This window comes from Patiria miniata, unplaced genomic scaffold, assembly GCF_015706575.1.
Source record: "Patiria miniata isolate m_02_andy unplaced genomic scaffold, ASM1570657v1 HiC_scaffold_3, whole genome shotgun sequence".
NCBI lineage: Eukaryota > Metazoa > Echinodermata > Asteroidea > Valvatida > Asterinidae > Patiria > Patiria miniata.
In genome coordinates, this window is record NW_024037069.1 from 2,581,401 (window position 1) to 2,653,489 (window position 72,089).

At 40.4% G+C, this 72,089-nt stretch overlaps 2 protein-coding genes across 6 annotated transcripts; one reads left to right on the forward strand and one right to left on the reverse strand.

The window, feature by feature from the left end:
• Positions 1 to 9,890: 9,890 nt before the first annotated feature.
• Positions 9,891 to 55,133, forward strand: LOC119737354 (solute carrier family 26 member 6-like). 5 transcript variants are annotated; one of them, XM_038211646.1, is made up of 17 exons: positions 9,891 to 9,972; positions 16,502 to 16,715; positions 20,068 to 20,225; positions 20,803 to 20,913; positions 29,415 to 29,560; positions 31,540 to 31,704; positions 33,495 to 33,647; positions 34,774 to 34,856; positions 36,361 to 36,508; positions 40,715 to 40,828; positions 43,918 to 43,995; positions 45,040 to 45,135; positions 46,493 to 46,669; positions 48,332 to 48,568; positions 50,346 to 50,613; positions 52,780 to 52,901; positions 54,758 to 55,133. In XM_038211646.1, exons 2-17 carry the CDS (start codon positions 16,558 to 16,560, stop codon positions 54,830 to 54,832), a joined length of 2,289 nt encoding a protein of 762 aa, XP_038067574.1. In that variant the 5' UTR covers positions 9,891 to 9,972; positions 16,502 to 16,557; the 3' UTR covers positions 54,833 to 55,133. The 5 variants fall into 5 exon arrangements, with proteins under 5 accessions (XP_038067574.1, XP_038067575.1, XP_038067579.1 ...); XM_038211647.1 differs by having other exon boundaries at positions 9,891 to 9,967; XM_038211650.1 differs by lacking the exon at positions 9,891 to 9,972 and adding an exon at positions 10,211 to 10,231.
• An 11,686-nt stretch (positions 55,134 to 66,819) lies between these two features.
• LOC119738134 lies at positions 66,820 to 70,886 on the reverse strand. Its single transcript, XM_038212874.1, has 3 exons — positions 70,577 to 70,886; positions 67,835 to 67,918; positions 66,820 to 66,935 (listed from the first exon to the last, which is right to left on the reverse strand). The coding sequence occupies exons 1-3, from the start codon at positions 70,884 to 70,886 to the stop codon at positions 66,820 to 66,822; spliced, it is 510 nt and encodes a 169-aa protein (XP_038068802.1).
• Positions 70,887 to 72,089: the final 1,203 nt, after the last annotated feature.

Consider the following 72,089-nt stretch of genomic DNA (forward strand, 5'->3'; position numbering starts at 1 on the left):
AACCCTCAAGTTCGTGGCCCACAATACGCTCAATAGAAGTCAGGCGCGGATCCAGAGCAGGGGTCGAATCCCCCCCCCCCCTCCCCATCCCGCCCCGCCAATCCCGCTCTGACACACACTAATAATGTATAGGCTATACAATTATGAAAAATGATAAGATCGGATAAAAAAATCGAACGGGCCTGACTCCTTCCCCCCAGTCCGCCAAAATTTCGAGATCCGCCCCTAATACCTGTTTCAGGCTACATAATAATAGTGTTCATTGTCGCGTAACGACAAGACATGTTTAGCACACGGCCTAGGACTAATGAGGCTGCCGTATACAATTTTCCAAACAAAACAGTTGATTCATTATTTCCCGAAATATCGACTTCGATTCTGTTCGCCCATGGAGCCAAAACAGATGCACACAGCAGTGCTCCGGGTTTCTCCGCCTATTATTAAGACAAATTGTTTTTGAGGAGAATTCCAAGGAAGCCTGATGGCCGAGTGGTTAGATTCGTCCTCCACGAATCGCGGAGCCCGGTATCGAATCCCGTCGGTGTCTTTTTGCTTTTCAACGCACGCGTTCTATTCAGTCATTATAAGATGTTTAATTTCCCGTCGTAAATTACCAACGGTACCTTAGCTTAATCGGTAAGCTCTGCGGCTGGTACTGTCCGTGAGTTCCAGGTTGGCGCCTTCGTATAGGTTCAGGGCATGTGGTCCACTCGGAGGATCAGGGCTTAGGGGCCGCCCTGTTCCTCCCTTAGCTCTTGCTTTTACATGGTGCCTGGCCCTCCGGGGTTATATGGATGGACAGGGAAGGAAGTGTGTATTGGCCGGGACACCCGAGAGCCCAGAAGAGAACTAAGGGGCGGGCTGGGGCATTGTTATGGCTCAGACCGACCCCTGAAAGCTTGGCTAGCACATAACTTTTTGATTTTTTTTATCTCTATTTTTTTCAACTTTTGGTTAAGTTTGATATTTACAGCCGCTCGGCAGGTCTACGGTAGTATCCAAAACTAAACCAAGGTCTGTGTCATGAATCAATAAATATTTAGCAACTGACTATTGTCCTAATCAAAACGAAGTTTCGTTCGATCACTATGACTATACCATTATTCATGGCTCTATTTCCAATTGACGTAAGAAACGCCATGCAATAACATACCGGGGAAAATAAGGATGCACATTGTAATATATATATTAGGGGCCATTCAGAATTTTCAATGTTTTAAAATTTCGACTATTTTTCCAAATTGTGGGTGGGTGGGTCAAGCTAAATAATTGAAAATCGAAATTCACTTTTCATGGAAAAAAAGATCCAAGTCTTTCCGAAAGTACACGCAACCCGCACAGGCCCGCCAGTGGGATGTAATGATGTACATGCAAGTGCATGTACATGTACATGTACATGTACATGTACATGTACATGTACATGTACATGTACATGTTTTGTTTTTTTAATACTGCGTAACAAATCAGTTTTTTTATAAATCGAAATTAGGGGTGGGTGGGTGGGTCAAAATAATTTGGAAATAAAGTCGAAATTTTAAAACATTGAAAATTCTGAATGGCCCCTTAGTAGTAGTATTTTTTTTTTTTTTTTTTTTTTTTTTTTTTTTTTTTTTTTGGGGGGGGGGCGCTATTTTTTGACGTTGGTGGCGCCACTTACACCCCTTTTATACTACTCGAAAATAGGCCACATACATATCACCAAGTTTAAATCTTGGAACTAAAAATAAAATACCCAAAAAATACCAAAAACCTCTCTTTTCAGAAAAAAACTCGACATTTTGAAAATACACGTAGGCTCTTTATACCAACTTTTATAAAAATGTCATACTTCGTGACAATTTGTCAGTGACGATGCAGTAGGCTATTTCGATGATCTCTAAAAAAAAAAAAAAAAGATGCTGCGTTGTTTGAAAAGCGCCACCTACTGTCCGACACTGTCCATAAGTTTTAACAGTGCCCCTATGGCCATACAATAAACTGCCATAGACCCCAATGATAAATGCCCCCACTTCAGAAAGTCAGGAAAAAATGCCCACAATTTTTAATACTCTCCATTGAGGTGTTCGAGACACACATGAAAATTAAAGCTTATTTTATCAACTTTCTTTGTCTTTTCAATTGTTGAGTGAGGGTAATCTGATGACTTTTGGGAGAAATTTCCTCCGAATGATTACCCCTTAAAATAGCCCTGAAGCCCATCGCCATTTTGAAAAACGATGCCTACACTCCTTTGCAAACTAGGGCGCTTTTAGGGCCTCAATTTCATCCAAATTGTACAGAAATACAAGCTCAAGTTCCAGTGCACGGCTTCCACTCATAGTTTGTAGGAACCCTCAAGTTCGTGGCCCACAATACGCTCAATAGAAGTCAGGCGCGGATCCAGAGCAGGGGTCGAATCCCCCCCCCCCCCCCCCCCCTCCCCATCCCGCCCCGCCAATCCCGCTCTGACACACACTAATAATGTATAGGCTATACAATTATGAAAAATGATAAGATCGGATAAAAAAATCGAACGGGCCTGACTCCTTCCCCCCAGTCCGCCAAAATTTCGAGATCCGCCCCTAATACCTGTTTCAGGCTACATAATAATAGTGTTCATTGTCGCGTAACGACAAGACATGTTTAGCACACGGCCTAGGACTAATGAGGCTGCCGTATACAATTTTCCAAACAAAACAGTTGATTCATTATTTCCCGAAATATCGACTTCGATTCTGTTCGCCCATGGAGCCAAAACAGATGCACACAGCAGTGCTCCGGGTTTCTCCGCCTATTATTAAGACAAATTGTTTTTGAGGAGAATTCCAAGGAAGCCTGATGGCCGAGTGGTTAGATTCGTCCTCCACGAATCGCGGAGCCCGGTATCGAATCCCGTCGGTGTCTTTTTGCTTTTCAACGCACGCGTTCTATTCAGTCATTATAAGATGTTTAATTTCCCGTCGTAAATTACCAACGGTACCTTAGCTTAATCGGTAAGCTCTGCGGCTGGTACTGTCCGTGAGTTCCAGGTTGGCGCCTTCGTATAGGTTCAGGGCATGTGGTCCACTCGGAGGATCAGGGCTTAGGGGCCGCCCTGTTCCTCCCTTAGCTCTTGCTTTTACATGGTGCCTGGCCCTCCGGGGTTATATGGATGGACAGGGAAGGAAGTGTGTATTGGCCGGGACACCCGAGAGCCCAGAAGAGAACTAAGGGGCGGGCTGGGGCATTGTTATGGCTCAGACCGACCCCTGAAAGCTTGGCTAGCACATAACTTTTTGATTTTTTTTATCTCTATTTTTTTCAACTTTTGGTTAAGTTTGATATTTACAGCCGCTCGGCAGGTCTACGGTAGTATCCAAAACTAAACCAAGGTCTGTGTCATGAATCAATAAATATTTAGCAACTGACTATTGTCCTAATCAAAACGAAGTTTCGTTCGATCACTATGACTATACCATTATTCATGGCTCTATTTCCAATTGACGTAAGAAACGCCATGCAATAACATACCGGGGAAAATAAGGATGCACATTGTAATATATATATTAGGGGCCATTCAGAATTTTCAATGTTTTAAAATTTCGACTATTTTTCCAAATTGTGGGTGGGTGGGTCAAGCTAAATAATTGAAAATCGAAATTCACTTTTCATGGAAAAAAAGATCCAAGTCTTTCCGAAAGTACACGCAACCCGCACAGGCCCGCCAGTGGGATGTAATGATGTACATGCAAGTGCATGTACATGTACATGTACATGTACATGTACATGTACATGTACATGTACATGTACATGTTTTGTTTTTTTAATACTGCGTAACAAATCAGTTTTTTTATAAATCGAAATTAGGGGTGGGTGGGTGGGTCAAAATAATTTGGAAATAAAGTCGAAATTTTAAAACATTGAAAATTCTGAATGGCCCCTTAGTAGTAGTATTTTTTTTTTTGTTTTTTTTGTTTTTATTTTTTTTTTTTTTTTGGGGGGGGCGCTATTTTTTGACGTTGGTGGCGCCACTTACACCCCTTTTATACTACTCGAAAATAGGCCACATACATATCACCAAGTTTAAATCTTGGAACTAAAAATAAAATACCCAAAAAATACCAAAAACCTCTCTTTTCAGAAAAAAACTCGACATTTTGAAAATACACGTAGGCTCTTTATACCAACTTTTATAAAAATGTCATACTTCGTGACAATTTGTCAGTGACGATGCAGTAGGCTATTTCGATGATCTCTAAAAAAAAAAAAAAAGATGCTGCGTTGTTTGAAAAGCGCCACCTACTGTCCGACACTGTCCATAAGTTTTAACAGTGCCCCTATGGCCATACAATAAACTGCCATAGACCCCAATGATAAATGCCCCCACTTCAGAAAGTCAGGAAAAAATGCCCACAATTTTTAATACTCTCCATTGAGGTGTTCGAGACACACATGAAAATTAAAGCTTATTTTATCAACTTTCTTTGTCTTTTCAATTGTTGAGTGAGGGTAATCTGATGACTTTTGGGAGAAATTTCCTCCGAATGATTACCCCTTAAAATAGCCCTGAAGCCCATCGCCATTTTGAAAAACGATGCCTACACTCCTTTGCAAACTAGGGCGCTTTTAGGGCCTCAATTTCATCCAAATTGTACAGAAATACAAGCTCAAGTTCCAGTGCACGGCTTCCACTCATAGTTTGTAGGAACCCTCAAGTTCGTGGCCCACAATACGCTCAATAGAAGTCAGGCGCGGATCCAGAGCAGGGGTCGAATCCCCCCCCCCCCCCCCCCCCTCCCCATCCCGCCCCGCCAATCCCGCTCTGACACACACTAATAATGTATAGGCTATACAATTATGAAAAATGATAAGATCGGATAAAAAAATCGAACGGGCCTGACTCCTTCCCCCCAGTCCGCCAAAATTTCGAGATCCGCCCCTAATACCTGTTTCAGGCTACATAATAATAGTGTTCATTGTCGCGTAACGACAAGACATGTTTAGCACACGGCCTAGGACTAATGAGGCTGCCGTATACAATTTTCCAAACAAAACAGTTGATTCATTATTTCCCGAAATATCGACTTCGATTCTGTTCGCCCATGGAGCCAAAACAGATGCACACAGCAATGCTCCGGGTTTCTCCGCCTATTATTAAGACAAATTGTTTTTGAGGAGAATTCCAAGGAAGCCTGATGGCCGAGTGGTTAGATTCGTCCTCCACGAATCGCGGAGCCCGGTATCGAATCCCGTCGGTGTCTTTTTGCTTTTCAACGCACGCGTTCTATTCAGTCATTATAAGATGTTTAATTTCCCGTCGTAAATTACCAACGGTACCTTAGCTTAATCGGTAAGCTCTGCGGCTGGTACTGTCCGTGAGTTCCAGGTTGGCGCCTTCGTATAGGTTCAGGGCATGTGGTCCACTCGGAGGATCAGGGCTTAGGGGCCGCCCTGTTCCTCCCTTAGCTCTTGCTTTTACATGGTGCCTGGCCCTCCGGGGTTATATGGATGGACAGGGAAGGAAGTGTGTATTGGCCGGGACACCCGAGAGCCCAGAAGAGAACTAAGGGGCGGGCTGGGGCATTGTTATGGCTCAGACCGACCCCTGAAAGCTTGGCTAGCACATAACTTTTTGATTTTTTTTATCTCTATTTTTTTCAACTTTTGGTTAAGTTTGATATTTACAGCCGCTCGGCAGGTCTACGGTAGTATCCAAAACTAAACCAAGGTCTGTGTCATGAATCAATAAATATTTAGCAACTGACTATTGTCCTAATCAAAACGAAGTTTCGTTCGATCACTATGACTATACCATTATTCATGGCTCTATTTCCAATTGACGTAAGAAACGCCATGCAATAACATACCGGGGAAAATAAGGATGCACATTGTAATATATATATTAGGGGCCATTCAGAATTTTCAATGTTTTAAAATTTCGACTATTTTTCCAAATTGTGGGTGGGTGGGTCAAGCTAAATAATTGAAAATCGAAATTCACTTTTCATGGAAAAAAAGATCCAAGTCTTTCCGAAAGTACACGCAACCCGCACAGGCCCGCCAGTGGGATGTAATGATGTACATGCAAGTGCATGTACATGTACATGTACATGTACATGTACATGTACATGTACATGTACATGTACATGTACATGTACATGTTTTGTTTTTTTAATACTGCGTAACAAATCAGTTTTTTTATAAATCGAAATTAGGGGTGGGTGGGTGGGTCAAAATAATTTGGAAATAAAGTCGAAATTTTAAAACATTGAAAATTCTGAATGGCCCCTTAGTAGTAGTATTTTTTTTTTTGTTTTTTTTTTTTTTATTTTTTTTTTTTTTGGGGGGGGGCGCTATTTTTTGACGTTGGTGGCGCCACTTACACCCCTTTTATACTACTCGAAAATAGGCCACATACATATCACCAAGTTTAAATCTTGGAACTAAAAATAAAATACCCAAAAAATACCAAAAACCTCTCTTTTCAGAAAAAAACTCGACATTTTGAAAATACACGTAGGCTCTTTATACCAACTTTTATAAAAATGTCATACTTCGTGACAATTTGTCAGTGACGATGCAGTAGGCTATTTCGATGATCTCTAAAAAAAAAAAAAAAGATGCTGCGTTGTTTGAAAAGCGCCACCTACTGTCCGACACTGTCCATAAGTTTTAACAGTGCCCCTATGGCCATACAATAAACTGCCATAGACCCCAATGATAAATGCCCCCACTTCAGAAAGTCAGGAAAAAATGCCCACAATTTTTAATACTCTCCATTGAGGTGTTCGAGACACACATGAAAATTAAAGCTTATTTTATCAACTTTCTTTGTCTTTTCAATTGTTGAGTGAGGGTAATCTGATGACTTTTGGGAGAAATTTCCTCCGAATGATTACCCCTTAAAATAGCCCTGAAGCCCATCGCCATTTTGAAAAACGATGCCTACACTCCTTTGCAAACTAGGGCGCTTTTAGGGCCTCAATTTCATCCAAATTGTACAGAAATACAAGCTCAAGTTCCAGTGCACGGCTTCCACTCATAGTTTGTAGGAACCCTCAAGTTCGTGGCCCACAATACGCTCAATAGAAGTCAGGCGCGGATCCAGAGCAGGGGTCGAATCCCCCCCCCCCCCCCCTCCCCATCCCGCCCCGCCAATCCCGCTCTGACACACACTAATAATGTATAGGCTATACAATTATGAAAAATGATAAGATCGGATAAAAAAATCGAACGGGCCTGACTCCTTCCCCCCAGTCCGCCAAAATTTCGAGATCCGCCCCTAATACCTGTTTCAGGCTACATAATAATAGTGTTCATTGTCGCGTAACGACAAGACATGTTTAGCACACGGCCTAGGACTAATGAGGCTGCCGTATACAATTTTCCAAACAAAACAGTTGATTCATTATTGCCCGAAATATCGACTTCGATTCTGTTCGCCCATGGAGCCAAAACAGATGCACACAGCAATGCTCCGGGTTTCTCCGCCTATTATTAAGACAAATTGTTTTTGAGGAGAATTCCAAGGAAGCCTGATGGCCGAGTGGTTAGATTCGTCCTCCACGAATCGCGGAGCCCGGTATCGAATCCCGTCGGTGTCTTTTTGCTTTTCAACGCACGCGTTCTATTCAGTCATTATAAGATGTTTAATTTCCCGTCGTAAATTACCAACGGTACCTTAGCTTAATCGGTAAGCTCTGCGGCTGGTACTGTCCGTGAGTTCCAGGTTGGCGCCTTCGTATAGGTTCAGGGCATGTGGTCCACTCGGAGGATCAGGGCTTAGGGGCCGCCCTGTTCCTCCCTTAGCTCTTGCTTTTACATGGTGCCTGGCCCTCCGGGGTTATATGGATGGACAGGGAAGGAAGTGTGTATTGGCCGGGACACCCGAGAGCCCAGAAGAGAACTAAGGGGCGGGCTGGGGCATTGTTATGGCTCAGACCGACCCCTGAAAGCTTGGCTAGCACATAACTTTTTGATTTTTTTTATCTCTATTTTTTTCAACTTTTGGTTAAGTTTGATATTTACAGCCGCTCGGCAGGTCTACGGTAGTATCCAAAACTAAACCAAGGTCTGTGTCATGAATCAATAAATATTTAGCAACTGACTATTGTCCTAATCAAAACGAAGTTTCGTTCGATCACTATGACTATACCATTATTCATGGCTCTATTTCCAATTGACGTAAGAAACGCCATGCAATAACATACCGGGGAAAATAAGGATGTACATTGTAATATATATATTAGGGGCCATTCAGAATTTTCAATGTTTTAAAATTTCGACTATTTTTCCAAATTGTGGGTGGGTGGGTCAAGCTAAATAATTGAAAATCGAAATTCACTTTTCATGGAAAAAAAGATCCAAGTCTTTCCGAAAGTACACGCAACCCGCACAGGCCCGCCAGTGGGATGTAATGATGTACATGCAAGTGCATGTACATGTACATGTACATGTACATGTACATGTACATGTACATGTACATGTACATGTACATGTACATGTACATGTTTTGTTTTTTTAATACTGCGTAACAAATCAGTTTTTTTATAAATCGAAATTAGGGGTGGGTGGGTGGGTCAAAATAATTTGGAAATAAAGTCGAAATTTTAAAACATTGAAAATTCTGAATGGCCCCTTAGTAGTAGTATTTTTTTTTTTATTTTTTATTTATTTATTTTTTTTTTTTTTGGGGGGGGCGCTATTTCTTGACGTTGGTGGCGCCACTTACACCCCTTTTATACTACTCGAAAATAGGCCACATACATATCACCAAGTTTAAATCTTGGAACTAAAAATAAAATACCAAAAAAATACCAAAACCTCTCTTTTCAGAAAAAAAATCGACATTTTGAAAATACACGTAGGCTCTTTATACCAACTTTTATAAAAATGTCATACTTCGTGACAATTTGTCAGTGACGATGCAGTAGGCTATTTCGATGATCTCTAAAAAAAAAAAAAAAAGATGCTGCGTTGTTTGAAAAGCGCCACCTACTGTCCGACACTGTCCATAAGTTTTAACAGTGCCCCTATGGCCATACAATAAACTGCCATAGACCCCAATGATAAATGCCCACAGCATGCTCAAATACCGAAGATTTTGAGGGCATGCAAATCGTGATTTGGCCGGCGCAGGCAATTTCGGACCGATTTACTGGTCTGCACCCCTATGGTAGTACATGCACAGCTGGGGGTACTGCCCAAACAATGATGAACGCATTGCGTATGCTTAAAGAATGACCCACAATTCCACTTTTTACCGTTTAGGTCTGGCTCGAATCGCTTTACGCGATCCCCTGCCGTCTAATACACTGACGTTAGGCAAAATAGTCAGACTTTCGCGAAACATCGAATGAAAAGGGAAACATCAAATGCATATTGCAAAAGATCGAATGCAAACATACCGATGAAACATCGAATACAAATAGCTGGAAATGTCAAACATGTATTTAAAACATTGCTCACATAAATATCGCAAATATATTGTAAAACAACACACACAATTGTATCGAAAAACATCGCACATTTAATGCAAAAAATCGAACATAATATGGAAAACATCGCACATATATATCGTCAAAAACATCGCACATATACATTGAAAATTGCAGATAAATGTAAAACATCGCACACATATATTGAACATCGCACATATGTTGTAAAACATCGGACAAATATATTAAACATCGCGCAAATAATGAAAAGCATCGCACACTTATATTGAACATCGCACATAAATGTAAAAGATAACAAACACATATTGAACATCCTACATATTGCAAAATATTGAATATTGCAACGTTTGACACGCCATAGCTACGACTCACTAGTTAGTTTAGTCGGGTCCGACTAAGCGCGTCGTTGAGAAAATGGTCTGGTACCTAGTCGCGCAAAGCACGCGCTGATCTCTATATAAACCACGTTGAGATTTAACCGGCTGGCTAGTCGTATTCGGACGGCGGACATGGCGATTGACGGGTGTTCATCGGTCCTGTGACTTGTGAATGTCATGTGAGTTTTATTTTTTGTTTACAGAAGGATCTACATAAATAAATGGAATTTACTCGTCCTGACATTGCGCTTCATATAAGCTGACATCGTCAATACACGGACAGAAGTAGAGTCAGTTTTTATCTGAAAACAAGGCGGTCATACTAAAAAGCGTCAACACAGCGTCAATGGTCAATGGTCAACACACTCCAAATCGTCAACACAGCGTCAACACAGCGTCAACACATCCAAAATGCATTAAAAGTGACAAAAGTAGTATGTAAGTTGTAACCCATATAGTATGGTCAGAAACAAGATTTTGACTTAAAATTAATAAGTTAAACGTTTGAAAATTGCGATTTTCAGTTCAAGAAAATTGGCTCTCCGTGCCGCTGTGAAATCGGCTGCCATGTTTCCTCAGTGGCAGTGGGGACAGTGAAAGGTCATTTTTTTTCGCGTGAAAATACTTTATTTTTAACAACGAAATGGAAACTCAAACTAATGGAAATAAGTTTTATTCTATGCTTTACAATTATGGAGTAATTGCAGAATACCCCGCCACTCGGAAAAACACCCCTAAAATCACTGGCTACGAGGTTGGAATCTCTGCAAAAGAAACAATTCAAGTCCATTGCCAGCTACGCGGATACTGAGTGGAGGTCCATTATTTGAGAACGAAGCAACACAAAATGAATGGGAGTTGCTGAAAAAAATTCTAAGTCCAAACCAACCACCCTGTTGGCGGCTACGAGGCTACGGAGTGGGAGTCCCTTGAATATGCTTGAGAACGAAGCAACACATAAGGAATGGGAGTTGCTGAAAAAATTCGAAGTCCAAACCAACTACCCTGTTGGCGGCTACGCGGTCACGAAGTGGGAGTGCAATGGAGCATGACGCATAGTACATACAAGTAGCGCTGAGAATGTTTATCATGTTTATTAAGGTCAATCAGCCGTGACCTCGTAGCCGGCTACGAGGTGGATAGATCGAGTGGCGGGGTATTCTGCAATTGTGCCACAATTATGTACCATATTTGTTAATCCAGAATGTGTTTTGGATGTGTTGATGGTGTGTTGACGCTTCTGTCATGTGTTGACGCTTTTTAGTGCGACCCAAACAAGGTAGGACTCGGATCGGGGCCGGCTGTGTGTAATTTTCTTTTAAACTTTATAAAAAAAATTAGCTGTAGCCCAGCTGTATTAACATGATTAAGGCTCATACTATAGTCACTGATAGTGCTACATACCGTACAGTAGTTCCCCCCCCCCCCCCCGGCACCTTGCCCCTTTACTTGGCCAACTCGCCTTTTCACAAACTTGCCCACAACCAGCCCCCCCCCCACCCCCATACATGTGTACAGTTATTGGTACAACTAGAAATTAGGGCTATTACACTCTATATCTGCGCCTCCGTACGGCTGCGTGGAGGCGTGGAGCGGCAGTTGACCTACCTCCGAGAATTGCGCCCTCTATCCGTGCGTGACTCCGCGCCTCCAGTGCCCTGTCGCCCTCCCTTCCTTTGCGAGGAAATTAAAAATGGATATGGATGCTTCGTTCTCAAAAAAATACCGCCGGAAATTGCGCCCTCTATCGGCGCGCGTCTCGGCGACTCCACACCTCCAGTGCCCCGTCGCCCTCCCTTCCTTTGTGAGGAAATTAAAAATGGATATATGGATGCTTCGTTCTCAAAAAAATACCGCCGAGAATTGCGCCTTCTATCGGCGCGCGTCTCTGCGACTCCGAAACTGCGCACCTCCAGTGCCCCGTCGCCCTCCCTTCCTTTGCGAGGAAATTAAAAATGGATATGGATTATGGATGCTTCGTTCTCAAAAAAATACCACCGAGAATTGCGCCGTCTATCGGCGCGCACTCCGCTACTCCGCGCCTCCAGTGCCCCGTCGCCCTCCCTTCCTTTGCGAGGAAATTAAAAATGGATATGTGGATGCTTCGTTCTCAAAAAAATACCGCCGAGAATTGCGCCCTCTATCGGCGCGCGTATCCGCAACTCCGTGGCTCCGTGCCCCGACACATTTACAAGCGCGCCCTCCCTTCCGATCCTTGATGAGAAGACAAGTGCATTCGCTGTACTTAACACTTTTTGCAGGTTTGCATATTATTATATTGTAGCCTATTACTCGCCGGCCTCGATCCATGCCTCCAAGCAGAAAAAAACCCTTGCTGAAGTCATTTTCAAGAAAATGGTATTTTTGTATAAATTTCCAACGGTGGTCGGCCGACCACCGTTAGAAAAACCTTACAATTTTTTTAACTACTGCTCTAAATTCATCATTTTTTCAGTCCAAATTTTGTTTGCTATTGGTTAGGGCCTACATGTTCATGAACAGGTGCAGGCCAGCTAGACTGGTTCCCTTACCTTACAATTGTCCGGCATCTATAAATTGATCCGTTTTATCTTAAGTGGAGTCAGGGAACCAGACTACTCCACCATTTGTGTTTTTCTTGGTTTTTCCAGCATTTTTGATCACAAAATTTCAAACATGTCAGTGTAACGATATTTGATCTATTAGTATTATCGATTATAGTAACCCCTCAAACATGTCAAATAGTTCATTTCTGAAAATTACAGCAAAAGCCAATGATGTACCTTCCCTTTAATTCATTGCAACAATATTTTTTTTTTTTGGGGGGGGGGGGTAGATAATGTGTGTACAGTATGTACTTTTCTTACACACGCTTTGTATTTCAGGCACATCTGGCGAGGTCCAATTTATTCTACGTACAGAACATGTATCCCTGTTGTTTAGATTCTGGCAGGGCCTATATCGATGTTCTCAAATTGTATGCAAAATGATGTTGGAACAAAAACAAACAAGTAGGGGACAAGCAAGCATAGGCCGGAGGAAAAACACAAAGGAGAGATTAGGCAAGGGAATTAGGCAGGGAAGGAAGGATTAAGTGTGGCAGTACATGTAGGTAAAGATCAAAGGGGATGAAGAAAGGGGAGGGGGGATTAGGAACAAAGGAGTGTGGTAGTTGATGAAGTGTTAAGGCAGTATAAGGTAGGAGGTGATAATGAGGCATGGGAGAGGAACAAAGGGGTGTGATATTGGGTGAAGTTCAAAGGGGAGGACATCAAAAGAGGAAGTGATAAACCCCAAAGGTTGCAGACCAGTAAATAAGGCCAAAAAAAAAAGTCTCCGGTTTCTGGTATGCGCGCGCGTCGGCAAAATGAAAAAGTTTTTTTTTTCAATGAAAGATGATGTCTCAAAACCGCCAAACTCACTGGTTTGACTGGAATCCTGCTGCTGCACAATTTTAACGTGTTTTTAGAGGGGGTTATGATCGAGAATAAGCTTTACGTGTATGTGGCCTCTCCGCACTAAGTTTAGTTGGGCACCATTTGCAGTCATCAGCTGACATTTGAAGCAAAAAAATCAGGTTAAAAAAAAAAAAAAAGGCCGCGTCGCCGCACCACTTTTTGGGCAAGCTCCATACCAGAAACCGGAGACTTATTTTTTTTGGCCTAAACTGTCATAGACCTCGGTGATAAAAACGCCCTCTTGCAAAAATTTGGAAAAAAAATACATCTCTCCAAGGTGTTTGCGACACACATCAAATTAAAGCCTATTTCATGATCTTTCATTTTCTGTTCAATTTTTTGGTGGCTTAACTGATGACTTTTGGGAGAAAATTCCATCCAAAGATGATCACTCCTAAAAGTACGGTCCTGAAGCCCATCACTATTTTGAAAAAGGATGCATGTTGCAAAACAGAGCAGTTTTATGGCCTACATGTGTATGTAGCTAAATGGAGTTTCTTCTGAATTTCACAGAAATACAAGCTCGCAGTCCTCTTTACGGCTTCCACCCTTCTGTTTTACAAACCCTCAATTCATGGCTCACAAAATGCTCTAATACCGAAGAATATGAGGGCATGTTTGCAAATCATGATTGTGCCAGTGTAGGCAATTCCGGGCCTACATGTTCATACATGTAGCCCTAACCCCTGGCCTGCACCCAAAGAGGGTTAGCCAGGAGGATTATCTGTAACAATAGACAATGGAGAAATTTTTTTTTAAAGACTTTATAGACTCCAATGCCCTCTACATTGTAGGTTATAGTCTTCTAAATCTTTGTTCTGCTGCTTTCGGGAGTCTTTACTTGAATGATAGATGGTTTGCTGGATATCTTTCATATTTGGTCAATATTATATGTGGGGCGCTGTGGTCAAATGGTTACGGTGTCCAAGGTTAATACGGTGTTCAAGGTAACAAGAATATAGGCCAGGGTTAATCATAAATTTTTGTCAGGCTCAAAGATCAGTTTGATTCTCGAGCAACAGGTTCACGTACACGTACCGGTACCTGTGCATATGTTCAGTATAATCATGGAGCTATTGTAAAGTGTATAATGCACCATTACCTGAGATGAACAATTTCGTTCGTGCATTACATACAGTGGTGTTAATTTTAAACCTGCATGTATTCTAAAGTCAGATCTAAACACCGTTAGGCTTATAACGTGTACTTGATTGGACCATTTTCACTAGTACATATGTATCTCATGCACCGTTAGTCTCCAGCAACCTGAACTGTGGAGGAGCAATCACCCGTGGTAAAGTGATAACGTATCTTGAACAGACATGACAGACTGATAAAGCATACTGTATTTATATGTAGTCAGTTGGTGAATGCAGAGCTGCGGTGCAGTCTTACTTCCTCTGAGTCTGTGAGATGAATTGAACATACCGGTATAGGTTTCTAAAATTAGGGTATTATTGTTGATCAGGGAATTTATTACTGTGTACTTTTACTGTGTGTCATAGGGACACTGAGCGATAAATAGTTAACAAATAAAAGGTAAGTGGTACACATAAACCGTGCAGATACATGTATTTAATTTTGCAGATTTACCTGAACTGTAAGACTGAAGAACGATCTTCAGTCTGACTGAGACTTTCACTTGCCATTTTTTTTTAAAACCTTTTTTTCCCCTTCAATTGCAGGTTTCTGGAAAGTTTGCATACCATTCCGTTACATTCTGTTTGTTAAAGGGAATATACATCATTTGCTTTTGCTGTAATTTTCAGAAATGGATGGAATTGGGGGGTTGAAAATATATAGCAAATATAGTTACACTGACTTTTTTGAGGTTTTGGGTTCGAAAATGCTATAAAAACCTAGAAAAACAATCATTTCCCTGTAGTCTGGTTCCCTGACTCCATATAAGAAGAAACAGAGCAGTTTACATACATTGGGCAATTGTAAGGTCAGGGAACCAGTCTAGCTGGCTCGTACCCGTTCATAGGTTTGTAATCGATTGCAAACAAGTGCGATGGTCAATTGGGGCCAGTATTTGAAAAAAAGCCAGTTTTTTCCAACGCTGATCGGCCGATCAGCGTTGGAAATTGATACACTAAATACCACTTTTCTTGAAAATGACAGTATACCAGGTGCCATGATTTTACAGGATGCTTTACACTGTCATTCACTAACAGTCCAGCAAGGTATTTTAAAATGATTTGGTAGTTTTATTTTTTGATTTTTGCAAATGTTGTATTTTCCCTTTAATACTTCAAGAGCGAAGAAAAAGCCCATTCACTATTCTGTATTCGCACAGTGCAGGGTGACCCCAAAAAATGCAACCTTGAAACATTTGACATTTTTTCAAAAACGTGATCTGTGAATTTTAAAGTTTTGGATATTAAAGCTGAGAGGTTTTTTTTCTTCAAATAATTATACTGAAAAAGTAATCCAGAAAACGGCACATCGGGTTGCTGTGAAAATGCCTTTTTAGCTTTAATCTGATCCAAAACATAAAAATTTACCCCATGATTTTTTTGGGGGGGGGGGGGTTCAGTTTGTATGATTTTCAACGATCCAGGGGGCACTTATTTCTCGAAATATTCCAAAACTGAAAAAAAAAATTCAATTACTTTTGGGTTCACATTAATTAATGTGAACCGAACAGTATTTAAACGTTTTTTTTTTTTAGTTGGAATATTTCGAGAAATAAGTGCCCATCTTTGAAAATCATACAAAGTGAACCCCCTCCCTCCCTCCCCCCCCCCCCCCAAAAAATGGGGTAAATAAATGAGCACTGTTTCTTCCTGTAGATACATGTAATTAGTGCGGGGACAATAGTTCCAAAAGACCCCCAATACCAACCAAAATTTTCCAGAAAACTTTCTGTGAATGTGGTCGCTGCTAGGACAGCAGGCATAATTAGGCTCTGTGGTCCAATGGTTACGGTGTTTGACTCGTGTGCTGAGGCACCGTGTACGTGGGTTCGATTCCTGATGGGGAACATGGTGCTTGTGTTCTGTGGCAAGACACTTTACTACAATCAATGCCTCTCTCCACTTCTAAAGGAGTATTGTAAATGGGTACCTGTGAAGGTAGAAACCAGAATGCGCTGATCTCGAGCTGCTGAAAAACTGGTCTCATGGCCTGATGAACAGGGGTAATAATTGTGAAGCGCTTTGTGACATGTGAGGGATTAAAACGCATTGTCGGGGATTGAACAAAGTGGTAATCTGACTTCAACACGCGAATCAAAGTTTCAGGACAAACTGTACTTTTTTTTATGCAGGTTTGTGTAGAAAAAGGGTCGCCATCTAATGTACGCCACTACACGCAGTAAACCCAATGGCAGCCTTTGAAGAATTTCCCGACCCGGATGTCATCCTCCCTCGCAAGAGGCGGAGCATCACCATCAACCGCCCAGCCTTCACGGAATTGGACTTCCAGGAGATTCATAAGGAGAATGTCAAGGAGACCAAATCACTCAGGACTCGGTTCACTAAGTATGCACAGTACTAGTCTTTATTCCACTTTTATTTTGGCGAGGCTCTAGCACCGCCATTTTTTTTTACCATTTGAAAGCTTGGAATCTTAACTTTATCCAGCTGGGGAGTATGTATGCTTGGAATTTTCTGGGTAGCGCTCCTGAAGTTCCCAAGACTAGAATTGATTTATCTTGTTGATAGCGACTTCTATCGCCGGCAGCTTTACCAGCATGACTAGGCTTATCACGGACCCGCTGTATTGAAAAAATCCAGTCTTGAATCTAGACTAGCATACATGTAGTACACGGACATTGGGCCACTGATATTTATCCATGTGAAATATGCCTTTTTTTAAGGATTTTATGAATGTACAGTATTGTACTTATTAACCAGTGCATGCTCTTTAATTAATAGTTTGATGTAATTCAAACATAAATGATAACTGTTCAGGCCAGAAGAAAAAAAATACTTTGTCGATCTTTTTATACCTTTAACAATAGTCTGTTTAACCATCCAAAGCAAATATGCATTCTGTGCCAAGTTGTCCTTTCAGTCAAAATTAATCAAGTGACTGTTTTTAACAGTTACAAATAAAGAATTCCAAGCATACATAAAGCAAGATTGACTTGGCTGTGGGTAACTGATAAGCCAGCTGTGCTGATACACAACTTGCCTGCTTTTTCTGTTCATGGTCTGTTGACTGAGCTTGACTAGCCACAGTGCTTGCTTGACATACTGGTATGATCTGACTGCTGGTGACATTTGACTGTCTATGACTATCTAAACATGGAGGTAGGAATCTATTCCTACCTCCATGGTTTATAACAGGAGGGTTCAACCATTCATAAATACCGGTACCTGAGACAGTTTAACCATTCCTATTGGTCGAGAGTCCTTCACGTCAGTCTGCATTCTGCTCCACATCGCGTAGTACGCACTGCGAACGCACCAATTTCCATGGGATTTTAGTACTACGTACGTGAGGCACATGAATACGTGTACCACAGACATGGCCAGACATGGCCCGAGCCGAACATTATCGGCGACCGGCCGGTTTTACATGTAAACGTAATCTGTTTAAAAATGGCCAAATACATTTAAAAATGTATTTATTCCCTTGGTAACAAACACAAACTTTCATAAAAAGACTTTTATTAATTTTCAAAATATAGTACTTTTTTTTTTTAAATTTTGACCAAATGTGGCAATGAGAAATTTGAAGTCTGCCATTGAAGGGTGTTTTACCGTAAACACACAATTTTTAAGGCCTTAGTGAACGTTCTGGCTATTTACATTGCCAACTGTAAGTAGCTTGTGCAGCCTGACCATTCCATACGGACATGTCCAGTAAAGGGAACATCTGTTGATGCTGATGATATTTTTCATTTCAATGTTTGCACCTTTGTGGCAACATGTACCGGTACATCCATGTGCATATTACATGGGTACTTTCAAAAACCATAGTTTTTCCAATGTATCGAATATCATAAACAAAATATCACATTTGTTTTTACTAGTGAGTACAACAGGGATCACTAGCTGTATGTTGTACATTGTACATGTACCCAAAACTGTGTTGCACTTTTTCTTGTCTTTCCAAATGGCGAATTTATTAATTTCCGTTTTTTAATCTAAAAAATCAACTATCAACCGTTCTAGCCTGTTAAGTACCGGTATTGTACTTCAAAGTAATGATGAATTTCAAATTTCAATCAATTTCACTGCAATACATGTATTTGTACGTGTATAACATACAGGTACCCTGTAGTTTCTTTAATTATTTTTCTTCCCCGCCCCATGGGCCATAAAACCAGCTGGCTTCTTTTTTAAATAACATTTTTACCGGTACTTCAAAATAATGCAGGGCTGCCAACTCTCACGCATTGAGCATGAGACTGCATTTCAGGTTATATTCTCATGCCCTCACGCCTACACGTGATTTTGCACACCCCCAAAAAATAGTATTTTTTTTTTTTTAATTATATAAAAATACAAATTAAACCTAAAAACTTACAAGTTGTCTGTCCCAATTGACTCCAAACTCAAAAATGATGTTTAAATGATGATCTTTTGCTCACAATGTTTTCAGAGCTTCTAGAATTGAAATATTTTAGGGGTCCTTAAGAGGGCCAGGAACCCCACACCGTTAGGGCTTCGTGCTCGCAATGCCCCATCGTCAAATTCTCACTCTCGGCTCTTACTCAAGTCAAAGTTGCCAGCATTGGTAGTGATGAATTTTAAATTTCAATCAAGTTTCACTGTAACATTTTACATGTATGGGTACCCTATATTTTTTTTAATTATTTTTCATCCCCCGCCCCATGGGCCATAAAACCAGCTGGCTTCTTTTAAAAAGTAACACTATAGGCATAATTTGAATGAACACACACGTGTACGTGCTTGAGGCAACTGTGCTGCATACAGGTATATGAGAGTGTACGCACATTCTTGTTCCGTATTAACTGTGGGGGCTTCACATGTGTTGTCCCATGGTATTATGGGGACTAAAGATGCTATGGGGACAGCAGATAGTCCCCATAACTCAGTTCTAATTTCCCTAACAATAAAAAACTTCCTCATGTCGCGGCGATAGCCCTGATTCTGCATTCACTTGCTAGTGGTCTTCTTGGTATACATGTATGAATTCGACTTAAATTTATATCATAGAGTTCCCATCCATTTTTCCCCAACACTACAGCTCTTGAGTGTTTTTGTAACTTAGGCCTAGTGGTCATTGAATGGGGACAGCAGAAAGTCACCATAACTCAGTTCTAATTTCCTTAAAAATAAAAAACTTCCTCATGTCGCGGCGATAGCCTTTGATTCTGCATTCACTTGCTAGTGGTCTTCTTGGTATGTGAATTTGACTTACATTTGTATCAGAGAGTTCCCATCCATTTCGTTTTTCAACACAACTTCAGTGTTTTTGTATAGGCCCAGTGGTCATTGAATCCTGCAAATAAAACCCAGTTATTGGGAGGGCATTTTCATGTGGCACCTCACTCGTCACTTTTTGTTGGCAAGACTGTGAGCTGGATGGGAACTTCCGGTGAAATCAGATAATCGTTATTTAGTTTGAAATGTTTGTTAGGATAACCAAATTTTGAAATATCCAATTCCTCTTACCGTGCCACTGTACCTTACTAGGCTTGTATAGTCTTGTTCTGTTTTTGTTTTTTGGGGTTGCTTTTGTTTTTGCAGGTATAATTCTGGACAGGTATAAATGCTCACCAAAAAAAAAAACAATGACAGTTTTGTCATGATCATAAGTTACCAAAATACATTGTTCATTTGTAGATCTTGCTATTTGAAAAGCCTTCATTTCTTTTTCTGTTACTCTCTTTTGCTTCTTTGCTTTGTGTGTGTGCAGGTTTCTGGGAAAGCACAAATGTTCCACCAAATCTGCCAAGGCCTGTTTCTTCACACTCTTCCCGATATTCGTCTGGCTACCAGCGTATGACGTCAAGCGTGACCTGCTGGGGGATTTTGCCTCAGGTCTGACCGTGGGCATTATGAGGCTACCTCAGGGTAGGTTCACATCTACATTGTAGGACCTTGACAAACAAATCGTCATGGTGCCATCATTTATCAGAGGAATAAATCATTTCAGTTGTTACATGCGATTAACAGGCAATGTGACAATCTTATGAAGGGTTTAAAGTCTTAAAGGTATTATTAAAACACTTAAAGTACTGGTACATGACATATGGTCTCAAATAAACAATATTGAACTGGGTTAGGTTTTTATCAATCCTTCCTTTAGAAATTTACTGGAATAGGATAAGAAAATTGTCATGTACTGATTCCTTCAACATTTTAGAGACGTACACAAAATTAATGTACATGTACGTACATTGCAGTATTACGCATATGTACATGTATGTACCTACTGATACTAGCAACGTTGTATGCTATGCAGAAAGCCATTGTAAGCAATATTTTTTTCTCAGAATATACAGCATTCACAGAGCCAAAAACTTCATCAGATTAGTTGCTAAGCACCGTGTTTTTAGATTTTGAGCACTTTTGTTGTCTTTTTTCTTACTACTTGTTTTTCAAGTTAAGCTTGACATACTTGATCTCTTTCTCCATTGCTGTATTCAAGGTATGGCCTACGGTCTCCTGGCGACATTAGCTCCAGTCTATGGCCTGTACACAGTCTTCTTCCCAGCTCTACTCTACGCAATGATGGGTACATCCAGACATCTCTCAGTAGGTCAGTTGGAAATGTCTCGCGAATCTTCTGTCAAGCTGTTTTGTTTTATTAGTTTGGTTTTTGGTTGTTTGTTTTTTTGTTTTTGTTTTTGTTGTTTTGTTTTTTAGAGAGGGCTTTAATTGGTTGTGGATTTTTTTTTTTTTTAGGTTTTTGTTATGGTTCGTTTGGTCATTTGTGAGTCACTTGGTTGTTCATTTATGCATGCATTCATTCATTCTTTTATTTTTAGTTTGGTTGTTCAGTTTGTTGCTTTGTTTATCCTTTCATTCATTTGTTTGTTTGTTTGTTTGTTGGGGTGTTGGTTGGTTTGTTTGTAAGGACTTTGTTTTCCCCCATTTTTAACGTCTCATGCTCATACTCATGAATGGCTTGAGTGTCCAACATACAAGAAGCAGTAAAACAAAATGCATTGTCATGATTGTTGCAGAAAGGCACTTCACTGCAGCTATGCAAAAGGCACTTGCCCGTTTTCAAGTTCAATGGTTCTTTCAAAAGAGCAGACTTGTGTACACAGTGACAGATAAGGAGCAAAATGACTGTGCTGAATGGGATCCATGCACAAAGTTGAATTTAACACCATACAAAAAGTAGGGTCCTATTCATCATGTTCATGCACAATTCAATACCTTTAAAGTTATAGTCCATCATTTGTAATTTGTGCATTTTGTTCGTTTGAAGCTACAAAAGTGCTCAAAATCTAAAGAAGGGTACTGAACAACTAACCTGATAAAGTTTCAGCTCAGCTTCAGCTGTATATTCTGAGAAAAACAGCATTCTAGGATCTCAATTTCAAATCAAAAGTTGCTGAATCATGTTTTGAATTGCGCCTAATTTCAGCGTCCGAGACACGTTCTCGCTGAGCCGAATGCAGCTACGCGATGTCGCGCACTAATCTGACGAATTATAGCAACCGGGGGTGCGTGTGCGTCGTGCCAATGCTTGGGCGCGCTTCGCCGGATAACAAAACGAACTACTAATTTAAATTTTCCGTCTTAAGAAGCACCGTTGGAAAGGCCTTCTTTCGTTGATTACTTCAAAATGACAGCTCGCCAGAAAGAATAATTTCACAGGGAGTTTAGTCCCCTTACTATCTTTCAACCAAGTATGTTTTTCAACAACAGTTACGCAAGCTACTTTTCAGATAGCTGCAAATGATGGACTATAGCTTTAAATGGTACAATTTAGTTGAGGTCACCCATTCTTATTCCTTTTTTTCCATTTTGTGTGCAGAACTGCACGTATCACCTACCCATAGATAATTGAAGGATGTACAAATGTAGGTGAAATGCCATGCATTGTACAGAGTTTTGAATTGGTGATTGGCGGGGGAGAGGTGCACAGCAGTTTGCAACTTAAGTTTGATAAGAAACTAATCAGGGAGTCCCGGTCACCAAAAACTAACCAAATTGTCTAAAAAAAAGCAAGTCCATGTCTTTGAAGAAAAAGCATTCACTCTTTAAAGGGAAGATACAACATTTGCAAACATCAAAACACGAAATGATCAAATTATCACGGAATACCATACTGAATTGTTAGGGAATGACCGACTAAAGCATCCTGTAAAATCATGGCTCTTGGTGTGCTGACATTTTCAAGAAAAAGTGTATTTTTCCAACGCTGGTCGGCCAACCAGCGTTGGAAAAAAACTGGCTTTTTTCAAAAACTGTACCTAACTTTTCATATCGCATAGTCTTTGCAATTGATTACACTCCTGTGAAGGGGTACAAGCCTACTAGACTGAGTCTTTGACCTTACAATTTCCTAAAGTCTATAAATTGATCTGTTTCATCTTAAGTGGGGCCAGGGAGCCAGACTACAAGAACATGATGGTTTTTCCAGCTTCTCACAAGCCCAAAACATGAAACAAGTCAGTTTAGCAATATTTGCTATATCAAACTAATCCTCCAAATCCATTGTTTTCTGAAAATTGCAGCAAAAGCAAATGTTGTACCGGTACATTCCCTTTAAAAATTATACCGTTTTGTTTTTAATTTCAGGCATAATAATATAGAACTAATTACTTCATTTTGAGGATGAATCAACAGAGATGGAGTTTATTTTTTTTCCAGTAGACATGAACAGATGTTTAATTGTCTTAGTGTATACACACATGTGCAACACACTAACTAATTTGGATAAATATACAGCACCTGTCAACATAAGGGAGTTTAATTTGTTCCGAACAGCTGTCTTGTCTTTCACAATGTATACTCAGTTTTGCTCAACACACATGACATATGGTCAGTATCGGTTAATTTGGATTATAAGAGACAAAATTACAACATAAACATTGAGGATGTGACGTTTACACGTTTAAACGAAAACAAAATTTCTAAATCCATTTACAAATTTTCCAAAAAACGAAACCCGAAATTATTAAAAAAAGGACCTACATTATATATGTTCACCGTTCATGCAGTCTTTATTTGAGTTAACATGGTTAAAGCTACATCTGCTGGGTAAAGCACAAATAATTAACGATTGTGAAAACCTACAAGTATTTAATTTACAAAAAGACTCTGTGAAGTTTATTGATCGAGACCTTTCCACTTCCGATACAATTTCTTCCCTCGGGCAGTGCCGTAAAAACTCTGTGTACCGCTTTACAGTAGACAACTATTTTAATGTTAATGTATAGAGTTTCTATGCATTGCAAAATGTAGATCTATGTACATGTACATGTACACTATTGAATTGGTTTGCATTGTTTCTGAGTCCCCTTAATCAATTTGTGTACATTACGTACATTCGTACATTTTAAACAAAAATATGTAGCACCAAACATAATACTAGTAATGACTGGAAAGCCAATTTCATAAGCTACTTTTACATAGATGAAAATATTACTGAAATTGCTCAATCCGTTCAAAGAATATCACCATACGCAATGACCCTAAAACCTGTTTCATCAACAACAAAAACAGTTTGTATTCCAAAACCAGAATGTGTATTCTGACTGTTTGGAACAACAAAGAAAATGACACAGAATACTTTTTTCAACAACTGTCAACAACTGTAGTAGTCTACACAATATCTTTATTAACAACCCTGGTTAGTCAAACAAACTGATTTATAAAATCCACTGTTTTTCAAAAGACAGGCCTTCAAAAGGACTTTTTTGAATATTTTTTACTTTTAAACTGAGGTTTTATATCTGGTGATGTTGAAAACAATTGTGAAGAGGATTCTTGAAATCGCATTTTTGGACGAAAAAGGTTTTAGGGTCATTGTGTTTCAATGGTGATTTACTTTGAAAGGATTGAGCAATTTCAGTAATTTTTTCATCTAAGAGTAGCTTATGAAACTAGCTTTCCAGTCATTATTTTTGGTGCTACGTATTTTTTTAAATATGAAATATACATTTGTAATTTGGGGGGTTTGGGTTCCACTTTTTTTGACTCACCCTGTACTATAAACGTTACATGAATATGTACGTGCCTTGTGAAAAACACCCCCCCCTAAAAAAAAGGAGTTGATTGTTTTTTGTGTGCAACCTGTTTGCTTTAGGTGCTGATGGTAGTGCTACAGTAAGTGGTGTTACCAGCAAGTTTCAAAATTCATTTAGAGTGTCGTGCAGTACAGAACCCTGCATAATCATTTTTAAATACTAATTATTTCCGGTTGTGCAGCCAATATGACTCGTATTGAATTCAGTAAATTCTTGAATTAGTGTGATCTGAAATTTTACGTAAAAAAAAGCTTTGGTTTATTTCTGTATTGTAAACCATTTTAGAAGCTTGTGCAAAGAACATGTACAGACCAGTACACTGTCATGACTGTACCATATGTACAATGTACATGTATAGTAAATATGGGTCATTATAATTTGGGGTCCAATTTTTTCCTAACCCCGTTACAGATGACATCTATGATTTTATATTCATGAGACAGTTCACCAATTCCTATTGGTCAAGAGCCCATCACATGGATGGTTTCAAACGGTTGACAAAACACCGACTGGCTGGATTTAAACACTTTTCCAGTGTCACATGAAAGTTTGACTCCTATGAAATCTTCCCCCTTTTGCCCTTTTATTATTATTGGTTGAACGTTCACAATCTTCACTTAGGCATGCACAATACCAATGAGTCCGTATTTCATATAGTCCTAAATTCACACTGCACCGGCACCGCCGCGTTCTGTGCCACATCACGCGCCAAACTCCATATAAGGAGATTTTTAGTACTACTCTCGAGAGGCACATATCATAACCATAGCTATAGAGGGGTGTTTAAAAAACATGTAGTAAATTTGAGCAAAATCGTTGGAAATTTATAATTTTTGACTTGTTTTGACTTTTTGACTGAAAGGTATAATGAATGGGAATAAATATATGCTGGGCCAGTTTTAAACAAGTACGTTAAAAAGTGGCTTGGGGCCGGATCGCCGATATTGTCCCTGGCCTTTGGCTCGGGCAATTATCAGCGTCAAGGCTCCTAGCCGGTTGTAAATGAACTTGTTTAAACAAATCTACGTCCTCCAAGAGTGTTATGAACAGGATACACCTACCCCCCAAAAATATAAAAGAATTTGAAGATATTCCTAATGGTACCGGTACTTGAATGTCATATTACAAAGTACCAAGGTAACAGGGACAGGTAAAATGTCCCACTTTGAACCCTACATTTATAGGTTGACCCAAATGTTGTCTTATTAGATTCGGGTGCTGCGTGGGATTTTCCCCGCTGTCTTCCCGGTGTCAATACTGTCTTTTTAATTCTTGTTTGTTTCTATGCTTACTTTGCATTCAATGCTCTGATTTTTGTGGGGCAGATACTGAATAAACAAACAAGGTAATAATCATGAGATGTACACAAAAGCTGTACAGAATCTTTTAGCCTTTGAAAGGTATTGCAGATAAATGTGTTGTTAAGTGGATGAAAGGGGAAACCCTGTGTTGTATTTGTTGTATTGATTCTTATCAGCTGCACCTTTTTGACAGAAGGGGATATATTTTCATTGGTCCAGTATTCCAAGGAAATATGCAGTTTCATTCCATAATTTAACTACATTGGAAGTCATTTTTAGTGCTGAGTAAAATGCTTTAAATTGTTCTTCCAAAATGAATTCTAACCTTTTTTCTCTGACATTCTAAACAAAAACAGCAAACCAGCCAAACAGAAACCCCAAAACAAACAAAAACAACCTACATTTTGGTACATGTTTTTGTGTAAGCCCACAAGTAAATGTACACGGATGGAATAAATTTGTGCCAAACCTTTCAAAGTGTTTTTTTTTCCCAAATGTTATTTCCACCACATGCTTGCGTTTCAGTTCGTGAAAACCAAAATTATTCTATTACGCTCAGGACGCACACCTTTTTTATGATCCGTCATTTGTCCGTGGACAGAACTTTAAAACAGTGGTTGTGTTTAAAATTCCGTAACTTGAAAAGTACATGAGTGATTTGAATGATTCTTGTTAAAGAAAGCTTATGAATTGGCCTTTCATATCCTAGATTTTGAAAGTGCTACAGTCATGACAGTATGCAGAACTTCATGAAAATGGCTCAAGTGAAATGTCTTAGATTCAAGGTGATGTGTGGGATTTTCCCCGATGTCTTCCCGGTGTCAACAGTCTTTTTAATTCTTGTTTGTTTCTATGCTTACTTTGCATTCAATGCTCTGATTTTTGTGGGGCAGGCACTGAATAAACAAACAAGGTAATAATCATGAGATGTACACAAAAGCTTTATGTCAACAGAATCTTTTAGCCTTTGAAAGGTATTGCAGATAAATGTGTTGTTAAGTGGATGAAAGGGGAAACCCTTGTTGTATTTGTCGTATTGATTCTTATCAGCTGCACCTTTTTGACAGAAGGGGATATAGTTTCATTGGTCCAGTATTCCAAGGGAATGTGCAGTTTAATTCCATAATTTAACTACATTGGAAGTCATTTTTAGTGATAGTGAAATGCTTGAAATTCTTCCAAAATGAATTCTAACCTTTTTTTCTCTGACATTATCTAAACAAAAACAGCAAACCAGCCAAAACAAAAACCCCAAACAAACGAAAACAACCTACATTTTGGTACATGTTTTTGTGTAAGCCCACAAGTAAATGTACACGGATGGAATAAATTTGTGCCAAACCTTTCAAAGTGTTTTTTTTCCCAAATGTTATTTCCACCACATGCTTGCGTTTCAGTTCGTGAAAACCAAAATTATTCTATTACGCTCAGGACGCACACCTTTTTTATGATCCGTCATTTGTCCGTGGACAGAACTTTAAAACAGTGGTTGTGTTTAAAATTCCGTAACTTGAAAAGTACTTGAGTGATCTGAATGATTCTTGTTAAAGAAAGCTTATGAATTGGGCTTTCATATCCTAGATTTTGAAAGTGCTACAGTATGCAGAACTTCACTAAAACAATAGTCCTGACATTTGTTTTTGTTTGTGTTTTTTTTTTACTCACTATGTACAATTGCATTATAACTGATGCAGATTTGGAGACAAGTTACAAAACTGTTACTAATAACTTTTTTATCAATTAAGGAATATTTTCCTCTGTCTTTACATGTACCGGTATGTGTAAATGTACAAATGTACATGTATGGTACATTACTTTGACAATTTATGTTTTGATTGATCTGCCTTTCTGGTTTTGAGAAGTTAAAAAAAGATGTCAAAAAAGAAAGGCAATGATGAACATGTACCGGTACATGTATATCTGAAAAAGCCCTAATTTTAAACATTAAATTTAAAGGGAATGTACATCATTGGCTTTTGCTGTAATTTTCAGAAATGAACTATTTGAGGGGTTAGTATAGTAAATCAAATTTTGTTACACTGACATGTTTGAAGTTTTGTGTTCGAAAATGCAAGCAAAACAAAAATGTTCAGTTTGTCTGGTTCCCTGACTACATTGAAGATGAAATGACCAATTTATAGATGCTGGAAAATTGTAAGGTAAGGAAACCAGTCTAGCTGGCCCGCACCCGTTCATGAACATGTAACCAATAGCAATCAAAATTTGGACTGAAAAAAATGGTAAATTTGGAGCAGTAGTTGAAGAATAGTTAGGTTTTTCCAACGGTGGTCGGCCGACCACCGTTGGAAATTTATACAAAAATACCATTTTTCTTGGAAATGACTTCACACCAGGTGCCATAATTTTACAGGATGTTTTAGACTGTCATTTACCAACATCCTAGTAATGTATTTTGTAAAAATTTGATAGTTTTGTTTTTCGATGTTTGCAAATGTTGTATATTCCCTTTAAACACATACTCCAGCTTTCACAACTTTTATGACATCTGCATCAGACATGTCAGAATTCACATGTACAGGAACATCTATCTTATTCCTGTATTCATGGTATTAGTTAACCCGTCAGTTCCTGTACCATCTTTAACCGCCCTACCTATGTAGCGCCCCAAAACCGTTCAAGCACTCAGTGTTTTAATGTATTCATCATGGAATTTAACTCAGTGTAAAACAATGACAATTGTAGTGGCTCAAGTGAAATGTTGTCTTACAATGTAGATTCAGGGTGCTGTGTGGGATTTTCCCCGATGTCTTCCCAGTGTCGACTGTCTTTTTAATTCTTGTTTGTTTCTACACTGTATGCATGTACTTTGCATTCAATGCTCTGATTTTTGTGGGGTAGGTAGGCCCTACTGAATAAACAAACAAGGTGATAATCATGAGATGTACACAAAAGCTTTATGTCAACAGAATCTTTTAACCTTTGAAAGCTATTGCAGATAAATGTGTTGTTAAGTGGATGAAAGGGGAAACCCTGTGTTGTATTTGTCGTATTGATTCGTATCAGCTGCACCTTTTTGACAGAAGGGGATACATTTCCATTGGTCAGTTGGTCCAGTATTCCAAAGAAATATGCAGTTTAATTCTAGCTTGAGTAACTCCAGCTGACATGCTCCATATTCATTCACATGTAACGCTGGAGGCATAACCTGTTCGTTAGAATGTGGTAGCAAGAGACCCTAAAAAAAGGGCCTCTCATAAATTGTTCATTTTCACCTCTAAATATCCCACCACAGAGTTCATTTAGATACCTCATACATTCAGCAGTCATTTACAAAGCCTAATGATCGACTTGAAACAGACCACAAAAAATAAATGCGAAAAATCTTGACGATTTCGGTGGCTTGTCCGTAAAAAAAATGCCAGTTCCAACGGCTGTCGTCCATTTTGTTTTGCTAATTATGTAAATGTATGCATCACGTGATGACATCGGAAAAAAATCTGCGCGCGCGATGTATGTGGGTACCACACCGCTTTCATCATGCGCCGCAAGTGAGTTCGATTTTTGTCTGGTGCGTTGTCGCGGAAAGCAAGACAACGAGAATGCTCTCATGGTTTAACCCGTCAGTTCCTGTACCATCTTTAACCGCCCTACCTATGTAGCGCCCTAAAACGTCCAAGCACTCAGTGTTTTTATGGATTCATCATGGAACTTAACACAGTGTAATACAATGTAGTACAAGTGTAATGGCTTAAGTAAAATGTATGTCCTTTATTACTCCAATTGTTTTCCAGGCAGTTTTGCTGTAGTGAGCATCATGACTGCGGCTGCCGTTGACAGAGTAGTGGAGGAAACCAGGCCTGCAGAGGGTCCTTACAACGAGGGGCTGGAGAGAGCCAAAATAGCAGCTTCCTTGGCGTTCCTAGTTGGCATATTCCAGGTCAGGGTCCAACTAATTCAGATAAGATTCCCTCGGTGTCAGTCTCCTGGCGACGGGCAGAGCATTTACTGCCCAAAACGTTGATTTTCCCCTGGTTCTTTTTAGAACCTCACAAATTCACATTTGTCTAGGTTCAATTGCAAATGTTCTCTTATTCAAACAAATTCAAAAGATTCTTATTAACCCATTGACACGCATTTACAAAGTAAAAGTTTGCAAATTGTTGCGATTGGTCAAAGCTGAACCAAGTGTACGTAGGGATAAAAGTCAGAGTTCAAATCCCACCAGTTACAAGTGCAAGCTGGACCAACGCTCAATTTCTAAAAGCTAATATGAGAACCGAGGTTGATCGATTTTACCGGATTCACAACGAATGAAGGGCTTTTCACAGTAGAACATCCATCCCTGCTGCCCAGAGGACTACCCAGGGTGACTATTGATTGTTAATCCTCGAGTTCAGCTCCGCACCTTTTCGGACTCGTTTCGCGCTAACAGTGTTTATCTCGCCCTGGGACAAGTTCGCCCCGGGATTTGCATGACCGCTTCTCACTCGAGGTGTCAAACCCGGGGCAGCCTATGAAGCAACGTACAGTAAACTCCGGATAAGTCGGCACTCTCGGGACACGAGAATTTGTGACGGCTTACGCGTATGCCGACATCTGCTGTAAGTCGTCATTTTGCCGAATTATTTGAATGGTCTTTTGCACACATGATTCATTGCACTAATTGGCTTCGATTTACCCTGGATTATCTCCTTAATGCTTGAGTTGAATCCAGCAAATTAATCCTCGAATTGTATCATCACATTTGGGGTATTAATAGTGGAGACCACGATACATGTACGTGCACAGTAACAAATTAAATGTGTGCGTGGTCCAGTATATACCACACATGCATTGACTGCAGCAGTAGTTGTTCAATAAGACGACCCCATCGTTCAATAAGACGACACTGATGCATGCAGCGATCACGCGGGCCGTGCCCAACCACTTTTCACTCAACACTTTGCCAACCGCAGTACAGGAAGTCGATGTCAGTGCGTGATTTGTTGAATGCCGACTTACACAAAGGATTTTGTAATGCTTTTTATGGAAAGGGGACCGAGAGTAACACGACGACTTGCGCGAAATGGCGACTTATAAAAGCCGACTTAGAAATGAACAATTTATTGGCAATGCATTACGGACAATCGGGACTTTAGTCAGACAGTCGACTTGAGCGAGTTGACGAGTTGTACGATGTCTGTTTAGCCAGAGTTTACTGTACATATGAAAACTGCTGAGCTCTTCATTGCCAAATTCAGATATGTTTGAAAACTTTAAAAATGTGACAAAACTTGCCTCATTAAATCCTTGAATGTGTATTAGTGGACATATGGATATGCACGTTCATTCCTGACCCTGTTTTTACACATGCTACATCGTTGGGCCCCTCCCCCCCCCCCCCCCCCCCCCCAGATATTGTCTAGTGTGAAAAGGCCTTATTTGTGATTAAACGTTTACAGAAGGTTTGGGTTAAAGAGAAAATTAAAGGAAAATTAGATGTAACATTTGTGAAATTGCTAGTTTTCTAGCAATACATCAGATTATAACTTTGGAACGATACATCAACCCCAAATATTTGATGTACGTAATGTTATGGAATAATTACTTTGCAAGTTTCCAATTGTTTACGGCCCGACAAAAATTCAGTTCTCAAAAGGTAGACTGGTTCTCGCCCCTTTTAGAATCGATAAGCTTGAGACCAGAAACCAGTCTACTCACAGGGCAGATATCTGTCTATGTGCAAAAGCAACCCAAAATCAGAGCTTTTTTCCAGAACATAAACTTCAAAGACCCATACCGGTATTCATCAGGAAGAAAAAAAGACAAATTGATAGAGAGTAGCCCTACGCGTTATACGTACATAAAAATACATTGTAAAGTTCTTTGTCACAAATTTGAAATTTGACCGCTTTTCTCACTTTACTCCCCGTGTAGCTGGGTCTAGGAGTTCTCAGGTTAGGCTTCGTCAGTACTTACCTGGCTGAGCCGCTGGTCCGGGGCTTCACGACCGGTGCGGCATTCCATGTCTTCAACAGCCAATTCAAGTACTTATTTGGTATAGAGGTCACCAGATATAACGGGCCTTTTGCAATCTACAAGGTGAGGATTGAAGCTTCATTTCTCTACAATACATTCATGCAATACTTGTGTCCTGTCCAACACTTATACGATTATGACATCGTGGACATTTACGGGTTGACTTTTACGGGTACTATTTCAATAGGGTAACTGGTTCCCGTCATGAGGTGATTTTCCCTTTCAAAAACCTGGGCCTTTTCATACCAGGCTTTTGATGTTTATCTTTATCTTTCACTGAGTCCAGTGTAACATTATCTGGTTAATCCCTTAAGGGTGCACGCCTGTAAGTAGGCCAAAAATCTGTCCGCCGAGCACATGAATAAAACAGGCATGCAACTTTTCCTCGGATCAGCTGATTTCCTCTTTTTTTATTCTCATTTCTGCCATTCAAAATTGGAAAATCACTGTACAAAGTCTTCTGAATTCTGAGAGTTTTGAGAGCCATAAAATTAGGGAATTGAAGACATATGGTAATGAACCTCTGGCCCGGACTTGGGGCTTCCAATTCTGAGCATTTTGGATGGGCTCGAAAGTGGCGCTATTTTGCCATGTTGTGGAGGGATCGTTTTTCAAGATGGCTACTTTTCCGCTTTGGGGAAAGTAGGGGTTGTCTTCTTTGGGTGAGAATATCTCAAAAAGTCAATGGTCAACCCACCAAAAAATGAAAAGAAAATGAAAGATGACACATTGATCATCATTTTCGTGTGCAGCTTAAATACCTGTGAGAGTTCTGAGTATTTTTAAAAGAATTTGAAAGTATGCGCATTTAGCATTAGTGTCTATGGGATTTTTTTGCAGGGTTGCACCCTTAAGGCATTTAGTTGCACCAGGTACAGGAGGCCAGTCCTAACGGTGCTGTTTACTTCCTGCTGGATCTACCTTTTGGAAGCCCCACACACTGTTACATGTACAGGCACAGTCCAACAAATTCATGATGTCCGTTGTTTGTGCATCAATTTCAGTGATCAAAAAAAGAAAACATGGTTTCATTACTGGAAAAAAAAAAAGAATATTACATGTACGTTGGATATTTAATTCCTGAAAAATCTAGTTGCGTTTAGGCCACTGAGGATCGCTTCAGGCATGCTGGCAAATCGTTCACTCAAGCGGTACTAATCAGTCCCTGCTGATGGTAGGCATTTATTAGGTGCTATATCCACCTTAAAGCTATAGTCCATCATTTGCAGCCGTCCGAAAAGTAACTGGCATAATTATTGTTGAAAAACAAACTTGGTTTAAAAGATAGGAAGGGAACTAAAGTCGCTGTGAAATTATTCTTTCTGGGAAGCTGTCATTTTGAAGTAATCAATGAAAGAAGGCCTTTCCAACGGTGCGTCTTAAGATGCACCGTAGGAAACTTAATTAGTAGTTTGTTTTGTTATTCGGTGAAGCGCGCGCAAGCATTGGTACGATGCACACGCGCGCGCAGTTGCTACAATTCAGCGGATCAGTGCGCGACGTCGCGTTTAGCTGCAATTCAAATCAATTCAAAACATGATTCAGTAACTTTTGATTTGAAATTGAGATCCTAGAATGCTGTTTTTCTCGGAATATACAGCTGAAGCTTAGCTGAAACTTCCTCAGGTTAGTTGTTCAGTATCCTTCATTAGATTTTGAACACTTTTGTTGCTTCAAAAAATGATGGACTATATCTTTAAGGAGATAAAATCTGAAGATAAGAGAGATCCTTAACCCTGGTACGAACACCCGAATATAACAGCTCAATCCAGGTTTTACTTTTAAAGAGGATTCACGGCATGATTACCCGTAAATTTACACCGCTAATTTTTATCCTATGTTTCTCTTTTCAGACGTTCTTCTTTTTGTTTGCTAATCTGGCCTTGACCAATGTAACAGAGCTCATTATAGCCCTGGTCAATCTGGTTGCCTTGGTAACGGTAAAGGAACTTCAGGATAAATACAAAGAAAAGATCAAGTATCCCATCCCGTTGGAACTCTTAGCGGTAAGTAAGCACTGTCAATATATCGTTACTACTCGATTATTTTATATTATTTTGATATCGCTGATATTTGATATTTTAATATTATTTTGATATCGCCGATAGCACTATTTAATCATATTGAAATATCGAAATACGTATTGAGGAATGATATCAAAACTATCAAAAATTTATCGTCAATCAGATTATCGTCAAAATAAGTCTTCCGTTTGTGGCTTTTACTTTGTGTTTGGCGTTTGCTGTATAATGAAATAAAACTTGGCACCAACTTGTGCTTGTGACTCAAAATAGAACATCGCGAAATGCAAAGCGGCGTCAGTTTGTGCTCTGCGTTCGCTGGAATTTTCGGTCTACCCCAATGGTAAACCTCGAAAGAAACCCCTGTTCTGGACAAACTCTCAGTGCTGAGATTTGTTTTAAAAAGTTTCAGCAATATTCTCCAGATAAAGCCGTGGAAAAATGGGAATTGAGATTTGGGGGGGGGGGGGGTTCTTTTCAAAGTGTCATCTTCATGGTCTTTAACTTTTACATGGGATATTCGATATATTGAATATTCTTAATATTGGATTTCCGATGGTTGACAATTATAATATCGACGGTGCTTAGCGGCATTTTGCCCAGTATGAGCCGGGACTGGTTTTATAGGGCGCTTGTGTTGTTATGGTCCCCATTCCTGTCATGGGGGAAATTTTGGGAAAAAATGACGACGAAGACTACAAAATGCAAAAAAAAAAAATGCCGATCACTGCGACGCACTGCGAATGCACAGAACCGTGTTGGTGTGAATAAAAAGCCGCATCTTCTCTGAGTGATCCCTGTTTGCTATTTCCCAGGGTGGCAGCATGTGTGTGATCCCTGGTTACGTGGCATACCGTACATGTACATATGTGCGGGTTTATGGCTTCTGACTAGCGCCCCTTGAACAAAGACACTGACAAATGGGGAACCACCAACATAGGGCTGGATAGCTCAGTTGGTGGAGCACCGGAACAGCAATCCAGAGGTCACGTGTTCCAACCCTGTTACAGTCAATTTCTTTATTCCAATGTCAGCTCTGTCAAAAAGAGGCAAGAAATTGTTCACTTTTTTGGCTGATTTGTGTTCTATCATTATCAATGTTGTTTTGCAGATCATTTTGACGACCATGGTCTCCCACTTTGCATCACTGGAAAAGAAATATGGTGCTAATGTTGTTGGGGATATTCCTACTGGGTAAGGAAGACAGATCTGTCTTTTCCAGTTGATATTTTGGAGTTTCACATTGTTACAAGTAGTACATGCTTCTTTAAGGAAATTCGCTCCATTACATGAACATGTGTACATATACGGTATATCCCATTACATTGAACTAGTTATTGCCAGCACCCTACTTAAGCCTGTTTATAATCAGTAAACTGCTAGTCGCCAAAACCCAATTCGGGCGATTCACAATGCAGTGCGCCACCAAGAGTTTGCCACGGAGAGTTCATTTTTCCCAGTGCATTGTGGGAGATGGTCGACAAATTCACAGCGCAGGACATTTGAAATTGTTAGTTTTTCCGGTCAGTGGTTTCGTAAGCGTATGGTTCGAGGATCTGTTTGCCCATTTCTTTTCTTATCAATACATGTTTTTTGTAAGGCGGCAGAATGCTATGCCCCAATTGCCAATCTGTGAAATATTAGCTCAAGATGTCTACCGACACTCTGACTCATTCAAATGGGCCATGTTTTGTCGACCGTAAACTTGAAAAAATTGACTCTCCATTGCAAACTCTTGGTGGCGCACTGCATTGTGAATCGCCCGAATTCCAACCAGTTAAACAGCTTTACATTGTACATATGTAAAACTGTTAATCAGTTACCAGCTTGTTGCTAAAACAAACTCAAACCTGTTGATCGGTTAGCTGGTTATTGCCAATACCCAGCTCAAACCTGATAATCAGGTAACTGCTTAAGCACCAGTCGGCATGTACATGTACAGTTAACTGTTTATTGTCACTACCTACATATAATTCATGCCTGTTAGCGAGTCCGACTCGAGTCACATTTTCAGTGACTCGGACTCGAGTCACTTTGACTTACGACTCGGACTTGGACTTGGGGACTCGGACTTGGACTCGAACTGACTAGTGACTCGATGGAAATTACCGCACTGCACACGCGCACATACGTAAGTCGATCGTTTTCTTTACTGTGCAATACATGTACAGGGCGCTCGATGCGGTGTGTGCGTGGTTGTGGCCGGTTACCAATATATTGATTAAAGAAATCAATGTACCGAAACTTGTACCCCGCCGTCCGCACATAATACTGCTTTGGTGCAAGATTGATAGGGTAAGGTACCAGACTTTTCTTGTCAGACGTCCTGTCATTCACACGTGTATTGCTGTCGCATCGCGATAACGCGAGGTGACTCGTGACTCGGACTTGGACTCGACCGTTGTGACTTGTGACTCGGACTCGACCTGGAGGACTCGGGACTCGGACTTGGACTCGAGAAATGTGACTCGGACTCGGATTTGGACTCGATGTTTCGTGACTCGAATACAAGTCTGCCTGTTAGTCAGTTAACTGGTTATTGCCAACACCCATACACAAATTTTCATTTCGTTAACAATCAGTTAACGTGGACACCCAACTCAAACCTGTTAATTGGTTATTGCCAACACCAAAATCTAAACTGTTCATCAGTTGTTACTTGTGAATGTTTTGGGGTTTTTTCTTCAATTTTCTTCAGATTGCCAACGCCCGAGCTTCCCAGTTTCTCACACATGGATTCCTTGATCACAGATGCCATCATCATATCCATTGTTACATTCTCTGTTTCCGTGTCGATGGGCTACATCTTTGCAAAGAGGAACAACTATGAAATTGATGCCAATCAGGTGATATGCATGGCTTTTTACTTGTATTTATAGATTTATTTTTTTATTTATTTATTTTAGGGAGAGGTTTTTGTGCGTTTGCTTCTTTTTCCTGCCTTGATTGTGTCACCAAAACTTTATGCACGAAACTAATTTTTCCTTTTTGAGCCATGGTACATTATAGACCACAATACACTGACATTTACTTTGCAACAGTACATTATTCACTAATGTACATTCCATAAGGGCGTCCCCTTTTAATTTTACGGTTCTCAATTCCCACAGACCCTTTTTTGGCTCCGACCGAATAAAAAAACAACCTTTTTTTATGCCACCGACCCTGTCTTGAATGAGTCTATGTAATAGAATTCGCTGTGGTCTACGATATGTGAGCAGATTTGCTGATTAATTAGGCCAGACAACCCCCTGGGACCTCTAGATTTTGACCAATCAGCAGGCGCTTTCTATGTCGGGTCTTCGGTCATTCACCTGTTGCCCATCATAGACAATGGATTAAAAAAAACCTGTGTCATGCGCTCTGTATCATGTTATGTGATTATGCACCCGGCTGTTGTTGTATTACAAAACACTACATTCGAGTTGACCAATCAAACCATGTCTTGATTTGGGAATGAAATGATGTCACGATTTTAAAGTCGACTCCGATTGGCTGGCCTGTGGCTTGCATACCGTGGATAATGGGTGATACCATGGATACTTGGACTATTTTTGGCTCCCAACCGAATACAAAAAAACACCCTTCTGCTGACCCTGTCTTGAATTTCTTACCTAGAGAAAAGAAAGTAAAGAAATAAGGATAATCTGTACAATTTTGTGGGTGAAAACACCAAACTAATGTCCAATATTTTACGTGCGTGTACAACGGTACGGCAGGGTACAAATAGAGCTAAGGTACTGTGCCAGCGCCAAGCTTTGTGTGAACACTAGAGTACGATGTTCGTTGGTCCTCACCACCCTGTTGCACGCTGTTCCACATCAGGGGCAATGGGTATTCAACTTGTTCAAGTCCTTAAAGCTATCTATTTGTTGTGGACGTGTAAGTGAAGTTACAATTAAGTAAAGTAATGAACAACATTTCTAAGCAAAAAAGCAAAGTTAGTTCAGAACGTAACAGTCATATTCAAGTTTGCATCATTGTATTTAGCCTTTTGTGCATTCAATATTTCCTTTTTTTTACCTTGAATTTTTTTCCCCCCCGACGGATCGACCCTTCTTCAAGGCCAAAAAATATCCATCGGATCAGTGCGCGACATTGCATAGCTGCAATTGGCTCAGTGAGAGCGTGTCTCGGTAGCTAGTTCAGGCCCATTTCAAAAAATGATAACAGCGACTTTTGATTTGAAATCGAGATCCTAAAATGTTGTTTTTCTCGGAATATACAGCATTCACTGAGCTGAAACTTCATCAGGGTACTTGTTCGGCACCCTTCTTTAGATTTGAGCACTTTTGTTGCTTCAAACGAACAAAATTCACAAATTGCAAATGATGGACTGTGCCTTTAACTTGGAAATGGGGATTATGTTTCCTCTGATATTTACAAGCAGGAGTTAGTAGCCTCAGGTTGTGACAGCCTCCTGGGTTCGTTACTGTTCTGCTACCCTTCTTCCTCCAACATTGCTAGCACGGTAGTCCAGGAGGGAACGGGGGGAAAGACGCAAGTATGTGCTGTATCGCTAAGCAGTGCTGGGGATAGATGTGCTTGGTACACTAATCACTGACCTTTAGGTTAACCAATACTGTTGGTGAAAAAAGTTGGAAATACAATGTATTTAATGCAAGCAAACTCCTTTCATTGGCAAATTGGTAAATGTTCAAGTGTGTCAGAAAAGTAAAAATACACCGTTGTGCTGATTAACAAAATAAGTTTGGTGGTCATGGCCGAGTGGTTTAGAGCACGGGACTCAAGCTCTGGTGTTTCTCATGAGTGTGGATTCAAGTCCTGGTCTTGACACTTGTGTCCCTAAGCAAGATGCTTAACCATTATTGCTTCGTCCTTGGGATGGTGCCGTGTGTTGTATAATGCACGTGAAAGAACCCAGTATCACTCATCGCTAAGAGAAGGGGTTCGCCCCGACCGTTGATGTCAGGAACTGGTTCCAGATTATGGAATCGAGTACCCATAACCAACTTTACAAATTACTTTAAGCAACTTATCAGACATTGAAAGAGAAGTTTTAAATGTCATTTGTGGAGAATTTTCAAAATGAAAACCAGGCTGCATTGGAAAAGGAAACATATTTCATGTTATGACGATGGCGAAAAGTTGCAGTTTACATACATTGTATGTAAACTGCTATATACATTGTACACCGTGAAGCTGTAAAGCTCACTGTACAGTGTACACAATTGAACAGTACCGGTATCTTGCTATATTGACGCACCGATGTACAGTGCGCTTGGGCCAAAAAAAAAAATAGTTCTGCTTCCGGTTACCCGACTGACCCTATTTTTAGGCTGCGACCCTAACATTTTTATCGGCAATTAAAAAAAAAAAAAAAAAAAGATTTAATAAATAAAAATAAAATTTTGATGTCTTTTCTGTCTTCACAAAATACCCTTTTGCACAAAAAAATGCTTGTATTTATTTGTTTTCTTACTTACATTCGCTTTTTTTCAAAAGAAACCTCCGTTATTTTTACAAATTCGCTTCGCGATATAGCTACTTCGCAATGCGATGTCACGGCGACTATAATCACGTGGCGACAACTGGTTCCCGCCGCGCGCCGCACAGGGGCCAATTTCGATGCAACCGATAGCACGCTAGCAGTGCAGGCCACTGTCAACTGGTCGGATTCGACATCGTAAAAATGCCAAGAAAACACCGATGGAGAAAGAACATTTTTGCAAATTAATTTACAGAATTGATCTAGCTTATCTGTGTATGTATTTTCTGTGTTCAAGAGTTCAATTTGAGATCGCACTACTCGTATTTGGAGTGATACACGCTGCGTGTTTCCCAAAATTTTTGACCTTAAAAACAGGTCTGTCGGCCCATGGTGGGCCGCTCGCCACACACGCACGCATCACACACCTCGGAGTTTTGGCCAGCTCCCCGCGTCTTGACTAGCGTTGTGCATATGGTGCGAACGACCTGAATTTTCCATTATTTTCCGAGATTATCGAACATAAATATATTTGCAATAATTAAAGGTAGTTTTTATTCACTCTTTGTTGCCATTTCGTGTATAGCTTTCGTAGTGCAATGGAAATAGTTCAGGCTAAAAACTTCGCATATAATTGAATACCCCATTAAATCTGCATAAAAAAAATGGCAAAAATTTTTTTTTTCCGACCGAACGACCCTATTTTTGAAGGGCATGTAATCGGAAGCAGAACTATTTTTTTTTTGGGCCTTAGTATTAGCATGCAGACCTTTATTAACAATCTGAACAGCATCTTCCGAGATTTAAATTTTGGCCCTGGGTTTCTTAATGGGTTCCCAAGTACCTGTGTCTTTTTTCGATCTGGTACCTGGTTCCCGTATATTCACTCGTCCCCCCCCGCCCAGCAAACAGGACGCTGGGATACTCTGATGAGCTTCACAGAATCTTGTGAAGGAAGTGGCCTATATATAACCTATGTATAAAGCATCAGGCTGCAGCTGTTCAAGACCACAGTTAGACAATGTGCGCAAATGCTATCCAAAAACTTCCTATAGAATTGCGCACATTCCATACCGGAGGTGATTTCTGTTTCATTGCGGACCATGTGGACAACATTTTGAGCGTCGCATAATGCAATCCGACCGTTCGTGATTCGAAAAAGGAGCCTGAGCGAGTGACGGGAATTGTAAATTTACAACACAGATAAGTTTTACAGAATTTCCTACATTATTACGCTTTTCAACGAGAAAAAAAAATCTCTAAACTGGAATAAAAGAGTAATGAATCCGTCTTAACGGCCGTTTCAAACCTTGCAGAGTCAGGACCTTGATGACGCGCAGGTCACTGGTCACGCAAAATCCAACAAATCAGAGCGTGAATTCACCCGAGTATCCCAGCATCCTGTTTGCAGGGCGGGGGGTACGAGCGAATGTTCTCGTACTACCCGTAAATGCACACCCCTACCATCGTGGAGGTTTTGTCCATGGATACTATACCTCAGTCATATGCAGTTAAAATTCCATGCTGGAACCATGGGACAACTAACAATCATTCTAACACCAATCTTGCCTGCTTTCTTGCATTTTGCCTCCATCTATTTCAGGAGCTAGTTGCCCTAGGGTCCATGAGTGTCTTTGGCTGTTTCTTCGTCTGCTATCCTGCCGCCTCCTCCCTGTCCCGATCCCTGCTGCAAGAGATCTCAGGCGGAAAGACTCAAGTACGTTGTCAGAGACACTTCATTTTAACATTTACTGTTGCCCTCCTCCAAAGTACTCAGTGCTGTTCAGGCCGTGAAAAAAAATAGGTTTACTCGGATGGCACTGTATTTAGCCTGTACCTTCTGCCTTGGTAGCGCCAGTATCACAACTCTAGTTGTACCACTTATGATAATTTACGTTTGTTTTTCGAATCATTGTTGTCGTCGTTCTCTTTTTCCCTTAAATTAAAAATATCTCAACAATAAACTCGGAGAAGAAAAATAGTCGATGAAAATTAGCAGCGACGACGTGGACACGAACTAGGGATCTTTGTATCCATAGCTCATCCCGCTATCCACCAGGCTACCCTGTTGTAGCTCGACGACAACCGTTCTTAAAATGCTTTTGTGACGGGTTGACTTAATAACAAGAATGCTCTTGATATCATTGTTCTGTTGTCATGAATAAACATACTGGCCCGTTGGCGTAAGAATACATTATCATAAGTGGTACCACTGGAGCTGTGATACTGGAGCTACCCTCTGCCTTCTTTCTTATGAAGGTGCGTGTTTTCGCGACCATAAACCAGAAACAAGTTTATGACGTGAAAGTGATGACAGAGGGATCATGTAATACGCAGGTGCGAGAAAACGCCGGACCAGAAGCTGTTCACGCTGCTGTGTTTCCAAACATGGCATACACAGCAAAAGTTATATTGCTCGTGCAAGAATTTCTAGAAAGAAGTGAGGACGGTGTATGATAGTAAAATCTTTCCATTTGGAATAAAATTATTCAAAAAGAGGGAAAGTAGGAGAAATTTTTAAGGTGCGCAACTTGGAGCAGATGACCCTCTGTCGCATCTCGTCAGTCATCATTTTCACAAAACATCTTGAATCCACGACAAATCGGCCCCAATGTTCGGTTCTCGTTATGTTAGAAAAATGAGGTCATTCAGTTCAGGCACAACCGAGGTTGTGAAAACATTCAACCAACGACCAAAGCCTAAACACGTTTCTGGTTAGGGTCGCAAAAACATGCTCCAAACAACCAACGAGCTTGCTGGGGTTTAAAGGCCAGTTAAAATTTCACAAACAGCAGCGGATATAACAATCAATTACATAGCATTGGTGACGGGCAAAACTAAATGTGAAAACTTAAATCTGTCCTGTGCAAAATGCAAGTGAATCAAAAGCTTAGAGTCTCTCTGATGCAGCAGAACGCTTTGTTAATTTGGGCCAGATTTTGACAAAATCTGGCAAGCATACAATACAGAGCCGTTGAAGACATACATATTTGCTTAAAAGTTGAATTTGTTGAGTTGATTGCACGATTTGCAAGAATTACATTAATTGGCATTAACAGCAAGAACTAGAAACTAATGCTTTGTGTCATTCGACAGTTTATGCTGTTGCCCATGCTCGTTATACAACATGTGATGCTGTGATAGTTTTATCTGGTCACAGTTGCAATTTTTTGACCAAATTAACATTGAGCATTTTCACGACAAACCAAGATATCGGCTCAAAATGCTCATTTGCACTTGAGACAATGCTAATCAGGTCAAATTTCACAGCACATTGTTTGTGCTGTTCAACGAAATCCATTTTGGTCCTTTATTCAACCATTTTTACTAAAAACTGTTTTTTTTTTTTTGTCTACACACATACCAGCCCTTCACATAGACTAGTTTCTAACCCCCTACATTATCTACTCTAAAAGGGGGTGGGAACCAGTCTACCCTGTTAAATCTTAATTATTGTGGGTCTACAAATAATTTCGAAAATGTAAAAACATGTATAACCAAATGTCTGTGAATTATTATTATTTATTTTTTTCATTTGTTGTCTTCAATGTAAATAACTAGAAAATAGCATCTGCTAGAGAAATAGCATTTGGAAAACAAAGTCTATTTTTGGGGGGTGAAAATCGACAATAGTACAGACGGTACATTATCAAAAATAGTTAAAGGGGCGTTGCGTCCTGAAATCCTCAAAAATATCATGTTTTGTATTGTTTACCCGTATCCTATTTCAAACATCTGGTTGAAAGGAAACCAACCTAATGTCTTACCGTTCCTGAGAAAAGACGGAAAAAAACTTGATTGTTTACATCGGACACGACGGATTATGATACGTTTTTCATACATGTACAATGTACGATACACGTTGTGTTTGTCTATTATTACACATGTACATGTACACAGCACCGTGCTCACGAACAGCAGTGACCAATCACCAATGCAAAATGTGATTTCTTACGCGTCCGCAAAAGGCGAACCCTTACAGCTGGATTCACAACTGGCACGAACAGCACAACTTTTCGGGGTCGCAAAAGTGGACCCCAAAAGTCATTCTAGGATGATTATGACGAATAACACAAGAATACTACAAAAGTGCCCAGTTTTTAAAGGGTAGTTGTGTGGATGTTTATATCCTACTTTTAAAAGTTTTTTCCGATTAACATCGTTTCGTTCAAAACACGTTTTGTAGCTCAATTGGGCGTATTCCAGGACTGAGTGTCCCTCTACTGATGAGACAATTTTACATGCAATGTTACTGTCTTGCTGATTAAAGAGGTTGTGGAATGCTCGAAGACATTTCCGTCATTTTTCGGGTATATGTAGCCTAAGGTGTGATGAAATAAAAACGACTATTGTTTCTGTCATGAAATGAGTACAAAAGGTACTTTTGAGAGCTGTTTTTCAGGTCCAGTTTCGACCCGAACATGCAACTGTGTAAAAGTCGTCGTTGCGGGCAGCAAACAAAACACAGTAAATAGTGACGTAATAAACAGGACTCCCGATGCACAGTAGCATACACGAGTCCTGTTTATTACGTCACGATTTACTGTGTTTTGTTTGCTGCCCGCAACGACGACTTTTACACAGTTGCATGTTCGGGTCGAAACTGGAACTGAAAAACAGCTCTCAAAAGTACCTTTTGTACTCATTTCATGACAGAAACAATAGTCGTTTTTATTTCATCACACCTTAGGCTACATATACCCGAAAAATGACGGAAATGTCTTCGAGCATTCCACAATAAATTGCATTTATTATTTTGTCCACAATTCGTGCACTTTTTATTGATTATTTTGTTCTGTTCTGCAGTTGGCAAGCTTGTTTTCCTGCATATTCATTCTGTTTGTCCTGCTATTTATGGGACCTCTGTTTTACTCACTGCCAAAGGTAAAATATTAAAAAAATAAATGGATCTTAATACTGAATATTTGTTTGCATGCGTTCTATTAGATGTTTCTGCATCGTGGTTATGTTTGCTTTCGCAGCTGCTACATTGTTTTGTTTGAATGGTTTACATTGCTACGTTGTTTTATTTGAATGGTTTACATTGCTACATTGTTTTGTTTTGTTTGAAAAAGAAAACAAATTGCATAGGGATGTGTGTAAATTGTTTTCGTTTTGCTGAAAGAATGCAAACTTTTTTTGTAATCCATGGACAGAACTTTAAAACAGTGGTTGTGTTTAAAATTCTGTAACTTGAAAAGTATATGAGTGATTTGAATGATTCTTGTACTAAAAGAATGCTTGTGAATTGGGCTATCATAGATTTTTGAAAGTGCTTCATGCAGAACTTCACTAAAATAATAGTCCCGACATTTGGGTTTTTTTTTTTTTTTACTCACCCCTGTATGTACATGCTTGCACAAGCCATGCCCTGCATATACATTGTAGTAAACAATATAGATTTGATAAAGTGAGTAAGAGTAACTTGATGTGTGTTTATGCCATTCACATACAAAGTTTGTCACAGTGATTATTTTATCATCAGGCTAAAAGGTTTATGTACTACATTCCTGACAGCATGCATTTCCCCAGTTTGTAAATTTGAAATTGGAGAAAAGTTAAACGAAAAAGTGAATTTAGCCATGTTTTTGAATCCAAAAAGTATGTGGATGTTAGAAAGAGCACAAGATGCAAATTGAGCCCTCGTGTTCTTTCAGTCATGTAAGTAAAAAAAAATCATTAAGTTATCGTGTACATGATGAGGAGAAAGTTCCTTTATTAAACAGGAGGTCGAATGAAATTAAAAAAACTTTGTTTTAAACTCCCGTTTACTTTAGAAACAAATAGTTTTGTAAGTATAAACTTCTCAAAAGTTTATACAAATGAGTGGTATTCTAAAAAGAATGAGATCCCATACAGCTTCAAAACATGTCCAAGACAATGACCTGAATCATCGATGCTTAGTTGTTAGTTTGTTTTTCCTTGCAGAGCTGCTTAGCTGCCATTGTTGTGGTCGCCTTGCGAGGCATGTTCCGTCAGTTTAGAGATATCAAAGTCTTATGGAAGTACTCCAAAATAGACTGCGTGAGTACTCGGATATTGTACATGTACAGCTAAAGGTGAAAGTACTTGGACTTTCGCGTGAATCACACCTACATGGTGTAATACATGTACATAATATTTGCTAGGTGTGATTCATGAGATAGTGCAACTTCTTTCGCCTTTAGCTGTAATTTTCAATTTGATGGATCTCGTACATGTAAAGTGTCTGTGCTTCCATGACAAGGGAAAAAAAAGGATTTCTTTCCGTTAAATAACTATCAAAGAAATCTACATTCTGGATTCTGTTCTGTTTCTAAAACAGTTTTACACGTACTACGCATGAAAATGGGTGTTTGTCATACTGTAGAAATTTGAAACATGTTTGTTATCTGTCGTACAGCTGTACATGTACGTGTTGTTTACTTAGATATGTGATATGTATTGCAGCACTGATCCAATCTGTGAGCACGTGCCTACGGCGCGCTCGCTCAGAAAGTGTTACAATGTAACAAAACCATCCCACATGCAGATGTACGTATGACATATCGGTACACGTCGCATGTAAGCTTGCAATGCACAACATGCAATGCATAACTTTTTTCAAAACCGTTTTTCTTGAAATGAGGTCGCGGAAGTTTTGCAGTGCACTATCGACTTTCTCGCGGCATATCTTAGGAATGAATTGAGCTACAGAAACAATTTTGTTATCACTAGAATGCTACAGAGTTGCTCTTTTACGAGGTATATTAAAAAAAATTCAAGGATGGGAGTTATTCCTCATTATCTTCAAGTAAACTTGAATCCTCGATCCTGATTGGTCGATCCATGGCAACAAGCCATGCTACATATAACCATGTACATGTAGCACGGTCTCGGTCCATACCGCACTCCGCGTATTGCACTATTCCAAGATGCGCGCGCCATTCCGCACAAACATGCACGTGTAATAGGATAAGCACTGAAGTTTGTGTACAGCGTGCGTTTCATCTTTATTGTGCGTCAAGTTTGCTTGAAGATAAATTTGTTATCACGCTCGCGCTCGTGGAACATTGAAATTGAAGTGCGTCTGTGTCCCACATACCACGAGGCCGAAGTGGGACACAGACGCACTACATTATTCCGTGTTCCACTCGCACTCGCGGGATAACTAATATTATGCCATGGTAGGTCACATTTAAAAAAATTGGCTTAAACATGTCACGGTAAAAACACATGGTTACATCATTGTTAAGGTAAAATTTACTTATGGTGCTGAAGTGGATGGGGAGTGAAGTGTAAGTTGTTGTTGCTCTATTCATCTGAAATCTCTTGTAATATCAACCAGTGTCATGAGCGGATGAACTCATGCATATATGCATGAGATGCAGTAATATACATGTAATTGTATCCTATTGTTTAGATGATATGGGTGGTGACGTGGTTTTCCACCATGTCGCTGGGCGTGGACTATGGCCTAGGAGTAGGCGTGGTCTTTGCCATTATGACAGTCATCATCAGGACGCAGAAGCCGTACTGTTGCCTGATGGGAAGGATACCAGGGACAGACATATACCGAGACTTGTCCTACTACCAGAGTGTGAGTCACCTTGTCATTGTCATTGTCATTGTCATTGTCATTGTCATACCTTTAATTGATTCAATGGACCAACCTCCCCCCCCCCCCCAAAAGTAAATCTGTCTTTGGGATAAAACGTTGGAAATGCAAATGGCTTGTAGAACTTACGAACTAATAATGACAGTCGTCATCAGGACTCGGAATGGGAACTCATGCGCAAATTTCAAATATTTTATTCCCAAAGATTTGTTTTTGTTTGTACAGGTTGTGTGTTTTCACAGAAAGGGAGACATGCCAACAAGATTGTTATATTTTCGCTTAAAATATTACAAGTAAATTCTAGACATACATGCATTTATTACTTACATGTACATGCATTGCAGCATGAAAAAAAATGCTCAACTTATTCATCTTCTTGGTTTGACTAGGGAATTTTATTCAATAATCAAAACAACATTTGTTATTTTAAAAAAGAGGGGTAATTGAATATTGCAATCATATCAACTGAGACCACTTGAAAATTAGACATGTGAAAAAATTCCTACGTGCACACTGTTCCAGTCGGGCGATGACTCAGTCAGTTACTCAGTTGGGGAGTCAGACAGCCAGTAAGTCTTGCAGTCAGTTCATCAGTGACCCAGTCAAACAGTCAGTATGTTAATCTGTCAGTTAGTCCATCAGTGACCCAATCAAATAGTCAGTCAGTTACTCAGGTGACCGCTCAGTCAATTGCTCAGTCGATCATTCAGTCACACATTCAGAAAGTGAATCAGTCAGTCAGTCATTCGGTGACTGAGTCGGGGTGTGATTCAGTCAGTTAGTTAGTCCGTCAGTTAGTTAGTCTGTCAGTGATCCAATCGGGGAGTCAGTCAGTTACTCAGTTGACCGCTCGGTCAGTTGCTCAGTAAGTCATTCAGTCACACAGTCAGTAAGTGAATCAGTCAGTCAGTCATTCAGTGACTCGGGGAGTCAGACAGTAAGTTAGTTGGGGAGTCCGTCAGTCAGTCAGTTAGTTGGTCCGTCAGTGACCTGGTCAAACAGTCGGTCAGTTACTAAGTTGACCACTCAGTCAGTTGCTCAGTCAGTCATTCAGTCACGCAGTCAGTAAGTGAATCAGTTAGTCAGTCATTTGGTGACTCAGTCAGTCGGGGAGGCCATCAGTCAGTCAGTTTGTTAGTCCGTCAGTGACCCGATCAAGCATTTAGTCAGTTACTCAGTTGATCACTCGGGGAGTTGCTCAGTCAGTCATTCAGTCACGCAGTCAGTAAGTGAATCGGGGAGTCAGTCATTTGGTGACTCAGTCAGTCAGTTAGTCCATCAGTCAGTTAGTTAATTAGTCCGTCAGTGACCCGATCAAACATTCAGTCAGTTGATCACTCCGTCAGTTGCTCAGTCAGGCATTCAGTCACGCAGTCAGTAAGTGAATCAGTTAGTCAGTCATTTGGTGACTCAGTCAGTCAGTTAGGCCATCAGTCAGTCAGTTACTTAGTCTGTCAGTGACCCGATCAAACATTAAGTCAGTTACTCAGTTGATCACTCGGTCAGTTGCTCAGTCTGTCATTTAGTCACACAGTCAGTGAATCAGTCAGACAATAATTAGTCAGTCAGTCACTCATCAGAGGGCAAAAGCCTGGCCCTTCAGGCCCAGAAAAAATGACAACCCCGGAATGTCCACCTCAACAGGCCAAGCAGATCCCCGGAGTGATGATCTTCCGCATGCACAGCCCGCTGTACTACGCCAACGCAGACTATGTCAAGGCCAGCCTGTATAGCAAGTCCCAGCTGAACCCAGTCAAGATTCTGATGGCGAGGGCTAAGGTCGAGTCTAAGAAGAGGAAAGCTGAAAGGCGGACAGAGAAAGCGGAGGTTAGGCGGAGGAAAAAGGCGGGCAAGAAACACACCAGACTTGATGAAGAAGAGGTACATTGTATTGTGAAAAATGGGAAAATGTTTTTGTCTCAAATCTATATGGTCCTTAGTTGAAAATTGAGGCAAAGGTCCTTATTTTTGTTTGAATTATCAGAGAAGCTACCGGTACGAAACAATACAAAGTCTACATAAGTCAATTCCTTGGAACGAGATAGTTTACAAAATGTATTACTCTGGAGATTGTTTTAAGTAAATATGAGCTGAGAATGTCTGACGGCAAATTTGTGACTGCTGTTAGGACTTTTTCACACTTTTCCGATGAATTTTTGCAAGAGTTGAGTTTCTATGAAACCTTCAATATATATGGAAGCAGAGTAGCATTTTTTTTAATTTTGTTTTAGGACAGCTGATAAGAATGAAAAATGGTCCCATAAATCCCGCGATGAACAGGTTAAAAAATGGCTCTTATTTGTAAAATGAGTCAATTTGAAATGTAGGGGCTTGGGTAAAAACTTTGGCAAAATTTGTTTTCCCTGTCATTCAGAATTTACTCAACTTCTGGTTTATCCTTTTTTTATTTGTGCTTAACATTTTACATTTTGGTCCCATTAGATTCAGTTTCAAAGGTATTTTGCCTTTGAGAAAGGCAGCATCACAATGTCTTCCAACTTTAAAGACGGATTTCTCTAAGTTTGAAATGACTGTCTGAAAGCAGTTTGCAATAATTACCTTTTCAATTCATAAACTTTTTCAGAACCCATGTAAGGAGAAAAAGAGATATGATTGTCTTCCTCTGTTGCAGTTATTGAATTGTAAATTCTGGAAATTTAGAAAAAAATAGATTCAGAAAATACAAACACTCAATATGTTACTCAAATGTCCACCACCAAATGCCACAGACTGTAAAACTGAAAATGTCACTTTTTTTCCATTGAAATGACACCAAAGTCAGTTCATTTCTAATTTTCTAAACAGAAGTTATAATTTCTCAAAGTTACATTGTATCAGCTACATGTATTTAACCATATTTCCACTCAAACAGGCTTTGATTCATCATTTTTTAAATCGTCAATCATGCTAATTATGAGTAACAGTTTGTCGGAAGTGGATTTTCTGGCAAATAATATACTGTACATGTACAGTGGAACGTAGCTATACCAAACTTAACTATACCGAACATTCTGCTATATCGAACCTTCTGCTATATCAAACATTCTGCTATATCGAACCTTCTGCTACATGTATATCAAACATTCTGCCATATCGAGCCTTCTGCTATATCGAGCCTTCTGCTATATCGAACCTTCTGCTATATCGAGCCTTCTGCTATATCGAACCTTCTGCTATATCGAACCTTCTGCTATATCAAACCTTCTGCTATATCAAACCTTCTATATCAAACATGCTGCTATATCGAACCTTCTGCTATATCGAACATTCTGCTATATCGAACATTCTGCTATATCGAACATTCTGCTATATCAAACATTGTCCTTGGCTTTTGATTGTTGTGTACAAAACGTACCGAACATTGTGACAAGATGCTATTATTTTCCTGAGGAATAAAAGCCACCTATTGTTGTATGTAGTAAGCTCAAAAACTGTGTAATTACATAATTCAATAGTCGGCACATGTTCAAAGTCCTCTTTCAGTAACTAGCAGAACATGCAGGGTGACGTTCTGAATGGCGCTATTAAATGAATAGTACCAGAGCACCAGCAGCTTAAAATGACTATACCGAACGATCGCTATTACGAACAATTTCAATGGATCCGGCGATGTTCGTTATTGTGGCGTTCCACTGTATTGTGCTCTTGTTCGTCATAGATGTCTGCCATGAATGTGAGCGACACCACCAACCACCACCTCCGAGAAGATGCCATCGAAGTCATCGACGACAACCGAAATTCCAACAATCGCCTCGGCAACGGGGACCACTTGAGCCTAGAGATGGCTGCCGAAGACAAAACACATTCCCTGGTGTTGGACCTGGGCTCGGTCAGCTTTCTGGACACGGTGGGGATCAGTGCGCTGAAGAGCATCATCGCTGACTACGAGAAGATTGGAATCACCGTGGTCATGGCACACTGTAAAGGTAGAATTCAAACAGTTTTATGCTGATTCCAGACAGGCCGGCCTATAGTCCTCTTTGTACTAGCCTTTCACCAAGGCCATCGTGGCTTAACTTGCCCACTTTCAAAGCAGCGAGAACACGGAGCGACTGGAAATGGAGTCTACACATGCGAGTGGCGTAGCTACGAGGGCCTTTTGCAACTTGTCGAGAAATTCTTATGTTTTTCTTTATGTTCTCGATTTTTGCTACCCCAAAAGGGGAGCAAAATTCCAACCAGTCATCAGCCTTTTAGTGCGTGCGTGGCTACTACGCGGACGCATCGACGCGCCTGGATGCTTGCACAAAATTTATAAACAAAAGATGCGAGTCTAGTTTTCCACAAGATCATGACCGCGTAATTGTTCTTACATTATCATATTCTAACTTTACTTATAAAGGTATTTCAAGAAATTATGTGAGGGTATGAACTTATATTTTATCTGAACTTACAGTTATTTGCTCTTACGTTTTCCTTACCCACCCTTCTTTTACAAATGGAAGCGACTGGGCAAAATCCGCATTGTGATTGGTTAACTTTCAGCACGCTTCTTATTTGCATAAAAACTATGAATACTTCAACAAAATCAAGCTGCAAAAGGCCTCGTGGCTTTGCCACTCGCACATGCTGACTTAATCTTTGCTCCAGTCGCTTCGGGCTTTCTCAACTCCGCCGCTCTAAGCCACGATGGCCTGGGCGAAAGGCTATCTTTGTACCTGACTGACTGTCTCACTGACTCACTCCCCGACTCCCCGACCGACCAACCGACCGACCGACCGACCCGACTGACGCAACCTGACTGACCTGACCTCACTGACCTGACCTGACCTGACCTAACTGACTCCCCGACACGTGAGAATTAGACTAGCTTAAGTCTCTCACTCACCGACTGCCTTCTTTTTATCCTCCTGGCTGTAAGCCGGAGGGAGGTATTGCGATCACGTAGTCCGTCTGTGTGTCTGTGTGTATGTTTATGTTTGTGTTCCATTTTGGTTAGGTTCACTGTAAGTTCAGTCATCAATCTCATCCAAACTTGATATGTGGTTAGTGTTCATGGTATCTGGTGACGTGATTAGACTCACGCAACAGGTCTTGACCTCCAGGGTTGCTCTCTACAGGCCTAGGTCTATGGATGATTTATGTCACACCAGTGTCGTGACAGTTATTGTTACAAAAGGCCCCTTTATAGCTTCACAGACTGTATAGTGATCTAGGGGTGTTCACTTTCAGGTAGCCTACCTTGAGAGGCACACACTAGTGACACAACACTGCCTGACTAACACAGCTGCCCACTAATTACTTTGGCTGTTATCCGGAAACCTCTGCTAGCATGCCAGGGGGATCAAGCAAGTTTTACTTACAGTATTTGTTTAATGCTGGTTCCTGTTCCTTCACCTGTTTATGTTGTTGCCTGCACTGGCAGTGTTCCTATTTTGACTGAGCATGGGAGAAGGAAACGGTCCATATGAAATGTGTCGTAGTCCGGTACGTCACAAATTTGGTCGCAAGTTACAGTGGGAGTTCAACAACAACGGAGTGCCCTTTTGCACCGTTCATTTTGAATAGCTTGGGACTTGACTTGGGAATGGATAGCCTTTAGTCAAGTCCCACGCGCCTATACCCGGACCATCCGAACACGTAACGCACCCCGGATGCTGGCACGTAAAAAGACTAGCATGAGCAGTGAAGCTGCGAGGGCCTTTACTATCTCGTGGAACTAATCACTTATTCATTTATTCACGTAATATAAATCAAGCAATATAAACCAATCATCTAACGGTGGTTTGCAATTACCAGCAACAGCACACTTGCCATGGTGCACGTGCTGTCTGGCGCCAGACGACGGCTGATTTACACAAGTAATTCTGCATTTTCAGTGGTCAATTCACAACGGGTAATGCATTATGCATGTCTACCAAATTGGTAGACAAATGTAAGAAAACATAAGCGTTCTCCATGAGATGGTTAAGGCCCTCGCGGCTTCGCCGCTCGTGCTAGTCTTTTTACGTGTCACCATCCAGGGTGCGTCTCGTGTCCAGGTAAGCGCGTGGAACTTGACTAAAGGCTAGGGAATGGATAGCTTGTGAGGACTTCCCATGGCCTCAACTACAACTTTGACAAGATTGTGTTTGTTTCTTGGTTTTTTATAGAAAATGTGCGTGAGATGTTACTAGGGAGTGGTTTCATGGAACAAGTTGGACTAGATAGGATGTTTGTGACGTTACATGATGCTATCCTACAAACAGCTAATGATCAGGATGTGGAAGACATGGTAGGTGGATTAAGCGGAACCTCGAATGTGATCATTTTTACATATCGGACTCCTTTCTTCTTGTAAACCCCCTTTTTTCCCCCTTACCCACCATCACACTACCTTGTTTCGGATTTCCACTCCTTGCCCGTTCATCTTCACAACACTGCCCCCTTATTAATCCCTCATGGTCTGTCCCCCATTTTATACGTCCTTTGTTTGTCCTACCTACTCCCTTCCCTGTGATCTTCAGCCACACTGGTCTGTCCTCTAATTGAACTATCGCCGTTAGCCACGACTTAGCCATGCCCATTAGACAACCCTATGGAATTTTTGTACCCGGTACAGTACACTAAGCAGAAATCCGAAGGTTGCAGGTTCAAACCCCACTGCATTTAACTCTTTCAGTGCCTTGGAAATTTGAAAAGTTTAACCCTAAAGTGCCTAACTTCGAGCGTTTTTTTGTCATTGTGCAAAATTCTGTAAAAAAAAAAGTAAAAAAGTTTTACTTACTAAATTTGTTGTTGTTGCTCTCTGGTATACCCTTGGTATTTTGGAAAGTCAAAAGTAGTCATGTACATAGTGCTACATCCTGAAACACTGTCCTGCACATAGGGGAATTCCGCACTTTTTGCAGAAAATACGAGTGTCAGTGCTGCGCCCTCTCGCAAGAACTCGAATAAAACAAATAAATACAGGTCGTTCCTGAATGAAAATTATATTATTAGGAAGAGCGAGAGCACCCCTTGTGATAACATGCTTACTCTACCTCGTACATGTTCGAGGTTTGGCGATTTTAAGTACGAACATTACCTCGTACATGTACGAGGTTGGCACTTCGAACTAACAAATATACCTCGCACATGTACGACTTTGGCTCTGAAAAAGGTAATTTGTTTTTATTCTACTTAAAACTTATTATAATGCGTCTAGTCTTTTCCCTTTGTGGAGTATTGGCAAATATGTAATATAAAGCCATATTCTCTCCGAGTGATCCCCTTTCACTGCATCTATTTCCAAGGTTTGCAGCATTGCTAATGATGCTAGCGTTGCGACTTAGAGCCCCGATCTCTGGTTACGCGGCATGTATGGGCTTATGGCTTCTGACGTACACCCCTTGAACAAAGACATTAGCAAAATAGGGCTGGATAGCTCAGTTAAGTAGAGTGCCGAAATAGCATATTCAATAGGTCACAGGTTCAAACCTTGCTCCAGTCAATTTCTTTGTTAAAGAGAATGTAAAACATTTGCTTTAGCTGCAGTTTTCAGAAATAAATGGATTTGGAGGATTAGTATGTTATAGCAAATATTGTTAAAATGACTTGTTTCACGATTTGGGCTTGTAGATACTGGAAAAACCAAGAAAACCAATCATGTTCTTGTAGTTTGGTTCCCTGACCCCACTTAAGATGAAACAGCAATTTATAAACTTTGCGGAATTGTAAGGTCAGAGAATCAGTCTAGCAGGCTTGTACCCCTTCACAGGTGTGTAATCAATTGCCAAGAAAACGCGGAATAACTAATTATGAAAAATTAGGAGCACTTTCTGAAGAAAAAAAAACCAGTTTTCTCCAACGCTTGTCGGCCGACCAGCGTTGGAAAAATGCCATGTGTCTTGAAAATGACAGCGCACCAGGAGCCACGATTTTACAGAATGTTTTAGACTGTCATTCCCTAACAATCCAGTAAAGTATTTCGTGATAATTCGATCATTTCGTTTTGTGATGTTTGCAAATGTTGTATCTTCCCTTTAAACTTATAAAAAAAAGTACATTTTACTTGGTGCGACTCTGGATTGCAAGTCTGAAATGGATGTGAAAAAAAAGCAAACGAAAACGGTTCTCAAATTCTTTCCCCTCTGGAATTTGTTTTCACAGAGAGAACAGAATGCCTGGGAGCACATCCCTGGCGGAGGCGGAGGTGATGCGGCCTGTGAAATCATGGCTATATAGGCGTAACCATGGAGACCGTTACCAAGGTAACAACATGCCAGAAAATTCCACTCCAAAATGAGACATGAGCACGAAACGCCAGTGATGGATTTGTGCCAGCGCAATTTCGAAAGTTTTAATCACCTTAAAAACTTTCAAAATCAAAAACCTTTTATCATAGATTTATCATTTTAGCAATATTTTTTAATCATATATTTATATAGTTCTTTTATGACATGATTTTTGTATTAATATTTTGTTTTAATGAAAATTGTGTTTTCATGTGGTCTTCCAACTCAGTCTTAGTTTAAGAAAAAAAAAAGCAATGGTCTTCAAAGTTTAGCTGTGTCGTAACGAATGTATAGATGCTGTAAATCTGCCTAAATACTGCCAATAGAAATTCATTCATTGTGTGTTACTGACAGAACAAAGCCTTGAATTTTCTGCTTAGTTGATTGCACTGCCGTTCTGCATGGGTCCCTTGTGTGCATCTGGAAGCATCCAGACATAGTTTTAGTACGCAATTTTGTGAAGCTGTTCTGATCGCATACATGTACATGTAATGGACAATGATGAGTGTCAATCAAATGGTGCATTGACCGAGGCGTAGGTCTTGTTACCATAGTAACTCGTTCAAACTCTGCCACTATTGCTGAGAGAAATGAACACGAATCAAAGATGGGTGGGTAACAAGAAGTAAAGTCTGTCTCGAGCCAATACGGTTCGTCAGGCTGGCGTTTATCTCCGGTTCCACTGGCATGAAATGTCCGAGAATATTTCTTCTCTCTTGATGGGATGCTAGTCCATTGCAGGTTACTCCCCAGCTAATGCCGGTACCCATTTGTTCTCCTGGGTGGAGAGGGGCAAGTGGGAGTGAAACGCGTAGCCCACGGACACAACATATGGCCGGCAGCTGGATTCGAACCCCCGGCCCTCTGATCTCGAGTCACGAAACCTAACCACAAGGCCACACTGCCCTTGATTAAAGTTGGGTGGGGTTTATGGTGCAATCTAGAATAGACCGTTGTCCCAAGCTTTGCAAAAATGGGTCACCAGCTAAACTGTCATTGACATATATTGCTTGTATAATGCGAGTAACTGGTCCCCTGCTGGTTTTCATCAGCACAAAGATATCTGAACAGCGCTATTTTCCATTTAGCAGCGCTCTTAATTTGCCCAATGGTAGAACACATCATTGCTCTGTATTTCATTCAGCTTTTAACCTTCCTGCCGTCTGATCAGTCACAGACACTGAAACAAAATCAATCCTCTTCCCCTGCCATGCCTTTTACACAGGCTAGTCACCAACATTCAGATCATATTTCCAGCAATCACTGTGACTAGTCAAATTCGGCAAGTGGTAGGTACAGCTGGCTATTATCAATCGCCTTCAGTCTAAGTAACTGTACATGTATCAAGTTACATTAACAGTCACAGCCAGTCAATCCTGCTGTACCGGTGTAAAGGCAGGCAGCACTCAACCATTCAAAACAGTCACTTGACTGATTTTGACTGAAAGGACAACTTTGCCCAGAATGTGTGTTTGCATAGGTGGGTTAATGATGTTTTAAACTTTGCTAGACATGTAATGCAATTGAAAGGAAAACATGCAAATTTGTAGGCTTTCCGTAGGTTTGTGCAGTTGTTCTTGTATGTTTGTTGTAGGTCCAACTACGGTGCCTGCAAATATTTCAAAAACGCTCTAGTAAGGCCAAAAAAAAGTCTCCAGTTTCTGGTATGCGCGCGCGTCGCCGTAGCCATGCGCGTTGGCAAAATGAAAACGTTTTTTTACAATGAAAGATGATGTCTCAAAACCGCCAAACTCACTGGTTTGACTGGAATCCTGCTGCTGCACAATTTTAACTTGTTTTTAGATTGGGTTATGGTTGAGAATAAGCTTTATGTGGCCTCTCTGGACTCCCATATATTTGCACTAAGTTTAGTCGGGCACCATTTGCAGTCATCAGCACACATTTGAAGCAAAATAAATCAGGTAAAAAAAAAAAAAAAGCTGCGTCGCCGCACCACTTTTTGGGCAAGCTCCATACCAGAAACCGGAGACTTTTTTATTTTGGCCTAATGTAATAAAATACCATCCTGAGTAATCTGCATAAGGCCATCTTTCTGGTCACATTGTAATCTCAGGGGGCATTTCAATAGAAAGTCTTTGTATCCTGAGCATTTGGGCAGTCCTCTTTCAAATAATTTAGTAATCCAATATTTCAAAACTGCACTGTACTTGACCGAATATTTGATTATTCGAAACCCGCCAATCATGTTTTACACACACAAACTGCAGCTGCCTTCCTTGCTGGTCAAAAGTTGCATACAAAGTGTGCTGCTTAAAATCTACAAAGGACGTGGATATTATGGGCCTCTGGAGTGTTTGGTAGAAAGTCACTATGTAACTGTTCAGGGACTTTACCCAGCTACAAGAATGGGACCAATAAATAGGCATCGACAAGAAAAATACAGTCAACAAAAAAGTGGCATCTGACAATATAAATGCAATTTACGGTTAAAGCTACAGTCCATCATTTGTAATTTGTGCATTTTGTTCGTTTGAAGCAACAAAAGAGTTCAAAATCTAATGAAGGATACTGAGCAACTAACCTGATGAAGTTTCAGCTAAGCTTCAGCTGTACATTCCGAGAAAAACAGCATTCTAAGATCTCAATTTCAAATCCCAAGTTACTGAATCATGTTTTGAATTGTTTTGAATTGCAGCTATACGCGGCGTCGCGCACTGATCCGACGAATTATAACAACCGCGCGCGCGTGTGCGTCGTTCCAATACTTGTGCGCGCTGCGCTGAATAACAAAATGAACTACTAATTTAAATTTTCCTACGGTGCTTCTTAAGAATCACCGTTGGAAATGCCTTCTTTCGTTGATTACTTCAAAATGACAGCTTCCCAGAAAGAATAATTTCACAGGGAGTTTAGTCCCCTTACTATCTTTCAACCAAGTTTGTTTTTCAACAATAATTACGCCAGTTACTTTTCAGATGGCTGCAAATGATGGACTATACCTTTAAAATGACACCACAGTCATGTGGGCACATGCATATATTTTTTTATTTCCAATATTCAAACGGGCTGAAGGCTTTTCGAATATTCGGTTGATGATTGAATATTCGGTTGATGATCGGATATTCAAAAATCCGGTGTATTCAGGACAGCCCTACTGAGCATGATGGGAGATATTTCTATTGAAATGACCCCCTGGGTTACCATGTGACCACGAAGATGGCGGTATGGTTGAAACGGTCTATGTTGAAGACGATAATCAACTAATGTGTGTACAAAGAAAATTCTATCTATGTTTAGCCTGTCCAGTGTCTTCAGTGAAAGTTTGCAAGAAATTTGGTCTTCCAGGCTACCTTAGCTTGACGTGTAGCCCTTTGAATGCTCATTTTTCTATCTTGGTCTTATGTAGACCTGTGTAATATATCTGTATCATTGTGTAATTGTTTTACTTGAGGCATTCATTTCAATGCTGTCATAAATCTTCCATTTTATATTCATTTTCTTTTAATTTATTTCAATCTTAAATTTGCAGTTTTAGCCAACTCACATGAAATGAACTATCAGTCTTGTTAGTTTAAAATATATATTTTTGATGACAATTTTTCAACATTCCGTGTGCAGATTTAATCCTATTCTCTTTAATACTAAATTAGAAATCTTATAATGCCTTTATTAGTTTTTTTTTTAAACAGGCCTAATGAAATACCTGTGACAATTTTTGTGACTCCCACCAAAGAATCTATTTATTTTCATAATGTAATAGCTGCTATTAAGAGTGCCATGTTTTTAAAATGATTATGATATTATTCCAATGACTGAATTTTTTGGACTGTTTGTACATTTCAAATCATGAGCTGATTTTAAAGATAATTTTGAATTGTTGCATAAGATTTGAAGGATTGTATGGGTGAAGATAGCAATAAGATGAAGTTTACAGTAGCACGATGTGACAAACCTCCTTTTTGAGTTCGTGAGGTTTTGAAAAGAACCGGGGGAAACTCAATGTTTTGGACGGTACGCTTCAAACGATGGGCAGAGTCTGAAACTTGGAATTTCCCCGGTCGTTTCCAGAACCTCACAAACTCAAAAAAGAGACATTCTACATTGTGCAACTGTAAACTTGATATATACATGTACTTGCATTATCAAATATATGTTGAACTTACATTCCAAAGTTTGGCTGCATAAACAAATTAAGAATAGTTATCTTGATGTTGTATCTTCCTGTAAAAATTTTAAATTTTAAGTAAACTAGCCATAAGTAGTGAATGCAAACTGCTGTCCTAGGTTTAAAGATTCTCCATTGATTTTGGATGAGCAGTATGACCACTTGTTTGAGTACCAGTTTAAGGAACACACTGCAGTGTGCACAAACAATCTTGTTTTACATGACTCGAGGACTAGGCATTGTCTTTTCAAGGACAACAAAAAATCTGTTGTTCTCACTTTGTCTGTCCACGGATTGTATGTAATTCACATTCACTGGCTCGTGTGTGCTTTAAGGCATGGAGTACTTTGACTTATTTTGATTCTAAATCTGCATAAACCTGTAATATCTTTGTGTAAGCATCAGGCCTAGACCTAATCTGCAGTGCGTCCTAATTAATGTCCCACCGAAAGGTCTCCCCCAAGTCGCCGTTTGTAACCATTGACTGGGGTGACTTGTGCATGGAGTCCACACAAGTACACGTGTGTTCTCGCTTACATAATTTGTCGATTGGTTGTAAGTTTATAATGTACATAGTTTCATAACTCTTTGTGTCCAACAGCACAACGCTTCCATTTTTCAATCGCCATAGGTTAACATATTTACAAAATGTAGCTGCAATAATTGCAGCTACATTTTGTAACTGTGTAAACAGAACTGCGAAACTCTTTTCAGTCTATTGTACTGCCAAAGTAACTTACAAAAGCTTCATGCGCTTGCGGATATACAGGTATATGCATTGTTTAGAGTATTCACATAGTACATCTTGAGATCAATGATATTGGGTCTCAAGATCCTTGAGATTTTAGGGAATTACAGTAAGATCTCACATTTTTGTCTTTCAGTAGACTTATAAGAATGAAAAGCCCCACTGAAACTTCTGAAAGTGGTGCTTTGTTTTAGGCAAATATTCACACAGGATGGAAGAGGTTGTGTTATCGATGTCGTTAGACCGGTCCATTATATGCCCCGCCCATTGACGCTTGGACCAATCACGTCCTTGCATGGTTAATGATGGACATGCTGCACTAAACCATGACATGCATGCAATTGTGTACGACGTGCAGGGCCCAGATGTGAACATATTAAAATCTAGATGTTTTATTCAGTAAATGTATGAACAATTGATGCATTTGTACAATGTTGTGACCCTCCAGCACCAAACCAGGCACATGAACCAATTTTTGAAAACTGGGATGTTGGACTCATTGAAAAGGACTTTGAATAAGCTTTCCATTGATGCATAGAATGTGGGAATCAGACAAAATCTAAAAATATTTCAGTTCCCAATTTTCGGGCTTCGGAAAGAAAAGAAAAAGAGAAATTTGTTGTTTAAGTTTCCTAATGACCGCCTTATGAAATTTACAAATTGACTTCATTGAAAGTGAAATGTATTCATTTTTCTAGTTTTTAACGCTTAAATCTGAATTTTGATAAATTTTACCTGTACTATGCATTACAGGATGCACATCTCAAAATACGGTTGTATGACTTCCAACTGATTTTGTCCTGGAGGGTCACATTATGTGACATGATATATGCAAAATGTATATGGAAAAAATCAAGCCTTGAAGTTTCATTCAATAATTGTGTGAATAGCAATGAATATCTTTAAGTACAATGTCATTGATGCAACAAGCATAAATTAATATTTTAATTTATTTTTTGTTCGTTTTTAATTCTATTATAACTGTATATTATCTCAGGCTCCGATCATGGACAGTACTTCCAATATTAAATAAAAGTATGAATGTCATTTGTACAAAACGATTGGTAGCAATAAAAAGAATAATTATGCAGCTGATGTGAAGAGCTTTTCATCGTTATTCATTTATTCTTACATTTATATATTCATTCATTAATTTATTCATTTATTCATTCATTATTGAATCAATCATGACTCGCAGCTCAGGCCAAAAAAAAGTCTCCGGTTTCTGGTATGCGCGCGCGTCGCCGTAGCCATGCGCATCGGCAAAATAAAAAAGTTTTTTTTTTTTCAATGAAAGATGATGTCTCAAAACCGCCAAACTCACTGGTTTGACTGGAATCCTGCTGCTGCACAATTTTAACGTGTTTTTAGATGGGGTTATGATCGAGAATAAGCTTTATGTGGCCTCTCTGGACTCCCATATATTTGCACTAAGTTTAGTCGGGCACCATTTGCAGTCATCAGCCGACATTTGAAGCACAAAGTCAGGTAAAAAAAAACACAGCCGCGTTGCTGCACCACGTTTTGGACAAGCTCCATACCAGAAACCGGAGACTCTTTTTTTGGGGGGCCTAAGGGCTTAATTGAACAAGATTTACAGTGTAGTGCCAATTTTGCTTGCAAAACCCAGGGCTAAGTAATCTGCAGGCCAAATAATTCTCCAGTCCAGCAACTGATGTGTTGCCTCAAAGAAATACAATTCTAATCATTGTCCATTGAGAAGAAAAAATCTAATGTCAAAATATTCTTTTGTTGAGTACCTTTAAGGAATATACAACATGTGCAAACATCAAAAACAAAACTACCAAACTATAATGAAATACCTTACTGGACTGATGGTGAATGCAGTCTTATGCATCCTGTAAAATCATGGCACCTGGTGTGCTGTCATTTTCAAAACATCACTTTTGGGTAAAGTTATTCAGTGAAAACTATTTATCAGTACAATTCATGCAAATTATCACATTTAAAATATGTAATAAATGGAAAGACACTGCTAATGAATTGTCTTCTACTCTCTGTATTTGGTCAGATACAATTTCTGAACTCCGTCACTACTATTTTAACTACATGTATACGGACGCTTTAAAAAAATAACTAATTTGTTTTACGGATTTGTTTGTTAACACTGTAAATCAGGCTTCTGTTCCGTTCGACTTCGCTGTTTCCAATAGTCTTTCATTGGCCTGTAATCAAACATTATTTTCCTGAAAAATAATGTTAGCAACAGTACGTTATCATGCTCAATTTTATCAACAATAAATTAACCCTGTATAAAAGGGCCAGGTTATTTTACTACCTCACAGCCGGGGGGGACTCCCCCCCCCCCCCAAGATCTCGGCCATCGAGAGACGAAACTTATGAAACTCGGTACATGCTTAGAAAAACTCAACATGAACATTCCCAAGAAATTTAATGACTGCTAACATTAAGTGAAAAGGTTTTGGAATTATGGCTAACTAATTATTCATATGTGCGAATGGTCATTCTGCATTGTGCATACTACGTATAATTCCCCCCGGCCCTTTTAGAGTTAAAATGTAGACGAAAACAACATTAACCAAGACACCACATTACCCAGGGGCAATGTTCATAATGTGCATCATAGCGCTTCGCTCGTAACGTACCCCCGCCCTAATCCTGCAAACAGGGCCTAGGGCGCTGGGCCGGGAAGGTCCGATGAGCATCACAGAATCTTGAGTAGGAAGTGGGGATGTCTTTCAGGGTTCTCCTCAATGACCTTTATACAGAGACATAATTATAGCTGCAGCTTTTGAAAGGGTGCAGGCCGGTAAATCGGTCCAAAATTTGCTACGCCGGCCAAATCACGATTTGCATGCCCTGAAATTCTTCGGTATTCAGCAAAATTTCAATTTGGAGCATATTTTACTAAAATTGGGCAAAATCAGATGCTTTTACTAGTAAAAAATCCAGATGTAAAGTTTCCGCAAAAACAGCTGTTGAAAAAGAGCCCAATGTTGAACTTTACTGAGTCTGAGGTCTATCGAGGGGACGATCCTTATTTCAACTCCCGGAAATTCGCTGACAGTCTCTATTTTTCTTTTTAAGAAAGTTGAAATAGCTGAAGAGGGAGGTGAGAATGTGCCCAGAGAAAGAGTAGAAATCTACGAGTCTGCCTTTTGAAAATACACAATTGCGGCGTTCATTGTTGCGTAATGATCCGCCTAGCACACGACTGTTTTGCACATTAGGCTGTGTTATGCAGCTTCCTAACAAACCAAACACACTGGGCTCATTATATCGACTTGTTGTTACCCATTAAGGTAAAGTAAATGGACCCAGTAATCTTCCTGGCGCGTTTGCTCACCAATAAAGACAACTTTTCTCAGTTTAAGGAAAATTCTAAGGTAACGAAATGGCCGAGTGGTTACGATTCGTCGTCCACGGTTAGCGGGGTCCCGGGTTCAAATCCCGCTGGTGTCTTTTTGGTTTTTAACGTATGAGTTCAATCATTTACTATAAGAGATTTAATTTCCCGTCGTAAAGTACCAACAGTACCTTAGCTTAATCGGTAAGCACTGCTGCTGGTACTGTCCGCGAGTTCCAGGTTGGCGCCTTCGTACAGGTTCAGGGCATGTGGTCCACTCGGAGGATCAGGGCTTAGGGGCCGCCCTGTTCCTCCCTTAGCTCTTTGCTTTTACATGGTGCCTGGCCCTCCGGGGTTATATGGATGGATAGGGAAGGAAGTGTGTATTGGTCGGGGACGCCGAGACCCCGGAAGAGAACTAAGGGATCGGCTGGGGCATTGTTATGGCTCAGACCGATCCCTGAAAGCTTGACTAGCACATAACTTTTTGATTTTGTTTACCCTCTATCTTTTATACTTTGGTTTAGTTTGATATCTACAGCTGCTCGGCAGGTCTACGGGTAGTATCAAAATTAAAACAAAGGTGTATGTCATAAATCAATGAATATTTCATAATTGACTATAATCAAAACGGAGTTTCGTTTGATCAATTTGACTATAATTATAATGACGCGATTGCCAATTGACATAAGAAACGCCATAAATTATACCGGGAAAGAATAAAGATGTACATTGTAATATAAATACTATTGATAAATCTTTCAAATAACGTGTCTTTAATTGTGAGCATTCCAAACAATACAGTAATTCGCAATAGTAATAGAATGGTATATGATAGCACGATCAATGCGTCTCTATTCAATTTAAAAAATAATTTAGGCCTCTATGTGTGAAATATTCTTTGATTGACTATGAGCATTCCATACGAATGAGTTAATTCGCAAAATATAGCAACAACAAAAGAGAAAGGAAAAAGAGAACATTCCTTTACCCTAAAAACTGGGAAAATAATTTGTTTTAAAAACGTCAAATGGGACACTTCAAGTATTGATTGAACAGTTTGCAAGGAGTTAGCCTTACATTTTAGCAAAATTGGGAAAAATCAAATGTTTCTGGAAAATTGCAGCTTGTAAGGGGTTAACCTTGCATTTTTAGTAAAATTTAGATGTTTATGAAACATTTCAAATAGTAAGGGGTGAACCTTGCATTTTTTTAGCGAAATTGGGCAAAATCAGATCTTTCTGGAAATTTCAGATTGTAAGGGGTTAACCTTGCTTTTGTAGTAAATTTGGCAAAATAAGATGTGTATGAAAAATTTCAAATTGTAAGGGGTTAACCTTTCTTTTTTAGTAAAATTATGAAAATTTAAATGTTTATGAAAAAATTCAAATTGTCAGTGGTTAACCTTGCATTTTTTAGCAAAATAGGGCAAAATCAGGTGTTTATGGAAAATTTCAGATTGTAAGGCGTTAACTTTGCATTTTGAGCAAAATTGGGCAAAATCAGATTTGTATGAAAAATCAAAAATTGTAAGGGGTTAACCTTGCCAAATTAGGGCAAAATCAGATGTTTCTGGAAAATTTTAGATGTAAGGGATTATCCTTGCTTTTTTAGTGAGATTTGGCAAAGTTAGATGTTTAATGAAAATTTCAAATTATAAGGGGTTAACCTTGCATTTTTTAAGCAAAATTGGGAAAAAATCTGATGTTTCTGGAAAATTGCAGACTGTAAGGGGTTAACTTTCTTTTTGAATAAGATTGGGAAAAATTAGATGTTTATGAAAAAATTCACAATGTAAGGGGTTCGTTCACCTTGCATTTTCCTTTTTAGCAAAATAGGGCCAATCAGTTTCTGGTTACTGATTGTGAGGTTGAACCTTCTATATTTAGAACAATTTGTCAAAATCAGATTTGTATGAAAAATCTAAAATTGTAAGGGATTAACCTTGCTTTTTTAGCAAAATTGTGTGCATATTTTACTAAAATTGGGCAAAATCAGATGCTTCTGAAAAATTCCCGATGTAAAATTGGGCAAAATTAGATGTTTATATAAAAAAATCAAATTGTAAGGGGTTAACCTTGCATTTTTTTAAAGCAAAATCGGGAAAAATCAGATGTTTCTGGAAAATTTAAGATTGTATGGGGTTAGATGTTTATGAAACATTTCAAATTGTAAGGGGTGAACATTGCATATTTTAGCGAAATTGGGCAAAATCAGATGTTTCCCAAAAATTAACCTTGCTTTTTTAGTGAAATTTTGCAAAGTTAGATGTTACGAAAAATTTCTAATTAAAAGGGGTTAACCTCGCATTTTTTTAAAGCGAAAATGGGAAAAAAATCAAATGTTTCTGGAAAATTGCAGATTGTAAGGGGTTAACCTTGCTTTTTGAATAAGATTGGGAAAAATTAGATGTTCATGAAAAAAATTCAAAATGTAAGTGTGTAACCTTTTTTTTTTTTTTTAGCAAACTTGGACACAATCAGATGATTCTGGAAAATTGCAGATTGTTAGGGCTTAACCTTGTATTTCTAGCAAAATTGGGCAAAAAGAAATGTTTATGAAAAATTTTAAATTGTAAGAGGTGTACCTTATATATTTCGTAAAATTTGGCAAAATCAGATTTGTATGAAAAATCTAAAATGGTAAGGGGTTAACTTTGCTTTTTTAGCAAAATTTGGAGCTTATTCTCAGACCACACACAAAAACACCTTGAAACAAATGTTTGACTTTTTGGCATAGTTTTTTCGAGCCGCTATTTTTATTTCGTTTTATTCAAATTTTATTAACCCAAACAGTTTTGGCACATTGGCCAGAAAAACGGGGACACGTACGTTTGCCCCAAATCCTTGCCATGCTTGGCATCACTGGGCCCAAATCTTGGCACGCTTGCCAATCCTTCACCGCGAATATATCCACCGCTAGAAACTACGGTTGGATACTACGCCATCAGGACAAATGGGTGTTAGTCACGGTGTAATTTGTCACGTGACTTAAATTTATAATATGCCTAAATTACTTAAGAATAAACTTGAAAAATTGCCTAAATTTCTTAAGAATAAACTTGAAAAAGGCACGCCGATTTTGTTCCACCGTTGGGAATAAGCCCCACCAGTACTAGAGGGTGCTAGGCGTGTTTCTAAAGATTAAAAACGAACTTGTGAAAATTGGTCAAAATTCAAAATCTTACTTAAGAACTATTTATTTCTTTTGAATTGAGGCACTGCCTGTCGTACCCAATAACTTCCCGCCAAACGCGCAGCGCGCGCCCCACTGGGACAAGAGGCAGCGCACCCCGCCCCCCAAAAACAAAACACAATAATTACACAAATGCGGCGTTAATGCAGTCGCGAAGGTTGGCCCGGAATTGTGCGTTTCCTGTGGTTGAGAGGTGGACACCATCGTAGCGGAACAGCGCGAAATCTGACCATGTAAACTGGGGGTGATTGAGTACTGACACGCCGATGCGACGGCCGAATGAGCGTGCCCATTTATTTAGCCGCCGCCGCTTCATTTCGATTTTTGACGGATTAGTCGCACCAAAGTAACATGCCCGTGGCAAGATATCTGACCATACCAACTGAGTGTTAGGAAAGACAATCACGACATTCCTGCATAAATAATGCAACGCGCTGGCGCGTGCTGAAAAAAATCCGTACAGACCAAGTCGTTGGTGCCGATATGGATAATTAACAGTGCCGGATGCGGCCACAAAGCCGCAAGTTCGGCCGGCCCTAGTTAAGCTACATCACCGTATCTCGCTCCACCCAGACCCTTCCAATGTACTTCAGGCTTACACCCCAGACTGGTCGCCGCCCTGCGGACAATGCTGTCTCCGACAATCCATACATCGCCTGTAAATAAGTGGGAGGGGTGGGGGCGGGGCGAAGAATTTTTTTAAATTAATTAAAGAATTAACTGCCGTAAAGAACACTAGAATTAACTGACTAATTGGCTCAATTACACGCCGGGCAGCTTGCATTGTATTAGGGGGCGAATATAAAGTTGGGCGGCTTCTGAACGCCAACGACCCATTTCTTTTATTTCCTCCAGTGGAATTCCCAATGCTGCCGCAGTTGACGCCGCCCCAATGCGGAAAGAGTGTGCACGAAAAGGGGATTCTTCTAGTCCCAAGAACAAAAGAACTTTCTTCAACCCAAGGTGGCATTGAATTGATACTGAGTAAGGGCCTTACCCCCAAAATGGCAGAAAAACTACCGGGCACCTTCGGCCGAATCTGCGCGAATACGCTCAGCGCTTGGACCGGGCAAATACTTTCATCTGCTGAGCGTACTAATCGAACAACTTGCGGAGGACCCGTTGGATTATTTTTCGCATGTCTGAAGGAAATTAAAACTGAAAAAGTGCAACTTCATACGGTCGTTGCAAATATGCGTTAAAGCTTGTACCGTGCGGGCCAGCACCGGCACGGTCATTGGCCACCGTTTATCGCTCCCTGGGTTGTCCCTACGACAGCCTGCCAATAATTTTGTCACCAAGAAATCGTGGGTGGGGTCCGGCCAACTTCTAATCTTGTGATGGTAACCCACCCCTACCACATAAGTAGCGATAGTTGACGGTGCCAAACCCTGTAGGGAAAGCCACGCGATAAAATGCCTTACATCCTTCGGTGAGGCGGGGGAATTTTCAACGAAACAGTTGTGTTTAAATGAACAGAATGCTCGCCAGCCGGTCCGATATGTCTTATGGGTATTTGATGTTGAAGATGCAATTAATAATCGGTTCATCTCACCTTCTATTAATAAGCTGGGAGGAGGTTGGGAAACGTCGTCGCGTGAATGTCCGCTTGCGGGGCTAATGTACGAAACCGGTGCATCTGAAAACGGGAAAGGGAATCGGCGATTTCATTGTGCACTCCTGGTATGTGAATGGCCTTAAAAGTGATATTAAAACGCAAACACTGACAGACAAACAGCCGTACTAAGTGCATAATCATATCGCAACTTGATGATTGCGTATTGATGATATGAACTACTGCAATGTTATCCGAGCGCAAACGCACTTGCTAACTGGGGGGCCAACAATACACGGCGATTACTAATGGGCAAAATTTGCAGTATGCTATGGATGGCGACAATGCTAAAAACTCGGGAGTCCATCTGCCCTGAAAACACTGACCGTCGAAAAAAACGCCAAACTCGATGCTGGCAGCGGCGTCGGTGAACAACTCTAATGTATCATTATCGTACCAGCCCTGATCACGAAACGGCGATACCCCATTAAAATGCTCAAAAATGTCTAACCACATTAGCAGGTCCAGCTTCGCGCCCGGCGAAATGCGTGCTTTATGATGGGACTTCTTTAACCCGTGGGATAAGTCAATTAAACGCCTGGTAAACGCTCGGCCCGGGGCGATAGCACGACATACAAAATTGAGTGAACCAACCATAGACTGAATTTCCCTCAATGACAACTTTTTCCGTCCCAAACTTTACTGAATTTTCTCCCGGAGAACAAGTACCTTGTTGTGAGGCACCCGTATTTCGCGCTTTACTGTATCGATTTCCAAACCGAGATAAGTAATAACTTGACAGGGGCCCTCCGTCTTTTCTTCTGCGAGCGGTACCTGTAGCTGAGCGCAAACATCCTTAAAGGTGCTAAGAAATTCTTTACAGCGCTCCTTTGATAGGCCAATGAACAAAAAATCATCTAGGTAATGTGTTTACAGTGTCTGTTGCTAAAATGCGCTTGATATGAAATTCCAAAAAGGTGCTAAAGGTTTCAAAGAGCGCACAAGAGACCGAGCAGCCCATGGGTAAGCATTTATCATAGTAAAACTTATTCTGAAACTGAAAACCCAAAAGTTCGTAGTCAGAAGGAGAGACGGGAAGAAGCCGAAAGGCAGATTTGATGTCTGTTTTTGCTAACCAAGCATGTGGGCCTACTGACATAGCTATTTCTACGGCTGCATCGAACGATGCGTAATGGACTTTAGTCACTTTACACATATCTTTATCGATAAAGTCGTTAACTGAATCCCCCACGGGATATGACAAATGGTGGATGAGGCGAAAAGAGCCGGGCTGATGCTTAGGGACAAGCCCAATGGGTGAACATTGGAGATTCGGAAAGGGGCGGTGAACGAAAGGTCCCGCAATGCGGCCCAAATCGATTTCGTTTTGCAACTTCTTAAGAACTACATCAGGCCTATCTGTTGCTGACTGAAGGCAGGTGGAATTCCTGCTAACCCTAACACCCTGATAACCAAGGGGAAAACCCCGTGAAAAACCTTGTTCAAGAAAAGCAGCTGCCGATTTATCTGGATAATATGACAACCATTTCCGTAAAACGACCAAATTAATGGGTGTTATTGTTGGAGGCACGAAAATTTACGTGTGTGTTCCCTTTATTCCACTGCTGGTTGCCGGTGATTGTGCTCGTTTTTGGCCCCGCGTTGGCCGGACGAAATGCCTGCTGATGTACGCCCAACGTCGCAGACGGAGTCTTTGTGTAGCGCGTATACGTTGCGCTAGCGGGGGTGGTCGATTGCTTCGCGGGGGCGCCTTGAGCGGCAGGCCCCACGCCCACTCTACACGTCGACGCGCTGTGACCAAATTTTGTGCACCGGCTGCAAGTATGGACGTACCGGCAGGGATTCCATCGGCAACCTGATGGGGCATTAAACGCAAAGCAGACGTTCTTCGGCAAGGGGTTTCGAGCTGCTACCGCGGCGCTACTTGCAGCGGATAGCATGCTGCCGGCCGCAGCGACGGTAACCCACAGCTCCATATCCATCGAAGCCCAGGAGCGCGAGGGGTTCGCCTCCCTGCGCAAGCGGAATTGTTCGTCGTAATTGCGCCAGCCAAGACCGGGGAACTGTACAGCCGCAGTACGAACAATTTCTGCATACTTTAGTAACTCAAGGAAACGCCCAGGATGACGCGTAGTATAAATCGCCATAAACACATGAAAAGCGCTTGACCACTTATCAATTGAATCTACTTTACGGGGGTGCGGTGTCGCCGGGCGAAAAACCACCTTGCCTTGCTCGACTGCCATGGTTAATTCAGATCCACTCTCCGTGGAAGTCAGTACCCTAGTGGCATTGTCACGATATAACGAAGCTAAATCAACGTACTGTCCGTTCCAAATCTTCTCTTTTATGGATGGAGGGACGTGGACATCAATAGGGGCATCGTTCCCAATATAGTGCAGTGGCGCGGGTCGACCCATCATGCCCGAATAAGCAGATATGCCCCCTAATGGAAAACTAGTTCCGGCTTGGTCAAGTGGATTTAGGCCTATTGCTAGGTTATTGTTACCGATCGGAGGGACTGGAATTGCAGGTGCAAGTGAGTTACCGATTACAACATCTCTACCGATCGTACCGCCAACGTTACTGATTATACCACTACTAGCATTATCCCTACTGGAATTGACTTGATTAAAACCTAAGCCCACACTTAAATTACTATTATTGGTAACCAAAGAGTTCGGGGGATTAGTCTTGTAATAGCTCTTGAGCTTGACTAACCACCCATAGCCACACTTGCTCCGGTAGTGTTTGGACCTCCGCTGAAACCCGCCGCCGAGACTATCTGGTTGGGCGCTGGGCGTGAGGCGAGCGCACGCTGATCCTCCGCTGAATGACCGCTTACTGTTGCGGTGGTGGACGGCGGCGCGCCAACCGGGGCCGTGGCGCCGATCACCGTGGTGCTTTCATCGTTGGACGCAGAATCGACCGTCACTAAAGTGCGAGGACGTCCGGGCACGCGGCGACGACCACTGACATACGGGGGAGATGACCTCCGGGCCTGCTTCTTGTACCGTTTAGGGCGTGGCATCTCACGCAGGGAAGACGAAGAACCCAACCAGACGGAATGGGTTAAATTCCAACTTACGCTATAGCTGTATCGCACTCAATCAGTCAAGAGTCGGTCCTGAAATGTCTGTGACTCGTTCCAATCAATATTATCTCATAACAGCATAACACTGTTAAAATGGTAATAAAACTGTGATTTTCTTGTAGAAGTTTTATGTTTAGAAATATTGCTGGAAATTACATTTGTTTGGAGAAATTTATTTTCCATGTATAGCGGCTTCGAAAAGCTAAGCCGAAGTGAGCTTTCTGGGCCTTATTAAAGAATTTGACTTGAATACACTGTATCAAATGTTTCATTTACTCCCTTTTGCGCGCAATCCATATCATTTTAGCGATATGAACAATTTCTCTGACCTCAAAATGTCACGTCCGCAAAAATCTGGGGCGGCCAGGTGTTCCCCTGACACACCTACCGAGTAGGCTACCGTTTACAGCACGCACGTACCCCATGGCAACAACCAGCAGATTGAAGAAAAATGCGTGACTGATCAACAGTGTGTGTCTGTGCAGAATAATGCATTTTATCTTGTAGTTATGAAATAAAATATTTTACTAAAATTGGGCAAAATCAGATGCTTCTAAAAAAATCCACATGTAAAGTTTCCGCAGAAACAGCTGTTGAAAAGAGCCCAATGTTGAACTTTACTGAGTCTGAGGTCTATCGAGGGGACGATCCTTATTTCAACTTCCGGAGATTCGCTGACAGTCTCTATTTTTCTTTTTAAGATCGAAATAGCTGAAGAGGGAGGTGAGAATCTATATGTGCCCAGATACAAAGGGTAGAAATCTACGCGTCTGCCTTTTGAAAATACACAATTGCGGTTTTCATTGTTGCGTAATGATCCGCCTAGCACGCGACTGTTTTGCACATTAGGCTGTGTTATGCAGCTTCCTAACAAACCAAACACACTGGGCTCATTATATCGACTTGTTCTTACCCATTAAGGTAAAGCAAATGGACCCAGTAATCTTCCTGGCGCGTTTGCTCACCTATAAAGACAACTTTTCTCAGTTTAAGGAAAATTCTAAGGTAACGAAATGGCCGAGTGGTTACGATTAGTCGTCCACGGTTAGCGGGGTCCCGGGTTCAAATCCCGCTGGTGTCTTTTTGGTTTTTAACGTATGAGTTCAATCATTTACTATAAGAGATTTAATTTCCCGTCGT

What these genes read in the sequence shown, in the direction of transcription:
- LOC119737354 (XM_038211646.1), top strand. Translation starts at nt 16,558, where the DNA reads ATGGCAGCCTTTGAAGAATTTCCCGACCCGGATGTCATCCTCCCTCGC. An exon ending in AGTACTCCAAAATAGACTGC is followed by an intron (nt 45,136 to 46,492) that starts GTGAGTACTCGG and finishes CCTATTGTTTAG; the next exon opens with ATGATATGGGTGGTGACGTG. An exon ending in ACTTGTCCTACTACCAGAGT is followed by an intron (nt 46,670 to 48,331) that starts GTGAGTCACCTT and finishes CCACCTCAACAG; the next exon opens with GCCAAGCAGATCCCCGGAGT.
- LOC119738134 (XM_038212874.1), bottom strand. Translation starts at nt 70,886, where the DNA reads ATGCCACGCCCTAAACGGTACAAGAAGCAGGCCCGGAGGTCATCTCCC. An exon ending in AGCAAGTGTGGCTATGGGTG is followed by an intron (nt 67,919 to 70,576) that starts GTTAGTCAAGCT and finishes TCCCGTTTTCAG; the next exon opens with ATGCACCGGTTTCGTACATT. An exon ending in TCCCAGCTTATTAATAGAAG is followed by an intron (nt 66,936 to 67,834) that starts GTGAGATGAACC and finishes ACTTATTTACAG; the next exon opens with GCGATGTATGGATTGTCGGA.